A 72,089-nucleotide genomic window follows, 5' to 3' on the forward strand; every position below is an offset into this window, starting at 1 on the left:
GCTACATGAATTATCTTTACACTAAAAAATAAAGGGAATGCTTATCCTCAGGCATCTTTGAAGACCTTCCTTCTAGGAGAGAAATAAGGTCCTGATGTCCAAGGTTCAGCCCTGTGACCTTGTCCCTCCTCTGACCTTGGGATGAAAAAGCAGCTACAAAAAGCAGGTCAGCCTGTTGTGGATGAAGCTCACCTGCTACTGCTAAATACCTAGCACTAACAATCAGAGCAAAGATAGGATGGGCTTTCACTGCAAAAAGGAGCTGGAGAGCATGTGAGAGGAGTGACTCATGTGTCCTTTCCTCAAGAATTTTGGGGTGATACCCCCACTTTTTGCTTTGCTCTGTACTCAAGAAAGCAGTTATCCCTTATGCCACTTCTATTTATAAATGAAGTTTAACTGATGAGTACTTCTTATAGTTTAAGCTTTACCCAGAGTAAAGATTTAGATTTCCTCCCCTTCTCCTTTTCTCCTGGTAGGGTAAAAGCAGGAGAAAGGTGAAGTAAAAATCACAAAAGAAATGGTCTGGAATTGGCTTGGAAGTAAAAAGGGAAGTTTAAACAAAATATATTTAGCATCTGAGTGAGAGGGAAAATTACAAGGGTGTAAGGAAAAGGGTAGATACAAAAATAAATCAACCCAGGCTCAGCTGGCACTGGATTCCCTGGATGCAAATGGATTGTTTGGATGCAGTCCTTAGAAGTGGTCTGGAAGCAACATGGGGATCGCCTTCGCCACGGGGTGGCTGCAGGAAGGCAGCAAAGATAGCCTGTCCAGCAGGCAACGTGCAGGAAAAACAGGGGGAAGTAAGGCAATGGCCCCCTTTAAATAGGCTTGCTGGACACGAAGGAGGAGTGGAATAGACCTTTGACTCAGGGGACCCCTCCTCCTGGGAGGGGGAAAACTAAAGCTCTCTCTCTCTCTGCCCACCTGGCTCAGGTTCTTCTGTCTGCCTGGGGGCTGGGATTTTTGTCAACCCCCTCCAGGGATGGCTGTAACCTGGCACAGTACTAAAGAAAAAGTAAAGCAAAGTGGCTGGTCAGCCTGAATGCAAAGCAGAGTCTGCCATACCCAATGTGTGTGGTAAGTTTAACTCTCAGCTTTAAGAGCACCACTTTGCATGTCTGGAATGCCCCCCAGTAGTTCTGCTTGTCTGTTGTCGAGGCTTTACGACTATGTTTTAGCTCTAAATCTGAATGAAGTTCTGCCTTGCAAGCAGCACTGTGATGTATTGCAATAACAAGCAGAAAAAAATCCATCATAATGTTTCTTTAATGCCCTTGGTATCTTTCAGAAAGCCTGTATGCTGAAATCTGTGTGCAGTAAACACTTTCCCTCTACTTAAAAAACAGACAGCAAACCATTGAGGTCTGTAAATGTGCACATCATGCTGTGAATCATATGGTGGGGCTTGTTCACCTTTACCATCTGAGCAGTCTAATACAGCCTTCTGGCCACTGTTTCTCCTGTTATGTAGCATCATGTGCCCTTGATATGGGACTGCAGCAGGAGAACAGCAATCTTGGTGTGTACAAAGCAGTAGAAATGACCCCAGTGAAATGTCTTGATAGAATAATCACTTATTAGTGTGGGTAAGCTTCACTGGAATATGAGTAGCTGAAGGTTTGCCTGAGATTATATAGATGTAAAATATTTATGTATATAGATAAGGCAAATAATCTTTGTGCCATGTATATCTGTATTTCTGGTTAGTGTTTCTGGGTAGATGAGGTCTGTGGCATTTCCCCACCCGCAGCAGATGATACTGTGCAGGGACCAGACTGTGACATTCTCCCTCAAATGCTTCTTGTGTCCCAATACACAAGTGTCCCCTTGATTCAAATGGGACTGGCTGTTCTTCACAAAGAAGGGGGTGGGGGGCAACAGAAAATGCTTTTTTAAGCTGCTTTTTTAATCTTTCACTTCACATCTTACCAAGGGGTGGGGGGCAACACAAAATGCTTTTTTCATCTGCCTTTTTAATCTTTAGCTTCACATCTTACCCACAGTGGTATAAATCATATTATTAACATTAGGCTGTGTAGCTGCAAACCTGAGGTGGCAGAATTGACTACTACCAAGAGTTGCTATGGCTTAACAAACTCTGCTTTAGCACTGAGATTTTTTGGTGTTGCTTTGTAAAGGAAAAAAATCTGCTTAGGAGAAGCACTTTTGATTGTGTGTTTGCATCTGCAAATGAAGAAAAGGGCAGAAAGGAATGTTTGTCCTGTTAAATCCCAAACATAGTCTATTATCATCTTCAAGCTGTAAAGCTAGAGTTTGTGTCTGAGGTTTGTCTTAGCAGAAGTTTTTCATTCAGTGTGTGTCTGAGGGCAATATGGTGGAATATTTCTAGCCTGAGGAAAATTTGGGAATATTTTCAAGGAGGCACAAGTGGCCAAATCTCTGCTAGGTCCATAAAGAGCTTTTAATCACCAGTAGCAGTGCAGTTCTGGCTCTGTGCCTATCTGTATTATCAGGTAGAATTGGCTTTGTCATTTGCTCTTTGGGTCAGAGGTTCTGTCTTGCCCAGATCATTCGATGCTATGAAAACTGTCAGGAAAGTGAAAATGTTTCCCCACATAATGGATGAGGAATTAGCAGCTGTTTGATCTAACCCAGTGATCATTTCTTCTGTCTTGGGGCTTTCCTCCTCTTCATTAAAGCTCCCATACTGACCCTCTGGTGACTGCTTTTACACCTACAGGACTGTGGTTAAGACCTGTTTACCCATTCTTGCTGCTGCCGGAGGTGGCACTGGGGTAAACCTTGCCTGAAGCATGAGTCGAGTTTGATGCTGTCTTCAGGGTGCTGGGATTTCACCCTGTATCTTTGAGAGCTCTCTTCTGTTTCAGCAAGAATATTTCAATGTATGAGGTGAGGTCTAGAGCTGGTAGCAAATATGACTGTGTAGGAGCAGTGCAAATTCATACAAGTAGTGGGGACTGGCTTGAGTGGTCCTAGCACACTACTCTGCTCTCATCTCTTCTATGGTGAGTTTGTTTGCTCTTCTCTCTTTGGGGATGACAGATACACTATGTATCAGATTGAATCCTGTGGTCCTATCCCTCTATATCCATTTACACAACAAGGTAGTTATGGGGAATCCAAAAGATACCTGATCTCAAAGTTTTTTCTCTTCTTGATCCTCTCTGTTACAGCCAAAGAGAGTAAGGTCCAAATTTTGTTGTTGTTTGTTTTTGTTTCGTTTTTTCCAGAAATGAGTTTTGCCAGAGCTTTTAGAAAGACCAGGGTTTTATTCTGTACCCAACCCATGGTCAGGTCATACTTCTAGCTTCTTAAATGTTCAAAGTGCACACAGCAATACCAGATACTTCACCTTCCCAAAGATGCCACTGCTATTAGCCTGAACATCAAGAATGGGCTTTTGGTCATCCAAAGCCAACAGCACATGTTTTAAGGAAAGAACTGGAAAGAAGGAGCTGCACGTTCCCTCGGGGTTGTCTGCCCTCAGCCAGCTTCACCTGCCTCACTTTGATGCAGATGCTTGATGAGAGTCCATTGTAGTGACACTCTAAACACCTTTACCTCCCACTAAGGATGTGAGTTCAAGCACTTCCTGTTGTTTCAGCAGCTGCTCTCTGAGAGGAAAGGAGACAGAGCTTCCCCAAATATCTAGCTAATGTTTCTCCCTTGCTAGGGGTTGCTAAGTAGCAGTTTTTGTCAACCTCCTGTCTGCTATCAAAGCCTAAGAATATAAATCCTGTGATTTGCTAAGACACCTCTGAGGAGGAAATGGCTGATGCCTTCAACACACAGAAAACCAAAGAGCTGTTATTGCTAGGGAAAGAATGTTAGCATTAGCATTCACAATCTGGGGAGGAGAGGCTTCTTCCACTTATTTTCCGGAGAATCATTCAAGAATTGCATTCAAACAGTCTAGTCTACATGCAAATTTGAGTTTTGACCTTTTGTGCTAATCAAAAGCCACGGTGCTAAAAAGCTGTGTACATTATTGCAGGAAGTATGGAGCAGAATTAACTAATAGACCTTCAATATGGCTGTAACAGATTTGAAGGTTATTTCACATACTTCACAGGGATCAGAATCTAAATAACTAGAAATGCTTCAAACAGCAATTATTAACTCTTGAAGGAGATTCTGGTGGTATGTGTAGTGTACTTCAGGTATTGTATCTAGTGAGTAGCTTTGGTGGTTACGTGAAGTAGGGATTTAATATCAGAGGCCATAAAGATTTGAGAACATTGCTTGCAAAGTGATCTCAAACACACTGGGTACACGGTTAAATAATTAGAGCTACTTTAAAAAGTATCTAAAATCCACTGGAACTCTACCTAATGAATTCACTGAGCACTTCTGGACAGAGAAGGAACACGTGCAGAATGAATTACCCACCCAAAAGTACACATCGCTCACACACGCACTGGCTTCTGCCACCACACACACTGCACCCCAGAAACTGAGGTTTATACTCACAATTAACTTGGTGCTTCTTATAAAATCCATTGATGACATGACCTTTTGCCCAACCATTTTCCAATATCTCTCTGCCTCTTTGCCCTTGAGAGTATTGAAAAGTGCTTTCTGGTCTAGGAAATGAAATCACAGAATCACATCATTAACTAGGTTGGAAAAGACCTTTGAGATCATCAAGTCCAATCTATTACCTAACACCATCTACTCAGCTAAGCCATGGCATCAAGTGTCTCATCCAGTCTTTTTTAAAACCACTTCCAGGGATGGTGACTCCACCACCTCCCTGGGCAGCTCATAATGTCAGGCATTAGTGCCAGCTATTATTTCCTACACTTGAAAGAGCTTTTCCAAAAGTTTCTTCAGGATGGCAAGAATCACAAGCCCATAAACTGTGTTCATTCAGATATGTTTGCCATGATGGATCTAGCAAGGAGATGGGTAAACTGGAGGGGGAGAGAGGATGATGGGGAGAGCTGTCTGGACAGTCAAGGCTGCTGGCACAGAGACATGGGACACGAGGACCCCCCTAGCCCCCTCATTTAGCAAGGCTCATGGAGGACACCTCTGAGCTATGCCAGCTCTTAAGCAAGTTGGAGTACCTGAGAGCAGTGACAGTCTTCTGCGTGTCCACTTTTCCACGCATCTGCCAATGCCTTTGCTTTTGAAACCCAGAGTCAGCAAGTGCAGCCCAGGAGGTTCAGATGGCCACTTAGCTGACTGTGGCAGGATGTGAAATGCCTCAGGATCTGGAAGAGGGAAATGACAATAATTTCCACTGTTCTATTTCTTTTCAGTTGTAAGAGAAGTTACTTAATTTGAAGGGAAAAAGGAACTCTAAGGAGGAGTGAGATGTAATCCAGAAAGCTTGCCACAACAAAGATGCCTAAACCAACCCATCCAGCTAGAACTGGGTTTGGAAATTCCAGACTTTGCAACCTTTTAGATCAATGCCTTAAATTTCACAGATCCATAAGAAAAAATGAGTTTCTTCTCTTTATGAATTTTTCAATGCTGATCATCCAAAGCATTAAAACCACTTCAGTAATACAACATTCTGGTCTTTTAACTGCTGGTTCATTGTCCCCTGAATTTGTGAAGTTTGACTTCCTACAGATTTGTGCTTTTACCATCACCACCACAGCCCCCTAGGCTTCCTGGGTGTCTTTTCTGACCCACTCAGCTGGCATCTGACAGCCTGTGCTGTCCAGAGTCTGTGACTGCTGTTGCCAAAAAACCTGTGGATCAGCTGAGTCGGACCGCCCTGACCTCAGTGAGGACAGATGCTCAGAACAATTGTCTACTTCACCTTTAGGGAACCAGACCAGTCCTTTCCTCCCTCCCACACACAAAAAATAAACCTAGATTGAATGTCAGTGTCACTTCTCACAAAGGAGTGCTCTGTTTTCAGTGTGCTCTGCTTTTAAGATGCCAGGCTGTGTGATCCCAGTGACAAATGGAGAACCCTGCTCAGAGCTCTCTGGACTTACCCCTATATAAATCAAAGAGAGTGGACCTGATATTTCCCTTGCAGCATATTCTGCCTCTGATGGATTCTCAACTTTGCAACAAACTGCATTGTACACTTGGATTTAAATGTGTATCTGCTCCTTTTCCTCGGCAATAAGGGAAGCTCTGAAATGGATTCAGTCCTTACACTCCAGCAGAGCTTGGGCTAGAATTGGGCAGATGATTGTTACAGAACAGGAAGGTTATTTCAAACCACCTGGTTGTGAGATGCCTGGTGTCTCACAGCCACTGCTAAAATGGGGCTTATCTTACATTTTTCATTTCACCTAGGTGAGATGCAGACCTGCAGGTTGAAAGTTCAGCGGTACCCCACCAACCATGTGCTGAACTCCTTACGTGGGATTGCTTGTTCAGGGGCAGTGTGATTTTAAGGTCCTATCTGAATAGATCAGTAACCCCTACTGCTTTGGTTGACATCACCTAACACTGACAACAGTTATCTCAGCATCAAGTCTAAGACAAAGAGCCACATCTGCTCTGAGAGTTTCCAGGACAGAAAGGAGGTCATCTGGAAGCAGTCCCAACTGCATAAGGCTCTCCACAGCACTGTACTCTCAACCCCCTGATAGACAGAGTGTTTTTTCTTGGCTTTCTATCCCATTTCATTCCTAGAAAATTCAGTGATCCCTCAACCTGCTCTATTTAGTCTGTTTTATAATTGAGTAATGGAATATAGGACTGGGCTGTTTTATCTCTCACTCCTTCTCCCCCTTCTTCCTTTCCCTTATTGGGAGGAGTAAGGAAGTGACTGGCGATGCTTTCAGAGTCATTCAGTAATTTATGAAGACCAACTGGGTTTCAGTGCACACCATGCCCCTTTTGCTGCTTATGTGCTCCTCAAAGTCTCACCCTTGTTGTAAATTCAGAATTGTATGTGAAATATGGATTTATCTTTCTAAAATTCAGGTTTGGGGAGCTTTATTTTATGCTCCTTTTAAGGCCAATACTTTTGTCCCAGGAAATTCTCCACAGTCACCTAAGCAAGTAAATGGGAGAGTGGGATTTTACAACCTCTGTGTCAAACAAGCCCCCATTTTCCCTCTTCAAACAACCCCAAAGCTACTGCCAGAAACTAAATACATGGGTGATCTGCAACTTGAAAATCATGACAGTTTCCTACAGCAAAATGAACCAAACAAGTTCACTTGTGTTAAGTATTTGTTTATAATGTTTGCTTCCCTAATGCCTATTTGTGGTTTTCAAACAGTTTTTCTTCTCCTTCCCAAGGATGCAATGTGTATACTTTTGGAAGTCTTATGTATCTGTAGAATGAGCTCAGTAGAGGGGCAACAACTAAGCCACCATCTCTGACCTGAGTATGTAACTCTTGGCAAGAAGTGGGTGGCACCTCAACCCTTTAGACCACCCTGCTGGCAGGGTGAGATGCACATCTAGTTTATGTGATGAAGACAGAGGCTTGCCAGAATTTGACCTGAGAAATGCATTTTCCCCTTTATGTTTCTCAATCACCAACTCAAAGCCAGGTGGTACCAGGGTCAACTATGTTCCAAGTTAATGGTAGTAAGCAATGCCTTTTATCCCCCTGCCTCTCTTTTGCCAAAATACCATTTCCATTTCTCTTGAAACATGGCTGTAGGCACCAGAATTTCAGTGTCTGCTCCAGGAGATGCTGTTTGAGTTCATGCTACCAGATGACAACAGGCTCTGCAACACCCTTGTTTGCTCTGGATCCCAGGATCCTACTTGTCTTTAATGGGCTAAAGGGAACCTGGCTATCTATTTGCATCCTTGCAGCTGAGATGCTCTCAAAGCTGGTGGTCAGTCCCTTATGTTTGTAGAAAAGAGGATATTTTTGTGAAGTAAGGCTGTGATGCAGGGATGACCATTGGTAACTGACGGAAGTCTACAGAGATTGGCATCAACTTGGATCTCACTGTCACCACAATACGATGCCAATCTACCTTTGAACAAAAGATTAGTTGCAACAATGAAATCCCACAATGGGAACATGAGGCTCCCTGGATCAAAAATCATCTTTATAGTGTGAAGTCTGTACTTCTCCTAAGGACTGAATTGATTACCTAAACCATGTACGCTTAGAGAGCAAATCCCAGAAGGGAACTACCCGTCCTCCAGAAGGTTAGAAATGCCTGGATTTCAAGCTCCAGACTCTCTCCAACTCTTTGTAAGTCAGCCACAGACACACAGGGCATACAGAATAGAAGAGAATTAGCCAGGTTGGAAAAGACCTTTGAGATCATCGAGTCCAACCTATCATCCAACACTATCTAATCAACTAAACCATGGCACCAAGCACCCCATCCAGTCTCTTCCTAAACACCTCCAGAGATGGTGACTCCACCACCGCCCTGGGCAGCCCATTCCAATGGCCAATCACCCTTTCTGTGAGGAACTTCGTCCTAACATCCAGCCTAAACCTCCCCAGTGCCTCTGAACAGGTGAACCTGTTACCTGTATACTGGTGCTGCAAGTACTCAGGGTTCCTTTTAGCAAAGGCGCGCTGGATCTTGTTTATGTCTTGATGCTTTTCTTCTGTCTCCAGTGGTGTGTACATGACTGTATAAGAGGTCTCGGCAGTGATGGCTTCTTCAATCATAGCCTAAGGAAAAGGCAAAGGGATCATACATTTCATGTCACTTACTGGCCAGGGTGTTTTTAAGAAAAGAATACTTACTTTCACAGATGATAGTTTCCCTTTAATAATTGCACAGTCATGTAGAGATAACATATTTTGGTCTTGAATATTAATTAGAGGGGAATTTAAATTACTCCCAGAAAACACTGCCTCTCTATAGTCAGAAAATTCATTTAATGGAGAAAGCACATTTGTAAACAGTCTTCAGTGCAGCAAGGCTATGTCTTCAATGAGGAGCAAAGGATTAGATACATTATCTTTTAGATGAAAAGAACAAAGTGATTCCACGTTCTCTGAAGGTCACATCTTTCATAGGAGGGTTTTATTCAGTCCTTGGGAGCTTGTTAAACAATGCTAAGCATTCCTACTACCCCTTGGGTTGGCATGAATCAGACACTATGCCTATACGGAATATTAGTCTTAAAATATTGCATTTAAACCCTATTTGCATTAAGAGTAAAGTTCACTCTTGTGCAGAGGGCAACACGAAGCTTATGAACCTTCTCATCCCTTAAACATGACTCAAATGATGCATTGCGCTGCTTTTGTGTGGAGAGGTGGAGTTCACACTCAGTGGACCCCAATGAACCGGTGCTGGAACTGCCAGGATGAGCTACCAGCCTGGAAACAGTCTTGCTAGGTACTCTTATCAGTCAGAGTGAGTGAGGGGGAGCTCATTTTCTCCTGTGTTGGGCTCTGGGTAAGACTACGATCAGCACTGCTTTAGCTACAGCTGTTGCTAACAAAGCCTTGTCTCCTTGACAAGGGCTGTCCTTTTGGGGGAACTCTAAGCCTTCATTGCTGTATGTTGGCAAATGTGTAGACGTGGTTAATAGTGGCAATGCCAACACAAAGTTACCAGAGATGGTCAGAAAAGCATGGGAGGAAAAGATACTAGTTTTTACCAGGGTGTATCAACCTTCCAGATGGCCTTATACACTGAAGTGGTTCACAGAAGGTATCATTATGGGACTAGCTTGGTGTTTTATTGACAAGTCCTCACTTTGGTTCTCCAGTCTAGCCCCCACTTATGCAAAATTATCCAAGACACACTGTGCCTCTGTGGGTTGCTTCTTTAGCTGACATCTGCTCCCACCAACCTGGAATGGAGGGTTGAGTGTGCCAATTTGTTATGTATCTGTGTCCTTCTCTTTCATGGCTTTAGACAACAGGTCCTCTGACAGGGTCTTACAGCAGTTGATTTCCATCCTGATTATTGGTATGGGGTGTGCAGAAATAGCATTGAAACACTGTAATTGTTTTGAGCAGATACTGGGATAGACTGCCATGCATGCACCCTGAGAAATTTTATCACAAGGGACATAGACTGTTCCTAGGATCATTAATTCCTCATCTGGACAAGGAGCACCTGGTAGCAAGGTCCATGCTGGAAGGCAGAAGGGTCTTCCATTGGGCCTGTGGCCCAAATGTTGCACTCTCTCTGAAATGGACTTTGCTCTCATTGAAACTGGGAGGTTAAGGCTGGGACACCACTGGCAGCCATAAGTTCCTGCAGCAATAAGCATCTCCCAGCAAAGGATCGAGCATCTATTCACCTCCAAGTTTCTAAGAGCTCTCCTCAGCAGAAGGGGGTACCCTTAAACTTACATTTGTGCTGATGTGGCTGAACAGCCATCTCACGTAAGTATCACTCAAGAGACCTGTCTCATTGAAGTCAATGGTCTAGTCCCCTCCTAAGTAGTCTTTGTACAATGTGGTCTTGCCTAGCCATCCTTCACAGAACACTTTAGGCTCCTCTGAGACCATTTGTTACAGTCATTTTTGTCCTCCCCTTCCAGCTGAAGAGCTTGGAAAGGTGTCAGAGGATTAGTACCATGAAAATTGCAAAAGGAAAGTGTCACTGAGGTAGGAAGACTTCACCAAAAAATAGCTTAGGGGACTCTACAGTATCCAGAATTAAATTTTATAGCAGTCCATAAAATTGAAGTATGAGCCAAGGGTTAACAACCTTGAATTTTGCCCTTAAAATTAGTCCAAGACAATCTCCTTCATGATAAATACGGTCGTGCTGTCTGGTGTCCTGTTGATTGACATGCCCAAGAGCTACCTTTGTCGGCACTCTTTTAAGCAGTACTCCTTCATTTTGGTCTTAATAATGAGATAGGCACCTCCTTCCTCATTGAGCTAGCAATTTTTTACCTGCCAATAGTATCTGATGTACTTGCTTGTGCGCTTCCTGGTGCCTCCCATCAGCCAGTACATGTAGTCGGCAATCATGGCGCTCCTGGTGACAAAAGCAGAATGAATGAGTGTGTGGGGAGAGAAGAATGGATACAGCAAAATGCAAAGCAGGTAACAGTAAAAGAGTGTAACAGGAGGTTTGTGTCAAAAGATTACACATAACTCTCAGTCTTTGTCCAACTTTAAGACAAGCATTAGTAAACATTTTTTAGTTAGCAAAACTATCTGTGAACACACAGCCCTGTATTTTCTTTTAACAGCTTTATCACCTTTCACTCTCAGCAAATATTTAATGACTGGAACAGAATACTTTAACTTTTCTTTTGTTTTTATGCTTTACAGTATTTGTGAGGGAAGTGTCTGATATACATTTCTGCTATCACAGCAGCAACATGTAAACACCCTGTAGCGTGCAGTCTGAGAACATCACTTGTCTGTGGCAAACTCAGACACAGTTCACCTTTGATTAAACTATATCTCATAAATAAAAAGTCCCCAAACGGAAAGCAATCAGCTGTCTTGCTGCATAATGGAGTGTGCTTTAGCACTCCCACTGTCTGTGACAATCATTGCATTACTCTTTCTAGACTGAGGGATATTAAAGAAACGTTGTGCAATGGACATTAATGCAGAGTTTTAACAGACTTTAGACAATCACTTTGCTTTTATGGCTGCCTCTCCACACTGCTCTCTGTTTCCTTTCCTCTAGAGGTTCCAAATCCAATTAAATGTGACTAGATGTAATTCCAAATTGTCACTTTAGTCAATTAAACATATAATAATCTTGTGTACCTAATTACTAGCAGCAAAAGTTTATTTGTTGATGTAGTGCTATCACTGTGTACTTCTGCATGTTCCCCTTATCATTGCCTATATATTAATTGTGCTTTGACATTACTGTAAATTGAATTTGAAATTTCCCCCTAGTTAAAAGTGTCTCACAAACAGTAATCCCAATCCTGTTGTGATACCCTTTCAGAATGTACTTTCCAAGGCTGTACTATTCTCTTAATGAGATATAACCAAAAATACATGGATTTAACAATAAACATTCCAAAGCAGGCCCAGTATCAGGGGGTAACATGTTGTTACGAACAGGAACTAAATCTTCCCTTAGATATGTGCAGTCTGTTCCTACTCTGACACAACCACTTCACTGATATTCAAAACTACTGGCCTCATATTTACAGAGCTATCCACCAGTTCTGAGTTATTACTTCAAAATACTTAAAACATGCCCAAGTTTCAGGTGTGCAGCCCATCAAAGAGCTCTATCAGACAGGAGAGATGAAGTACTTCTGATAACCTTCGGACACACCTTTAGCAGATGCCAGAGAACATACGACTTCCTTCTTTCAAAACATGAGGCTTAATATTCAAAGACTATTTTTCCTAGTTGCTAGTCAGGGCCAGTACAAACTTCCACAAGATAGCCAAACCCATCTGGGGTAACGTAGTCAGCCTGGATCCAAAGATGTCTTGCTGTACCTGCTCCATCTGGCCACTTGGTGGTGCAGAACAGTAAGACAGATTTCTACACGTGGAGGCCAGGAGCACACCACCGTCTCTCTCAGCCTATCTCCAGGCATGCTTAGGACTTGTAAGAAATGAGTCCAAGGCAGCTTTTGCTGCCTGACAGCTGCTGACACTAACAGCCTGGGTACAACGAAATCATTCGCTGCAGCCACACAAGCCTGTGATAAGAAAACCCAGGAGGTGTGGGAGGCCCCAGTGCCTGTGTTAGCTTCCCAGCTGAGCTGACTGGCAAGAGATGGGATGCTGGAATGAACTGCTCACAACAGTGGTGCCATGCAGCTTCCAGAGGTATGTGCTCTGTGCTTCATCTGGGCTCTAGCTGGTGCCTGTTGTGCTCTTTGGACCTCACGCTCCCAAGTCTGGGAGATAACCTTCTAGTGTCGATGTTTGGATTTAATTCTGGTAGGGGCTGTGGAAGAAAACATTCCTGAAGGCTTTCTTTTGCCTCTGCCATGGCCCTGTCTGAGCCAGCTCCTGTTTGACACTGGGGCAGTCTTGACTCTAAAGACTAATGTGTGTGGCACAGCACTAAGGGCCGGTCATTGTAGCTATGGACTAACATCATATGTGGATGTCAAATTAACTAACAGGCCACGTGGACCCTCTTTGGGACTTTGGTTGATCCCAGCTCTTGTCAGAGCTCGTTTCCTAGATCCAATGTGTGAAACACTCCTTTCAGAGTGGTACACTGGAGAGAGACAGAGAGAGAGAGAGGGTCACAAGACCAGCAAAGGTTCTCAGCCCCTTTGCATGTGTGAGGGCCCGCACTGGATCCCGTTCCTTCCCTCGCCCCGGGCAGCGCGCCGGCCCCCGTCAATGCGTCTGCCGTCGGAGGCGGGGCCCTGCCCCGTGCCCGCGCGGGCCTGGCCGCCACGGAGGAGCCGCGCGGGGCCGGGCAGGGCTTGGGCAAAAAGCAAGCAGAAATAAATGATGGCTTAAAGTCATTTTAACAAAATGTAAACAAATGACAAGTTTGTATTTCCATAAACTGCAGCTGAACATCTGTGTGCCATGGTCTGTCTGCACCGAGCAGAGTACATTCTGCACCATCAGTGGGCTTTGACTAAGACCAGTGACTCCAGTGAGCTGACAGAAGTAGCGCTAAGCTCAGTTTAACACACTCTGCAGAAGCAGCTCTGCACAGTTGCTATAACACTATGTTAAACTAGGCTAAACTCTGCATACTGCTAGAGTCACTGCTTTTGGAACCACTCTGGATTCAGTCTGTCAGAATGTTCCTCTGCTCTACAAAATACATAATCTCATTTAAAATCATCTAGTTTCCTGAAAGCTACTCAGTGTGGGGAAAAAAAGGCTGAGGCAGTTCCCTCTTGCCTGCTGCTGGAGTAAATGCACTGATTGCTGATCTGCAGTAACACCAACCACTGGTGTTTTGGTTTTTTTGGGGGGATTCATATTTATGAACATCCCCTTGCTCCATACTGTCTTCTCAAGTATAGGCATTTATATGTATTGCTGCTTAGGAAATATCAATGTATTGTAAAAAAACAAACCCTCTATTACTGAGATTATTTAAAACAACAATCTTCAGCCTGGCTTCAAGAAGAAAGTCTTCCTTACCCATCCTGCCCACCCCAGCACCCAAACCAATTCATAGAATCAACAAGGTTGGAAAAGACCTCAAAGGTCATCAACTCCAACCTGTCACCCACAACTTCATGACTACTAGACCATGGCACCAAGTCCCACATCCAGTCCCCTCCTTGACCACCTCCAGGGACAGTGACTCCATTCCACTCAGATCACTTCAGCTGTTGGGGAAAGTGGTGGGTTTTGGGGTTTGAAATCCTAGGCAGAATTCCCTCCCTGTCACACATTCTCCTACCACAGCTCTAAACTGTCTGTCTGATCAGTGCACCTCAACTGTTGATGATTATTCAGCAGGTGACAATTTCTATTTCAATCAACACACCAGCAGGATAAATGAGAGACTGTTATCAGTGAGATGTAAAAGGAGATCTGGGAAATACCACACCACTTCCCTGTTCTTCAATGAAATGTTTCATTTTCTTAATTCAGACCAGTTGTTCTTTTGGAAAGTGGGTGGGGTTATGGTCAAGTGGAATATTTCAGGTTTATCTGAAATCATATTTCTGAAGAAATACAGAAAAACTGTTTCTGTGCCTCGAGGAACCGATTTCTTCTCCCTGACCTGATGTCTGTAAACTAGTGGGGATTCCTTTGACATAATCTCAATGTATGTCCTGCAGAAGAAGAGCTTGTCCTGAAGTTTTTGGCTGAAGTCCAGCACAGAAAATGGAAGTTCATCTTCCCAAATCCTCTCTACAACTCTGCTTGCATACAGTCGTCTTCCTCTCCCTGTGCAAACTGTTTTGCTGCTATTTTAATAGCTCCAGAGCTCTACCACTAGCATCCATCTTAAATGATGAGCAAAATGACCCTCTCAGTCTCTTGCCTAATTCACACTGACTGTTCTGCCATTAGTTAGCTAATGAGTTGTGAAATACTTTGCGATGTACCTTGTGGTCTTCAGCTGAACTGTCCTTTGTGAGTGTCTAATGTTAGTGTAGTAGTGGTGGTGATAAGTCACAGTTGCATTTCCTCCTGCATTTCTTTCATTTAAGCATTTTAAGTAGTTACAAACTTCTGCTGCATGATGAACCTTAAAAGATTTTGGCAGCATTAATGCAGGCATACAAGCAGAGCTTGCAGACTTTCTTCTGCCAGCAGTTCCCGCTCACACCAGCAATCTCATCAGCTGCACACAGGCTATATGTTGCAGCATACCACAGTGTACCCTGAGACTGTGGGGTTTGGTGGGGCTTGCTTTGGTTGTTTTAAACTGTTATTCCTCCCTCTCCCCCCACCCTTGGAGCACACCTGAGCTTCTGCCCAGGGTTATGGGGAAATCAGGGAGTGGCAGATGCTTGTGTGCATGTAGCTTTTAACCCCAGAGCACCCCCGGAACCTGATCAGGGCTCAGCCCTGTGCCCAAGAGCAAGTAAATGCTCCTACAGGCATTAGCCTAAACTGCAGCTAGGGACATCATTGGAATGATTCCTGTTACAGCAACTGGGAGGATTGGAGCTCTGCTGCATGTGAGATCGTATACACAAAGCCAACGCAGAGCTCCCGCTGATTTTGGACAAGCCTGGATATAAGATGCTGTCTTTACTACTGAGAGCTGGAATGAAAGGGATGTAGAGAAACCATTGGAAATCCACAAGCACCACCATACCTTGCAGCTTCAGAGTATCTCCCTAAGCGCCAAAATGCAGCAGCTTGGCGCATGTGGCTCCGGAAGTGAGTCGGGTTCTTGCTAATGCTCCTTTAAAAGAGAAGAGAGATGGAGAAGTTGAGATTTCTCTCTCTTGCATTGTTAAAAGCTGCTAATAATCAAGCTGTGGTTTGGTGCATGCTGTGTACACTACTCCTATACAACTCAGCACTCTATGTCTCAAATGTAATATGAACTCTCTCTCTTTTGACAGCTGTGATATGTGAACAAGCATTAGTAAATTGTTTTATTGAGGTTATGTCATAAATGCAGTTTCATTAGGGATTTGTGTGTTGTTCTAGAAAATAGTTCCTGTGGTAATATTCTATGTTGTAGATAACCTAAGGAAGAATGCTGCAGTACAACTTCTTCTTAACCCCTAGCTCCACACACGTGAGTGAGAGTTGTCCGACTCATCTCCCTGGACAAACTGTGCATCTAGAATGTGTTCTAACATTAACTTGGGAGACTTTGAAATGCTTTCTGTAGAAATGATAGGTTCTACTTGGGTGGACCTTGGCATGTTTCTTAGCCCCTTAACTTCAGCAGATGCAATTCCAGCTGTAACAAATTACAGGCTTCAAGTCAATATCAGAAAAAGATGGAAGGCTAAAACTAGCATAAGCTAAGTAGTTAGAGTGCCAGTCAGGGTAGGGTAGCCTTCTGATGAGAGCGGAGGGAGGGGAAGAGTGAGAGCTCCTTCTGCATCTAGTTAGTTCCACTTGTGAGATCTGCAGCCAGTGACAGGCATCTCTGGTCAGCACTTCTTCCATTGTCTGGAGAAAAGTTACACCTAGTGTCTTCTAGGATGCAGAGTTTAATGTTTATCATTTTATGCTATATAAACATTTATCATGGCATGTTTCATAGAGTATTTAAAGCTAGTTCCAACCGTAGCAGAGAGGTTAACACTACATTGTTACAGAGGAAACTTGCAAACTGGCTTGTGTTTCCTCATTGAAAGTTTTGAATCTCATGTTCACTTTAAAACTCCTGCCCTTGTGATTTCAGTCCACTAATCACCACGAAACTGATTTCATAACCAAATCATTAGCTTATTGATAACCCTGAGTCTATGACATATTTATAGAGACATTCAGCTCTAAATGCACATTTGTGGAACCCCCCAGTGTATTTCAGAAGCCCAGTAACTCCCTTTGCTGTATGCATCAGCACCCAGTGACTGTCTGTCTGTGGCCTTCAGAAGGAGCTTTCAGAATAAGTGTAAAGCTCAAAGTCTCTCTGAGATGCTGTAGACTTGTGAATTAAATTAACTCTGCAGGCACTCTCTCCCAGGCTCACAGAGGAGGCCTAAAGCTCTAAATGGTTACATCTCCATTTGCAAGTGATTAGCAGTGCTTCCGCTGTGGCGTGTGCCTCAGGCGCCGGGCCGGGCCCCGGGCACGTAGGAAGTGTTGCTCGGGCTGGGAGACCGTGGCGGAGACTGGTAGCCTCGGGGGGCTCCTCGGGGACAGCCGCCCCGTGGGGCACAGCCGCCCCGTGGGGCACAGCGGCTCGGGCCGCCCTTGCCCGGTCTCCGCCGCGCACAGAGCTCCGGGCTGTACATGACGCTGGCGGCGGCGGCGGGCGCGGCCTAGGCGGGGGCTGTAGCGGGGAGCCCCCCGCGGCAGGCCGCTCTTCCCCACCCGTCCCTTGCTCTGGCTGAGGCGAGACCGTGCTGCTGCCGCACGCGCCTCAGCGTGGCTGCCAGAGGCGATGGCGCTCTCGTCGTGCTGCCCACAGGGTGCTGGGAGCGTGGGCTCGTAGCCCTGCGTGTGGCGAGAGGGAAGGGGCTGGTCGTGTGGGACAGACAGACTTTGACCCCCTGAGGCATGAGAAGTGTAGCTGTGGAGTGTGGTGGCGTGTCGCAAACTCAGGTTTTACGTTTTGGCAGTGACAAAAAGGCTGCGAAGTAAGACAGGACCCTTAAAAGCAAGGCTTGCCACCAGTTCCCAGTGTGGGTAGCAACAGGGGTGTAAACTCTGAAACAATATTTGTGTCAACGACTGTAGGCAGACAAACCTTACTTCATACCAGAGGATGTAAGAGGTGGACGAGGATTGTTATCTTAGATGAAACTTTCATAACTGCCCTAGGTCCTATTAGCTCAAACTGTGGTTGCTTTCTTTGCGTTCTGTCTGTTCATACAAAAATCTCAACTTTTCTCTTACTGACTCAGTAGCCTGAATATTTGGTAACACTCTTCACGTGGTAGTGCAACTGAAAGAGAAATCCTGCAGACAAAGTTCAGCTGAGGTTTCAGTCCATGGACTGCAATGTAGAGTGAGTGTTGTAACAGTAAATATGTGAATGATGCTGTGAGGAGAGTAAACTTGTTTCATTTATGTGTTCTTGTGGTTTTGCTCTACCATAGTATTGTGTATAGAAAACAACTATTGAGATTTGCATATTGGTGTTTTGTGTTCTTACTGTTTGTTAGAAACACTTAAAAGGGAATGAACTTGTGGCATTCAGAATCAGCAACCAGCTAAACTGTCTTCCAGTAAGAAAAATCCTTTCCTGTGGAGATGCCTTTATTTGCACATATTTGATGTCATTAGCTGCCTAAATTTAACATGGAAAACTTTTAATTTATCTTTTTTAATCTCTGCAGCAACTATCAAGCTTTCTTAATAGTCTGTGGTTTTCTATTGCATTAGTCAAAACCCGATACAGTCACACTCAAACTTCATACAAACCCCTATTAGCTGCTTTTCCTTGAGTTTTTTAGAGCAATACCCTCAGCAGAAAGTTAAGATCTTCTTCACAGATCAGTGAACCATAACTAGCAGTCTGCTTTTGCAAAAGTGTGAGCAGGAATTTGAAGCTCATTTTAAAATGTCACCCCAGCTGTGTGTTCACTACCTGATATTTTTCTGCTTTTGTAGCTCTTAAACTTCAGTTTTGTAGGCAAGCTCTTGAGAATACTTTCTCTGTTTGTTTCAGCACTGCTGTGTTTTCTCTTTGTGCTTAATGTTTTTCTCATTTCATTCATCAACATTTCATATACCTGTTCAGTGCATGGTAAAAGGAATGACCAAGCCCTGCTTCTTCTCACTTCAAGATATTTTCTGCCCCCCCCCCCCCGCCTTTTTTCCTTTTCTTTTGCAGAATTGTTAGTACCTGTGACATGGTACAGCAAACTCAACTGTGCATGCCCAAGGCACAGTTTCATAGGGCAATCGCTTCTGTGCTGAAGCATTAAATTACTCTGAAGCTACTCTTGCTGGTACTGGATCTGCACATGGTCACTATTCATGCAGCGAGTGAATTAGTAAACAAGAAGCCTGGTGGAAGTAATTCCTAACCACAGGAAAGCAGGAATCTGTGGCAGAACTGCCCTCTGTTGAAAATTGTGGAAAGGTGTCTGGGTAAGTGATGGTGAAAAACTAGTGATGGTTTAACCATTCTTGAATTGTACTCATTTTGGTACACATGGTGGTTTAAGTCTTGGTCAGCCATGGTTCAAGAACTTCTTTTTCTTGTTCATCCTTGCAGCACTTTTATTCAGTGCACTTTTATCAAGACATGGGGCCAATGAAATATAAGTCAAGCATGTCCTCAGTGTCCTGTGGTCTGCAGTATCACCATTCCTTGATAAAGTGGAGTCCAAAAATGAATGTACACATAGTGCAGACTTACTGCTCCTCAGCACCTAAGAGGCCTGAAGCCAAGTCTGCAGTAGAAGTGACCACAGCTCTTTTTCATCATCTGACAGAAGCTGGGACTGTTCTGGGAAAAAACTCCCTTCAGAAAATGTCTGCAACATGCAAGAGCTGGTGGGACAGATACGAAGAGTTTCTTGGAATCAATGAAGTTCGAGAGGCTCAGAGAAAAGTGACAGAGGTAAACAGAGAGGGACCTGGGGGTACTGACTGACAGCCGCCTGAATATGAGCCAGCAGTGTGCCCAGGTGGCCAAGAGGGCCAATGGCATCCTGGCCTGCATTAGGAATAGTGTGGCCAGCAGGAGCAGGGAAGTCATTCTGCCCCTGTACTCTGCTTTGGTTAGGCCACATCTTGAGTCCTGTGTCCAGTTCTGGGCTCCTCAATTTAAGAAGGACATCGAAACACTTGAACGTGTCCAGAGAAGGGCAACAAGGCTGGGGAGAGGCCTTGAACACAAGCCCTACAAGGAGAGGCTGAGGGAGCTGGGATTGTTTAGCCTGGAGAAGAGGAGGCTCAGGGGTGACCTCATTGCTCTCTACAACTACCTGAAAGGTGATTGTAGCCAGGAAGGGGTTGGTCTCTTCTCCCACGCAACCAGCACCAGAACAAGGGGACACAGTCTCAAGCTGCGCCAGGGGAGGTTTAGGCTGGAGGTGAGGAGGAAGTTCTTCACCGAGCGAGTCGTTCGTCATTGGAACGGGTTGCCCAGGGAGGTGGTGGAGTCACTGTCCCTGGAGGTGTTCAAGAGGGGATTGGACGTGGCACTTGGTGCCATGGTCTAGTCATGGGGTCTGTGTTGATAGGTTGGACTTGATGATCCTCGAGGTCATTTCCAACCTTAGTTATACTGTGATAGAAGCAGAGCATCAGTAGACCAGAAAAGCTAATGCTGAGGCCCCTACATCTGTGTTGTAGGTGGTTGGAGCTTGTATTTCAGACTGGATTTCATTTCTTTCCTCAAACAAAATGTCCCTGTACATCTTGCTCAAAGCTATCTTGAAGGTCGACCACAGTGCCTTCATTAGGTGCTACTTGTGTTTTGTGCAGAGATCAAGCAGAAGATGCAGGTAGTTTTCTCTGAAATGTGTCTAGTGTGTAAGTGCTAAAATAGGTTTGTGAGTAATCTGGTGTGCAGAAAACACAGAAAATGGGTAAAGGATATCACAATCCTACTCTTGTGCCAAACCAAAGTGCTGAGGTAGATGTGAGAAGTGACATTTCTGTTCTGGCACAGTGAAGCTTTACTCTGTGTGAGCAGAACTGCTCTGTGCTCTGAAAAATGCAGTTCTGCTGCAAATCATCTAGAGGTGGTATAGAAACTAGGAAACCTATCAGAACCATGCTTTCACAGTCCAACACTTTAAAACAATGCTCAGAAAACTGTACTGAGAGAAAGCATTACCCAGCAGGAATCCCCTCTTGGGGAAGAAGGTGTGGGAGAAAATCCAGTGATACATTATGTATCTTAAGGCATTACTGGAGTAAGTGCAGGCCTTAGTGACTAGGGGCATATCCAAGTGCTGGATTAAATCACAATGTACAAAAGAGCACAGGGTGTTAAAAATGAGTTGTGCTTAATGAGGATGAATTACTTTTATCAGTAATGAAAAGACAATGCCAACGGCAAACACTGCAGTTCTCAGCCAAGTGTGGTTCCTAGCTGAAGCTTAGACAATACTGGTGGCTGCCAAAACTTATTTTGACCAAAATAACACTCACCAAAACATCAAATGCTGTCAGCATTTAATGATTGGACTGAAACAGCAATACCTTAGATAGATGACAACTGGTACTTGTGCAAGCTATTTTAGAGGAGACAATTGCTGCTGGAAACTGCAGTCAAAAGTCATAGTGATTTTGTTTGTTAATGCTTGCTTGCTTGTTGACCCCCTCCAGGTTGTCAGTTCTACCACAGCCAAGCAATAGCACTATTATTAAGTGAAAAAATTAACAAAATCAGTAATTCCCTGATAGTTGGCAACACATTTTCTGTAAGCCTTTGAGCAGGATGTGCTGTGATAGGCTTATAATGAATATAGAACTGTGGCAGATTTTCATAGAATTGGATCTCAGCTCTCCATTTTCCATCTTGGTTCCTTTCTTTCTGGTCTCAAAATGATAGACTGCCTCTCTCCATCTATAAATTCTGTACTGAAAAGTATTACAGCACACCCTAATAGCTTGAGCAAACATCAGAAAGCTGCCTTTGACTCTTGGCAGTTTGGTTTGATGTTGCTGGGCTCTTTGTAGCCTATACACTAGAAATCACTTCTGCTGTGTTCCTACTCTACCCCAAAGTAGCCCTTTACTGTCCTGATGCAGCTCCAGGTTAGTAGCCTTTATGGAGAGTGCTAATGTAGTGCCAGGAGTGCCCTGAAACTGCAAAACTCTCTCTTCATCTTTTAATTCTGACTTTGTGTTTCAGGTGATTTTTGGTGAAAAGGGATAAAAAATACATACTGAATGAAAAGAGGAAGCAAAGGAATGAGGCAAACAAAGGTTAGGAGGAAAACCCTAATTCCAGGAAGTTCTCCTTCAAATAGGAGCAGATGGGGGACCCCTCTGGCCCGGCAGGTACATGCCAGGCTGTGCATACTGAGAGCAAGTCCATGCTCCAAAATCCACCTCCAGCCATGAACGGTCTTGATACTGGTCTGGCTAATCCAGTCATTCATTAGGAGGGATGTGTTTCCTGAAGGAGGCTTGAAAGAAAAGCTAGGAAGAGAAGAAGGTGGTGGACCCACTGGCTGCAGCATAGTTGGGAGAATCTCTGTATGTGGTGATTAGTGGCCTGAGGAGAAACATCAGCCCTTTGGTCATTTTACTTGTGTCTCACTCAGGGGAGCTTCAGGTGGAAAAGTTTCAACAGGAAACTGCAAATGGACAGCTCTCATTTTGCACTGAGAAAAGTTCTAATCCGCAAAGCTGCAAACAAACTCACTACCTCTGAAGATTAAAACTTGTGTTCTTGCCAGGGTTTGCCCTCATCTGTCAAATGACTAGGCTAAAGTAAACTTGAAATAGATTTTCATGGATTTTTCATCTTCACTGGAATCCCAAGACTGCCCTGTTCAAAGCCTTTCGTAAACCCTTTGGTCAGTTTCTCTCGACAAAGCAGTCCTTAAGCAATGCTGTAGATCAGCCTCTTGTTTGACGGTTTCAGTTTTTTCATCTGGACATCTTCTCTTAGAAATAATGCACTCTTTGTCCTATTATCCTTTTTCAGGCTGTGGGGAGAGGGGGAGGAGGCATCAGCTCAATCCCCATCGTGGCAGGTGGAGCACAGGAAGCCAAAGATGCACAGGTTTGTCTGGGGTTTTGTCTCCACGGTTTTCTTTCAGTCTTACTGTCCCGTGTTAAGAAAAGAGGTATGGCAAGAACCCAGCACTGCTCCATCAGAACTGGCTGCTAGAAATCATGTTGCCTTTTCTCTAAGGTGCACATCCTTTATCAACTTCCTTCCCAAGTGCAATGAGGATTTAACTCTAATCTGACTGACATGACCAAGTGCCTCTGCTACTACCCACCACATCATTTGTGTTTGGCTTTTCTAGGCCGAGAAAAAGTCAATGAGATGATTCTATAGATGAGCCAAGTGAAAAAGTACACTTCACCACTGAAGCAGGTAAGCCCATTTTTCTTGCTGGTACTGGGAGCAAAAGCAAACTTGTTTATAGAGGTGTGTGCAGTTATTTCCTTCATGAGAATAGCAGAAACTTTTGCTTTGTCTTACTTGTCTGTCCTTTCCCACGATGGTGTGGTTCTCTGTACAGATGCATTTTGATTTCTAACTGACTGTTAGAGAGGAATTTGAGGATTCCTCAGAAGTACAAATTCAGCACTAAAGCAATCTGTGTCTCTTGTAGTGGGCTGTACGGCAGGGTGGCATGTCCAGTGTCACTGGTAGTCCCTCAGGTGTTCTTCACCACATTAAACACAATGTCAGTACAAGGAATGTGTCAAATGGTGTTCGGCAGAACCATGTATTCAGTTCCTGTAGACTAATACAATGCTTTTATGTCTAGTGAATAGTGTCAATCAGCTCAGCTGAGGATCCAGCCCCAATATACTTGTAGATGAACCTGACAAATCCTGTACAATTACATTGAACCTCCACTTTCTTCTTTTCTTCCTTGTTTCATCTGTAGGGCAGGTAGCTTCTTGTCTGTACTGTAGTGCTAGTCTTACATCTATTTGAGGCTGCCATGCTCCAGTCTCTGATCCCAAGGGCTGGTTTAAGAGTTCAGTTCTACTGGAGGCAGTCGTGTTCCTGAAACTCAAATTCCTGAACCTTGTGGTAGCCAGGAATCAACCTCATCATATTTTCCTGCAATTTCCATGTGCAGATATGTTATAATTTGTTTGCAGTTGTGAGGCCCTCCCAGTGGTATGTTTGTCTGCAGCCAGCTTTGTATCCTAAACTGCTTCTGGTGCTGTCGTAGAGAGCTAAGAGGGATGTGTCTTGGAGACACAACAGCTTGTGGGCTTCCCAGCTCTTCATGAGAGTTTACTAAAGCTGACATCCTGAAGAGGATAAAAAGCCTCCCTGTTGCAACAAGCTGGTGGAAATATTTGGTAGGCTTTTAGAAGCAGGCATATGGGTACTCTTCCTCTCAGAAGCCAAAGGCACAGTGGTTTTGATGTTAATAGGCATTAATAATAAGGGAGGAAGAGAGTGTCTGGGGTGAGGAGAATCTGCTGAAGAGATCTGTGAGGAAGCCTTTCTCCTGAGCTTGGTTTCAGTTTGCTGTTGGCTGAAGAGGTTCAGACCCATCAGTCCATAGGCAGTTTTCTTTGTTACCACCCACTGCCTGGCTGTGACTATGCCCACCCTGCCCCACTCTCGGGGCCCTTTCCCCTGTATGAATGTTTTGGTCTGTGAAGGAGGGAGCAGCCTTCCCTCCTTGCCCTGGCCACTCTTTTTAAGGAAGTGACATGCAATAGTAGATTACAACTGTGTTCTATAGAAAAAAAGCTGGAAGGTGAAGAGGTTAATACCCCTTGATAGGTGCAGCTGGAAATGTATCCCTACCAAATACTGCTTATCAAGCCAAATCTGGTAGTCTGATAAATCATTAAGAATCCCTTTGATAAAACCATCATCGCTGACCCAACCACATAGCTCCAAAGAGACAGAAAAGTTTCTACCAAACTTGAATGTATCAAGGAACAGGACCCAATCCTCTTACACTGAAAGACAACTCTTGACTTGTTTTGGTGCAGTTAGATTACTGATATGTTTTTTTGGGTGCAGCCAATCAGAACTAAATGCAGTTATGGCATCTCTGGGTGAAGACAGAAGAAGAAACCATCTCGTGAAGTTTCCCTGTCTAAAGCAGACAGGAAGGGAGGAAGTGTGGGCTCCCAAACAGATTTCACACAACACCTTTTCTCTGTCAGTAAAGTGAAATATAACTGCCATGCTAAAAGGTTTTGCAGCAGCAATTTGCTTTGAACTGCAAGCATAAGACAAATGTGCTATACAAGCCTCGGTTCTGCAGCTGTGAAGGTGGTGAAAAGGAGAATGTTCTCCGGTCCAGAACCAAAAGATATTTAGCAAGATCTTGTTTCAAAGCTCCCAAAACATTCTGGCACAAGTGGAGATACTCTGCATTCTGTCTTGTATAACACACTGCCCACTCACTTTCTAGTTACACAAGAACCACCTTCTTGAGCACCACATTTTCTGATGCCATTGGGACTGCTTTTGTGTATCTCAACTTTGATAAAAGAGTTGAATGTTGCTAGACATTTCCTTCTAGGAAGAACTGCATTTCTTCCAGGGTGGTTTTTTCCTTCTTTCCTTCTTTCCAAATATGCCTTTCATTTATTGAATCCCACTGCATGTTCTGCAGATAAATGTTTTTGCAATATTGCATGATCAAAGTCAAGGGGAATATGGTCTTTGCCCTCAGTGGAGGAAGTCTTGGACCACAAAATAGGAACTGTCACTGATACCCCAACTTGGAAATAACATATGATTCCAAACTGAGAATCAAGAGTCCAAAGAAAATGCTTCTCATTTACAAAGTAATAAAAAGTTGAAGGATGTAGAAGTGTTTGAAATGCTGCATGAGAAGGAATTATTTTGTAAGAGTACTTCTGGTTTCTATTATCCAGAGAATCTCAAGGGAATAGCTTTGTATTAATAATATCTCATCTGTTATGTATATTGCAATATGCCTAGCACAATTGCTAAAGTAATTAGGTGCTGCTAATTCTTTCTCTTTTTCTTCCTTTTTCTGAGGAGGTAAAGAGATGAGGAGAGGAGTTTAGAGCAAAGTATGCATTGCACTACAGGCTTCCCACAGATTAGCAGCATCAGCCATTATGTTTCTCATTTTTTTCCCCACTTCTGCCTAAAACAATTCTGTGCTTTTCTTAAGCTCTTCTTCTAGACTGTCTCCATTGTAATGCTGACTGGCTGCACAGTATCATAGCATCATTGCATTCTTTATTTCTGATTATTTAATATTTCACTGCAATTCCATTCATCAGCTTACTTTAATATAGTCCTATTTTAAAGGTGCAAAATAAGGAAGCTGGGGAGTGAAGAAATAGCTGAATATTGAATTTTTGTTTGGAAAGCTCTGAATTGATCTCGAGATAAAGAATCCTGACTTATCCTGACTATAAAACACTGATCAAGTTTTGATATGCCCTTTCCTGACAGATACTGCATAAAGCTTGGTCATTAACAATTATCTTAAACCTTTTGTAAGTGTTTGAAAAGTTGCTGGGAAAGATGCAGAGGATTTAGAATTAAATCTCTAAGATTTCAGCTGGTTTAGATGTTTTCCCCCCCTGTGCCTCCCTACGAGATTCTCTCTGTTAAGTCACACTAAAGCAATCGTATACTACTTAACAGAGGTGCTATTTTCTACTTCATGTGTCTGCCTAGGAATTCTGCAAGAGGCATTTGAGAGCCCTGCCTTCCACCAAACACATAAAGAGGCGTAGCAGAGAAAGCTTTACAGATTTATTCCATTCTCTATGCATTGCCTTTCTGGGAGGGAGGGAGAGAGGGAACTGGTGTCAGGTCATGTTGCAGAGCAGAGTCTGCAAGGACACAGAAAAACCTTTTGCTAACCCTCAAAGATTTTGAATAGCTCCATACAGCAGTGCTCATTATCATGAGTATTTTTCAGGCATCACATAGGGATAGAAAGTTAAAGAAACATGCCACAATATCCACTTTCTCTTTGTCTCGGCCCTTACACCACCATTTCCAGATCTAGGGAAGAAGAGCAGGGAGAAGGAGGCAGGTCACAGGCATCCTCAAGATGGTACTTATACAGAATTAACCATGTTGGAAAAGATCTTAGAGATCATCAAGTCCAACCTATCAGCCAACACCATCTAATCAACTAACCCATGGCACTAACTGCCTCATCCAGTCTCTTTTTAAGCACCTCCAGTGATGGTGACTGCACCACCTCCCTGGGCAGCCCATTCCAATGGCCAATCTCTCTTTCTGTGAAGAACTTCTTCCTAACATCCAGCCTAAACCTCCCCTGGCACAGCTTGAGATTGTGTCCTCTTGTTCTGTTGGTGGTTGCCTGGGAGAAGAGACCAACCCCCACCTGTCTACAACCTCCCTTCAGGTAGTTGTAGAGAGCAAGAAGGTCTCCCCTGAGCCTCTTCTAGGCTAAGAGTGCACATCCTAGGACCAGCTGTGGACTTCCTGTATCATGATGGTAATCCCATTGGGAAGAGGTGTCACTTTCCACCTGTGATGGACAGCTCTGTTCCCATGCTTAGAAAGTTATTGGCAGATTCCCACAGCACCAGCAGCCAAATGACAGCTGGGCAGGAATGATCAAAAGCAGTCAGAAACAAAAATCAAGATACTTTGTTGTCACTTGCTGCCAGGTAGGTGGTGTTAACCTCATATCACACTTTCTAGTGCTTGACCCATGTACAGGATCTGCATGAACAGCAGTCTCTTCAGGCAACTGGATCAAGCCATATCACTGGATCAGACCTTGTGTGCCACAAGGAGCAAAACAGCTGAGGAAGTGTAAGTGCAGCACCAAAACTACATTTCTAACAGAAAGGTTCTGTGTTATTTTCCCATGGGCAAACAGCAAGGCACATGGTGTCAATACAGATTCATTTTAGCTTGCTTGGAGGGGGAAAAAGGAAGATAAAGAGACTGTAAGGGGATATAGTGTCTCATTGAGAAAGTTGTGTATATCATGCTTTGAAGGATCCTCCATTTTCAGTTGTCATGGAGTTCAGCTTTGCTCCCTCCAATTTCAAACAAACTGAAACTTAACAGTTGGTGAGCTGAGTGTGTGATGCACTGGGGGTTGCTTTTCCACATGCAGCTGCAGCAGCTTTATGGATTTCACTGTTGGGCCTGGCCCTCTGAATAACAGGCATAATTGAGGGGCTGCTTTGCTGAAATTCTATGCTCTGAATCGAGATTGTTTTCATTTGGGGCAAAAATTCAACTCCTGACAATATTAGGCTGAGCAACATAAGGCCTAAGTACTAATCTGAGGTTTCTTAGTCAGTTCTTGACTTCTCAGACCTTCACTGTTTTGCCATCTGCTAGAATTGAAAATTGCCTTCTGCAACCAAAGGGAAAAATCTAATTGCTCAGCAAGCCATATGGGGTTATTAAGATCCTTACACCCTGGTATGCCATAATGCCTGGGCCAAAAGGACCCCAGGGCACGTAAATATTGTGTGATTCATTTTATAGCTTCAGACTTCAACCTAGGAATTATTTTGCTGGCTATCTTATGATGAAAAGTGGTGGTCAAGTAGGTTACTGCAGATGTTGCTTGGTGAGGCCAATCCATGGCACGTTTGTTCAGAGCTGTGACAGATGGGAAGTGGTTTTAATAGTATTTGATTGCAAAGGGGAAATGTTTTGTATTGGTCTGACAAATGATCAGAACCCAGCCAGTGTCCTCAATTGTGCCAGGGATGCTAAAGGCAGCCTCAAATGTTGATATTAGGAAGCCAGAGAATACAATTACTCCTGTTCAGAACGCCCCAGACTTGGCTTCTCATCCACGATCTAAAGTTGATGATCTCAATTGTACTCCCTTTTCTTTCTTAAGGATGGAACAGCTATTCCTCTAAAGATGCCTGCTCTTTAAAATGAGCTGCTGGCCTTGTCCTCTGTTTTCTCTCTTTCTCTAGTTGTGACGTCTTGGAAAGATTCCTTTCTAGCAAACCCCACTTCCATAGATTTGATACAGCTGTGGGTGAGAATATGAAAGCTGATTTTTGGCTGATAAAGTTTCAGAAATGAATGCAGGAGCTGTGAAATTTACATGAAATTAAAGAAAGAATAGTTCAGTAAATGCAAATAAATGCAGAAATGGATATTTTAATTAGGATTCATGATTCATGCCAAAGGATTACCAGCAAACCATTAAAATGTGGTGATGGCATAAAAACTCAATGAGAATAAAAATTCCATAGGCACTAGCTAACTGCTGCCAGTGAGCTAATTTCAGTAGGGGAGGTCAGCACAATGTCTTTGTTCTTTTTGAACAATGACTATTTCAAGGTTTGTCTTTCTTAATTACGCCTCAGAAAGTTGTTTTTCTTGTAACTGGTGTGCTGTTGTATCAGTTCTTGCATCTTACAACGTGACAACCATGGTCAGTAGATGTATTCCCATTCTGCAAGTCATGGAATGAATTGTATTGAAAATTGACATTACTGATTGCCATTTTGCTTTGTGCTAGGAAGGAGGAGTGAAGATTTTCTTTTTCTCTACATCAGTTTTCCAGTGATTTCAGTCTAACTCCATTTATTTCTCTGTAGGTCATTGTTCCTGTTTGAAGACAGTTGAATCCAAAGCATGTCTGAATAAGCTTTCGTTTCTGTAGCCCTGGAGTCAACACATCTTCCTATTTTGAAAGTGAGATCATGTAAAGGAGGTAAAGAAAAGTATTTCCTGTTCTGGTTATATTTATACTGTCCAAACAGCTTCCTTATTTTAGTGTTCTTGGAAATCCCAGTTAGAAAGAGAGTGATCATTACCATCTCTCTGACAGTTGAGAGTACAGTCAAACTTGACATAGTTCTTTTTTGTTTCTTACATTAACAGGTTCTTTGAGAAGCCCTGAACAAATGTGGTTGGGTTAGGGTTTGGATGAGATGTGCAGGTTTGTTGGTGGTGGTGATTTATTTTTTTATAGAAGCATCTCATAGTCTTCCCTACTTTGTTTGCTTAGGCTCAGCTAACAGAATCCTCAAGCTGAAAGGAGGGTGTGCCTACTGGATGTGCTCTGGGAGAGCAGATGCTGTTCTCTAACCACTCATGGGCATTCAGACCCCCAACCCAGATGGTGCTTGGAACTCATCTGAAGGATGGACACCCCCCCCCCCCCCCGCCGTGCACTCAAGGTAGGCATAGCTCTGCAAACAAGGGGTGTGGGAAAACAAGGGAAAGGGGTGTGGATGAATGGGGACAGGAGCTGAAGAGCTTGTCATTCAGTCAGACTTCTCATGACTTTGCATGTAGGTGAATGAACCTGCTGCCATGATGGCATCACATTTCTTTACCCACATGTTATTCTTCACCACTGCCTGCTGTGCATTAGGCAGAGGCGTGTGCCGCCTCCTTTTGTTGTAACTCCTCTTTTGTAGTTCTATTTGAGATGATGGTATGAAAAACTTCTTACCCTGTGCTAATTGCAATGTCCATCCTAATGCATCTCATACAAGGGACAAAAGTTAACGGAGCCCTCAGTTCATGAAGTGTTGCTGGCAGGACATGCATGCCCTTAACAAACTATCGTTATGCCTGAGTGGTAATTAAAGGCAGCACAAACCCAGCAAAATCCTAACTCATCTGAAACTAATGGGAATTTCATCTCCACCATGCCCAAGGTTTGTGTCTGGCTTCTTTATGCATTGCTGGTGGTGCTGGTCTGTGATGTGTATCTGAAGTGAGCCCATGAGGAATTATATAATGAAACTAATTTGAAGCCATCCCTGACCTAATCTGGCTTGAAAAAGATCAAGAGCTTCTAATATCATTACTGTTGTATAAGGCTGAGCATGTTTATATTTGTCTGGCTTCAATCTGAAGGGTGCTCTGAACTATGTCTGTGGCTTACCTGCACATCCTTACCTACTGAGTTATGCAAGCAGTAAATGCATAGGTGGCTATTGTAACTCAATGTTAGACTGATCCTTCCTGCACAAGATTTTTCATAGTTTTTGTTTAATTTTTGTTATCTCAGTCTCAGAAGGGTATCTAATCAATATTTATTCTTACCTGTGTGCATGAGTCAGAGCATCACTAGGCCTCTTCATTTTTAAGCAGCACATGGCGAGCTTTGTCTCAATAAAACTGGCAATGCTGGAAATATCATCTGCAGATGTCTCCAAGGGATTGTCTACAGAAGCACCATTACTGCAAAGCTGTCCAAGAAACAAAAATCTGATTTACTACTGTTATATTACACCTTTTGTTAGATAGAAATGTGTTTTGTAACTGATAAATGGAGAAAACTGACTTCTAAGTAAAATATTCCCTGCCTTTAACTAGCACCACAGATGCATGTGATCATGAGATAAAGTGCAGTGTCATCTCCCCAGAAGGGGTAGCCAAGAGAGCAGAGAATAAGCTAAAATGTAAAAACCACTGTTAGGAATGGAACTCTTTTTCCCCATTTTCAAAGGTAAAGGCTCAACTTCAGGCTCCCCAAATCTGTGGCTGGCTGAGACCATGGTTGAAGGAGGAGTCTCAGACAGCTATTTACTTATTTTAGTGAGCCAGTGGTGAATTCTGCTGCAGGCTCTGCTGCCCTTGTCCCACAGGTAGGACAGCAGAGAGTGACACAAGACAAGGAAACCAGAAACTCTTCTCCTCATTTAATGGGACTTGTCCTTCCAGAAAACTGGTAGAGGAAATCAAAAGGATAAGATCACCAAGCTTTCCCATTTCCTTGAGCTGTATAGAATTTAACATAGAGAAACATCATGTTTTCTATCTAAAAAAATATACTTTCTTCCTGATAGATAAATTGCCTGCTGATCTTCACAGCCAGTGACTTTCTCATTAAATAACATTCTCTCTCCTAATGTGCATCATTGGAATTAGATAACCCACAACTCCTTGAAGTTTTGGAGAGTCCTTGGTATTGACAGAGCTCCAGTACTGGGCAGGACCACCTTCAATCCTCAAATCTTTTGATTCATCTGCAGGCAACCTGATCTTGTGCTACCAAAGTGTAGTGAAAAAGAGCTTCCAGTTCTTAGGAAAACTCAACTGTAAGCAATTAGATACAGCTGTAAACAAATAGATTAAGTCTAAGAGCCTTGTCTTTAAGGAGAATAACCATATACTGCTACTAATGACAATGCAAAGGATATTTCTTTTTTCCTAGGGGCTTTTGTTAGAACTGGAGGCCATCATGCAGGTTGTATAGATGCATCCTTTTGTGGACTGCTGAGTTATCCCAGTCAAAGAGTTAGCATGTATAGAAATGCAATGTAAGGAATTAAACATATAGGACCTTATAAATATGCTGCTGAAACCCCAGTTGTATAAATGCTTGTGATACAGTACTCTGTCAAAGGTCACAGAACAAGTCTGTGACACTGTGAACTCAGCATAGATCTTGTTGCAGTACTAGGGCTTAAATTTTGGCAGTAGCAAGCAAGGAAATTTTATGAGTAAAGACCTCCTAGGCAGTAGCTAATATAAAAGGGAAGGAAAGATGCTTCCCAAACCCTTCCTGGCTTTGGGAAAAGACCAGTGGAAATGCTGATCCTTAAGGTAGCTCCTGGTTAGTATGTGTGTAAGCTGGAAGAATCAAATCTGAGCTCTGGTGATCTGTATGTTGTCACTGTTTTCACTGAAAACAAGGTTCAGGTGTGAGAAACTGGCCATGGTGAGGGTTTGCTAATCACTGGCAGAGGTTTGGTGTGCATTAAATTCAGGAATATGGTTTGCCTCGAAGAAGATGCTCAAGAGGTATCTCTCTACATGTGTGGACATAGATAGCAAATTTCTCTTGGGCAAAATAAGTAAATTTGGTCAGATAGTGTGTGGCAATGAGATTCTTTGGCAAGTTCCCTAAGATCACACATGCTATTCTCTGCCTGGCTGAAGGGGTTAAAGAGTTAGTTTGACTAGAGCACCTGCTGGCCTTGCTGGAGATGATTGCTTTGTTTCTTCCTTTATTATTTGTTGTGGTGTTTGTCAGCAGAGTGATACTGAATCCTACCTCTCTGGTTTGAAGACAACTAGTCAACAGTCCTAACCAAGCCATCCAAGTAATCAGCCTCATAGTGTCACTGCATTGCACATCAGGTACCTGACAAGTTGCATACTAACTGCATCCCAGAAAATGTCTGCTAAGGAAGGCTACTACTGAAAATAACTTTCAAACTTGGTAGCAAGCCTCACACAGGGCTGAAAGCAAACTGCTCTTTGTATTGTAATCCAGTCCTTATAGCTATTAGGCACTGTCAAAAATACTGCAGGAGAGCAGTGCAACAAAGAGCCATTTAATGGTGGGTTTGTCTTGGTGAAGAGGGAAAAAAAGTCAGTATGGAGCATAAAAGAAGATTTTCTCTCGATCTGATTTCATGCAGCATAACTTTCCAGCTTCTATTCAAAGTCATACTGACATCCTGGTAGGCAGTTTCAGTCAGCAGTGCAGGAACTGTATATAAACCCCCTGTCTGTATTGCTCATGAGATTTGTGTCAATAACTTGCTAGAAAACATTGAAGATACATAATTCCCTGCTAAATATGAAGGCAGATGTCAGGTAAGAATTAAATTTTACTAGGCTTCCTGCAGTGTGTTCTGCAGTGGCTAAGTCAAATAATCTGTACATAGGATATTTTTGGCATGTTAGCTTCTCTCTGCAGTGTTAGCACTGGGTTCTGTAATAGGAATGTGTATGCAGGGCATATTTGCTATCTTGGGCATATTATTGGTTATACAGTACTGACTGAGAGCCAGATATCCCTCAGATATGCTAACTTACAAGAAATGATCCTTATTTCTATTCTGAAAGCCAGTGCTTGCCAGAACACATTGAATCTGGGGAGTATTGACTTGTTACCAGATGAACTTACCAGGCTGCATGCCCTTAGCGTGGGGTGGGATTGAGCTTGCTCTCCCCACATTTCTCAGTGAGTTTATCTTCAAATCTGTCTATGTCTAGGCTGAAATTCCTTCTTTGCCTACAATGAGCCTTTTTGCAGGAACCATAGGTATGTGGAAAGGATTTGGTTCCTGGTAGGGCAGAAGATTAGAGAGGTTCAAACCCAAGTTTTATGCTCCCTGGAGGCTGGCAGGTTTTACATCTCTATCACTGTTCTGGCCTTTTTGGGAGATTGAGCTCTCTGCAAAAGAGGGACCTCGACCGACTGGACAGATGGGCAGAGTCCAATGGGATGGCATTCAACAAGTCCAAGTGCCGAGTGCTGCACTTTGGCTACGGCAATCCCATGCAGAGCTATAGGCTGGGGTCGGAGTGGCTGGAGAGCTCCCAAACAGAGAGGGACCTGGGTGTGCTGATCGACAGCCACCTGAATATGAGCCAACAGTGTGCCCACGTGGCCAGGAGGGCCAATAGCATCCTGGCCTGCATTAGGAATAGTGTGGCCAGCAGGAGCAGGGAGGTCATTGTGCCCCTGTACTCTGCTTTGGTTAGGCCGCACCTTGAGTACTGTGTCCAGTTCTGGGCCCCTCAGTTTAAGGAGGACATCGAAACACTTGAGCGTGTCCAGAGAAGGGCAACAAGGCTGGTGAGAGGCCTTGAACACAAGCCCTATGAGGAGAGGCTGAGGGAGCTGGGATTGTTTAGCCTGGAGAAGAGGAGGCTCAGGGGTGACCTCATTGCCCTCTCCAACTACCTGAAGGGTGGTTGTAGCCAGGAAGGGGTTGGCCTCTTCTCCCAGGCAACCAGCACCAGAACAAGGGGACACAGTCTCAAGCTGCGCCAGGGGAGGTTCAGACTCGAGGTGAGGAGGAAGTTCTTCACCGAGCGAGTCATTCGGCATTGGAACGGGTTGCCCAGGGAGGTGGTTGAGTCATCGACCCTGGAGGCGTTCAAGGGGAGATTGGACGTGTCACTTGGTGCCATGGTTAGTCGTGGGGTCTGTGTTGATAGGTTGGACTTGATGATCCTCGAGGTCCTTTCCAACCTAAGTGATACTGTGATATTGTGATTACAAGTGGCCCACCAAATTCAGAGGAGATAGCATTTTAGTTTGTGCTGATTTCTAGGTGGATGCTGCTTTATAAAAACAAACTTGACGTGACTCTTTCCCTCCCACAGAAGCTAACGATGTTTCCTGCAGCACTCCTAAACCTAAGTCATTCCTGTTTATTGGCCCAACTTCAGCTAAAGGCTTTACCTCCCTCCAGTGCAAACTTAGGGGTCTTTCTCCTTGTAAATAATTTGCTTAGAAAACATTAAATGGGGAACAAAGGTTTTCGGAAAGTATCAGCTGTCTGACTTCAGCTACATCTGTGTGCTGCACTAGAAATCTGTGCCTCTCATTACCAACCCTGTTTTATGGAGTGTCCCCATTATCAGTACTGCCAGGGTGACAGGAGTTGTCACAGCAGCCAAAAAAAAAAACCCCAGCCAGCCAGCCCCAAAGCTTTCTAATGAAACATCTATTGTGGAATCAATATACTGCAATAGTTTGCCAGGAACTCTATATTCTGGACAGTGTGCTGAAATCTCCTTCATAGATTGCCTTTGTAATACAAAATTTGTCAGTCCTCCACTCTTGAGTCCCTCCAAAATCAAAGCAAACTGAGACTGGTGTAAATATTCCATGTGATAACCAAACAATCAGACAAAAGCCCAAACTGATACCAGTACCTCCTCCTCATAGGATTGTAGTTTGAAATGCCTATTGCACTTGGAAGCAGGAGCCTCAGTATGTTGATAGTGTTTGCAGGAGGAGCTGGCCAAAATGAATGGGTTTTTGGAGGCAACTGTCAGCTGGTGTGATGTGACTATATTGTAGGAAGATTTTGAGAGCTGTCATGATTGCTTGGGAAAAGCAATATAATTTCAAGCCAACTAATATAATCCTTTTGATGCCAAGAGATTGGCTACTGCTAAGTCCAAATATGAGCTATCTCACCAGCACTTTTATTAAGGCAAACTGTGGGAAAGGTTCACTCCCATTTTGATGGACAGGATTATTAGGGAAAAGCAATAATTTGCTGAAGCCTTATTTACATGCCATTTCTATAGATGGCATTAAAGTTAGCTGCAAGGCCAGCTCTCCCCTCTCTTCCCACCTCAGGATGGTGTGGAGGTGACAAACTCTACCAAGAATCCTCTCAACACTATTGTCAGCATTAGAAACACAGCCTGTATCTATGCCTCAGGAATAAACAGAAGTAGAGCTCTTCCCTAAAGTAACCTAACCAGAATTCATTCTCCCCTACTTGTTATTGTTTGGTTCACCTCTGTAAAGCTTTTCAGCATTTATATTCATTTTACACTGTCAAAAGCTGAATAGGAGTAAGATAACAAATGGTTCTGGTAGCAGCTGTCACCACCTACTGTCTGTGTATGCCTGTGTGAATCTCTAAATGGAAATAAAGTACTTTAATAACACATTTTCTCTAAACTGTCCTCATTGATAAAGTTACTTTCAAATCAGTCCATGAACAGTTTCCAGTTTGGTGCCCACTTCAGCCTGCTTCTCCCTCTCTTTCCTCTGCAGTCTATGTTGGTATGCAGCAGCATGACTTAAAGACATTTCAGATAGAAAATACTTTAGCAGCACACCTTCTCTGACCACCACTTGCCTGCATTAGCTCCCTTTTTTCATGGTTGTTATCAAGTTCAATCACTTTGGTGCTAGGCTTTCATAATTGCCTGTTATTTGCATATCTGAAAAACATGATCTAAAGAACACAACCTGAATATGTGGATGGATCTAGAACAGACATCTTTTGCTTAGAGTAGAGCCAAGCAGTGTATGATATTTACAACGGGTAAGGCAGCACTAACTTTAGTTACTGTTCACATCCAGTGCTATGCACACACTTTTCTGGATCAGAGTGTCTAACCCAAAGCGGTGCAATATCAGACTAAAGGTTTGATTTCCTTACATCTGAAAAAAATATCTGTAAACATTTTACACTAGAAACCATGGCTTTGAGTTTCCTGATCTTTGAGCTTGCAAAAAGCTGTGGGCAAAACAGCCAGGGTTCCAATCTCAGCAGCTTAAGTTTTCTGCTTTTCTCTGCACCATCTCAAATTTGCCTATATCTGAGCAGAGAGAAATTGGAAATGATCCAAAGAAAAGCAACAAAAAGAATAGAGAGGTTTAGAAAACATGACCCAGGAGAAAATCCTGAGAGGATTGAATTCATTTAATTTAGAGGAGACTGAAAAGAGGCAAGCTAAGAGGTTGCAAGTACAGAGAGCACAGGGTGGTTAGTGGCTCTTCGTGTCAAATAAGGATACCAAAACAAATGTATGGGCTATTTTGCAGCATAGAAGATGTGGAAAAACTTTGTGTCAGCTTGCTAATATAGGTGAGAAGTCCTACTTCCTGCAGATTTTTAGTCATGGAGTACAGAAGTGTCTTTCAGGGATATTCTGGTCTTTGCTTCTGCTGAGGAGCCCCAGCTCTACAATTCTGTGATTTCCCAAGCACTCTGCCCACAAACCCGAAAAGGAGTTATTTAATATCTATTTATTCTTTCACTAGGATGCCTGTTAGCTAGCTTTTCCATTTCCTGTTAGGAGACAAGTACTCTTTTCCTTTCAGATGACAAGTGTTTTTGTCCCCATCAAGCCTCGTTCCTGAATGTAGGGGGAGAAACAAAGCCGAAAGAGAATGGCACTTTCTAATCTTACTCACTCAGTGCTAGAATATTTATTGCTTTAACATAAAATCCCTTCAATATTGTAGAGGGAAAAAGGAGTAGGAAGAGGTTATCTCCTTGTCAGCTGCAAAGCTCTAGTGCTTTGCAAATGTTTTTGAATTAAGTTTGGCATTACAGCCCTGAAACCAAGTATAGCTGGACCCTTTTTCAGGATGTCAAGTGCATAGCTGAAGTGATTGAGGTCAGAGTAGACAGGGAGAGCCCAGAGAGCCTAGCTTGCAAGTCCTCTATTCTAATCACAGGCCATATTCCTCTGAAGTGGCAAGTGTCTCTCTTTTTGAAACTTGATTTGAGCAGCAGATGCTGGCTTTTAAAATCTTTGCAGCAAGCATCTTTTTAGCATCCTGTATCACGGAACAAGTCAATCCCTCATCTGCACAGCAAATGTTAGTGTTGGGGTTAGTTGTGGGGATACAGGGCATCTGTCAAGGTCTGTAAGACAGCTATACTCTTGGAGACACTGTTTTCAAAATGCCCTAATGCTACCTCTTTGAAAGCAGCCTTTGTCTGTAGAATTTAACTATTTAACAGATTTAACATTACTAGAAAGAGAGAGCCTGATGCCATTATTCAATTTCATTCTGCACTCAAGCAAACAGTTTATCAGAGTCAGTGCCCAGCAATTGTAATCCAATTTTTTGTTATCTTACGTTGTTTAAATGAAGAGGGAGAAAGATACTGTAGATCCATCTGATAAAATGTTTAAATAAGTGGTGCTTGTTTGTGCTTATGCTGGTTTTACAGCAGCATTATGGAAACACGACAGGGGAACTAAAATCTGATTACGTCTAAGTCCTTGCCCATTGTGTGATTATGATGAACCATGATTTCTACTGGCACATGATGAATTACATGGCCATAATACAAGGGATTTCCAATATAATGAACTGAGATTAGCAGCACTAGAGAAATCTGGGAATAATGATACAAGTTTGAACAATCAGTTTTACTGTAAATGCTGCTAGCTCTGGCTTCCAGGAAACAGGAGGCTGGTGGATAGAACTGTGACCTACCTGCTGGGGTTTCCTACACCTCCTTTTTCTTCTCTGCTCCTGTGAAATTAATTGCAACCTTGCCAAAGTGCTAGGAACTCCCTCTTTTACTCTTTTCTTGCAGTATACTGATAAAACTCAAGGCTTTCTAAAATGTCAGAGGTCTTTAGGTAACTCTTTTGGGGGGGTGCTCAGCCTGAATCTGGAAAGGCCTCTGCTTGTGAAAACATAGAAATATCTGCTTATTGAAGAAAAGGTCTGTTTAAGACAGCTCAAGTTTGAGCACTTAAAGGCAGGAAGTAATGAAAATCACAGATTAGTTTCAAAGATCATAGCCAAGGTCATGTTATTTCTGTAGTATCTGAGGCAGGCAAGAATTCTTTCCTTCCACAAAAACACAGCTTTTGGACTCTCAGCTCCTGGAGAGAAAGACATCTGTGTCCAGGAGGCGGTTACCCGCTACTGAACCTGTGCTTTCTCACCCAGAAATGAAAGGGTTTCTACACAAATCCAGTGGCTGTCTTTTGACTTTAGAGAAAAGAAGGGAAACAGAGTGCATGTTGGAAATGCTGTGGGGCAAAAAAAAAGGAGACTGAACCGGAGCTTTTGTTTAATCAAAGGATTAAACACTTTGTCCAGTAGTGCATGGACAGCTGGGGTAGAGTGAGAACCTCCCCTGATAGTTGAGATATCATTTGTCTCTGGTAGAGCTGGGATTAAATGAACAAACAAACCAGAGTTGTGGGATTTTTTTTGTTTGGTTGGGTTTGGGGGGAAGTTTTGCTTTTCTGTTTGTGGGGGTTTTGTTAGTTTGTTTTCACTGTCTGGGACTTAAATTCCCCCCATACATAAATGGGGTGAAGATCTGGAGAAAACTACAGAATCACCTGGGATTCTTTTTTCTCTTTTTTTGTTCAGTCTGGTACCCCCTTCCTGCTGTGATTTATTTATGGTTCTCAATGTTCAGATTTTGTGTGAAATGACATCTCCTGAAACCATCCCCATCCCAGGTTTGTGCTTCTTGCTCCCTTTGGTATTATTATATCTAGTCAGTACAACGACAGCCTTGCATTTACTTTGCCATGGTGATTGTACTTTGTTCATCTCATACCTTCAGAGCTGTTGAAAGGTGCTCCATGGCTCCTGCATAGTTTCTGTGTCCGTAGCAAGCACGGGCTTGGTCGATGGCTAACTTAAAGTGTCTGCTAATGCGGGGCAAAGTGCGGCCATGCGGTGCCGGTGTAGGACCGGCTTTGCCAGAATCACAACATGCTGATTGTGTGCTGGTAGACAGCCTAGCCTCAGCGAACTCGAGGGAAATGTCCTCCTCATCGGTGTAGACCAACCTCTTTTCGATGCACCTTAGCTTATGAGACAGCTGTGCTGAGTTGGAATCACTTTTCTCAGCTGGTTTTTCATTGTTTTCCAATGTCTCTTTACAACTTGCTTTGACTACATCGTTGCTCTGATTTGATCTCTTTCTCTGTGCCTTGTTTTCTGCTGCGTCACCTCTAGAGCTAAGTAAGGGAGTATGAGATGGAGGTGTTGGGTAGGATCCCTTGACAGTCGCTGAGGTTTCTTCTTTTTTCTTAGTTGGTGTTTCATTGTTTTCTGATTTCCGTTTACGACTTGCTTTGTCCACATCACCACTGTGATTTGTCCTCTTTTTCTCTGCCATTTTTAAGCTTTCCTTATTTTCTGCTGCACCCCTGGGGTGGCGTATGGAAGTATGAGAGACAGGTGGTGGAAAGAACTCTATGACACTCTCCACCAATTTTTTCTTGGTTGGTGTTTCATTGTTTTCTAATTTCTGTTTATGACTTGCTTTGTCCACATCACCACTGTGATTTGTCCTCTTTTTCTCTCCCATTTTTAAGCTTTCCTTATTTTCTGCTGCACCCCTGGGGCGGCGTATGGATGTATGAGGGAAAGGTGGTGGAAAGAATTCTTGGACAGTCTCTAAAGCTTTTTCTCTTTTCTTAGTTAGTGTTTCATTGTTTTCCAATTTCTGTTTATGACTTGCTTTGTCCACATCACCACTGTGATTTGTCCTCTTTTTCTCTGCCATTTTTAAGCTTTCCTTACTTTTTGCTGCACCCCTGGGGTGGCGTATGGAAGCATGAGAGACAGGTGGTGGAAAGAACTCTATGACACTCTCCACCAATTTTTTCTTAGTTGGTGTTTCATTGTTTTCTGATTTCCATTTATGACTTGCTTTGTGCACATCATTACTCTGATTTGTCCTCTTTTTCTCTGCCATTTTTAAGCTTTCCTTATTTTCTGCTGTTCCACCCCCGGGGTGGAGTGTGGGAGTATGAGAGACAGGTGGTGGAAAGAACTCTTGGACAGTCTCTAATGTTTTTTGTCTTTTCTTAGTTGGTGTTGCATTGTTTTCTGATTTCCATTTATCACTTGCTTTGTGCACATCATTACTCTCATTTGTCCTCTTTTTCTCTGCCATTTTTAAGCTTTCCTTATTTTCTGCTTTTCCACCCCGGGGGTGGAGTGTGGGAGTATGAGAGGCAGGTGGTGGAAAGAACTCTTGGACAGTCTCTAATGTTTTTTGTCTTTTCTTAGTTGGTGTTTCATTGTTTTCCAATTTCCGTTTACGACTTGCTTTCTCCACATCACCACTGTGATTTGACCTCTTTTTCTCTGCCATTTTTAAGCTTTCCTTACTTTTTGCTGCACCCCTGGGGTGGCGTATGGAAGCATGAGAGACAGGTGGTGGAAAGAACTCTATGACACTCTCCACCATTTTTTTCTTAGGTGGTGTTTCATTGTTTTCTGATTTCCGTTTCCGACTTGCTTTGTGCACATCATTACTCTCATTTGTCCTCTTTTTCTCTGCCATTTTTAAGCTTTCCTTATTTTCTGCCGCTCCACCCCCGGGGTGGAGTGTGGGAGTCTGAGAGAGAGGTGTTGGAATGAACTCTTTGACAGTCTCCAACAGTTTTTCTTTTTTCTTAGTTGGTGTTTCAGTGTTTTCTGATTTTGTTTTAGGATGTGTTTTGACTACATCGTTACTCTGATTTGTTCTCTTTTTCTCTGCCATTTGTCTACTCTCCTTAGGTACTGGTGCTCCACCCCCAAGGGGGAATGTGATATTATGAGACAGAGGTGTTGGGATGGACTCATTATCGCTCTCTGCTGTAGTGTTTTCTTTTTCCTTATCTGTTTTCACATAGTTTTGTAATTTCCATGTAAGACTTATTAAGAGTGCATCCTCATCACTTTCACTGGGGCTCATTTTCTCTCCTACCTCCTTATTTTCTGCTGCTCCAATCTGTGGGTGCAGTATGGAAGTATGAGGCAGATGTGTTGGGATAGACTCATTGCCCGTCTCTGATGCTGTGTTTTCTCTATTCTCAAGTGTTTTTTCATCTATGTATACTATACCACCTCTGAGTTTATATTTCCTTATTGCTGCCATCACTTGAAGAAAGAAAGTGCCCTAGGAGAAAACAGAAAATTAAGAATACTTCTACTGTGCAATGCCCAGAATAAGCATGCAGATTGTGGACACAGTGCTGAGAGAAAGCTCTTCAATAGTTAGTAATTATCAGACTTGCTGTAATTACTCTTTCCTGTGTAAATGTTAAGGCCCCTTAAATATTTTTGGTAGCTCTTGGTAATGGCTGTTTGTTTGTGTTAAGCAGTGCCAGTGTACCAGTCTCTTACACCTGCAACAAGAGAGGAAAAAGCTGGCTTTTAATAGAAAAAGAAAAACCCAACCCCACCTCTGTGACTCTTTGACTTGCATTGTGTGTTGCTGCAGGGTGTAGAAAAAACATTATGGCCTGATTTTTGAGAGCTGGTAAGCACAGGAACTGCCATCAGATGCAGGGGTGTGTGTATTAAAAAAACAGGCAGATTTTTATTACAGAGTAGCAAGAGCTGCAAGTGGAGTCCCAGCTTCAGCTGGGAATTTGGGTTCAAAGCCATTTCTTCCTAAACTGTCTGCAAAGTATACTGAAGTGCTGCTACTCAGAAGCAAGCCACCCCTCCCCTAGTAATGAACAGCCTAGTTTTCGGTTTGGGGAACCTGTAGCAGATCCAGACTGGCATAACAAGGTGCAGAATTAGGTCCACAAACCTCTTCTCAACATCAGTTCCAGTACAATAGGGAAGGTGACATGACCTGCATTTTAAACTCCTCACTGTGCTGAGAGTCAAAGCAAATGTTGACTTTCATCTGCCTCTGCTGACTCCAGAGTGAAAAGGTGGAAGGCACAGGTAATTCTCAGTGTTTCCATCACTTCTAAAAAGTTTAATTGTAAGGAGTTTAATGATGGTCATCTTTCAGAATGGTTTGTTAAGCATAAGTGCTCGGCCTTTAACCTTGTGGTATTGTTCAGTAGACCTCCATTTGGCACCAGTTTAATGTCCTTGGCTACAGGTACAGACTGTACAAAGGAAAGATACATGAGGAATGCATTTCTGTTCAGCCAGAAACAGGTTTGAAACGATAAGCAACTTGTTGAGTTTTATTGAGGAGCCTACAGTATGTGTTACTGTGCTGGTAAAAGCTGCCAGAAGGTGTCCTAGATGCTGATGGAATGTTTCTTGCAGTGAACCTGTACTGGTTACAGCAAGGGACATTAGGCAGTAGGCAGAAATGTATACAAAGGGGTAAAGGGAGGAGGCAAAGGCATTTCAGGCCACATCACTACTGAATTTTAGTGTAAATCTTTCAAATCTTTGTCATGCTTTGTCCCCTTACCTGGCTAAGCCAGGGCTGTCTCCAGCTCTGACTCAGGGAACTTGTTGATTTTGATGTTTGTTCACAATCCTCAGGCTGAAAACTTTTCTCCACAGGCAGTTCTGCTACAGTAACTTATTCCTCCTTCTACAACTGTAAAAGAAGGAGCAAGAGGTGAGGGGATAATTATGTGATTGAAGGGAATTTCAGCAGAATTTTTGCAGCAATGTGCTGAGCAATCAAAACTCCTACTGAGTTCAATGAGGATGGAAAACCACTGGCCCTTCCCAGATAGTGCTCAGCACTTGTCAGAATAGAGCTCAAAGGAATCCTGTTGATAGCAAACTCTTTTGAATGGCAGCACTAAAGCAGCTGGGAAAGGCTAATGTCCTTGCACCTGGCAACAATTTTACCTGTTTGTAAGACATTCAATCCCCTGTTAAAACAAACCATAGCATAGCCTAAAGATTGGAAGCTGCATTTTTCAGTGCTGGCTTCAGCACTAGGTAATTGAGGAAAGGATGATTTCTCTTCACTGTGCAGTGCAACAGACATAGTGCAGCTAGCCCCAGCACCAGCTGAGGGAGTGAGCATGATGATTTTGGTGCCATGTCACGCCAGCATAGCTGTCACATAGGGGATCTGTGATGGCCCTCCATGTGGTCCTGCAGTATATAGCTAGACTGTGTTCTGGAGGAGGAACAGGAGATTTTCACAGCCCCTTGGATGGGCTGTTGACTGAATGCCCTATAGAACAATGAGATTTGTGTGTCTACATCAGGCAGAAGTTGCAGGAATTTTCCTCTGAGCAGTGGTATAGTACTGAGGAGCCCTGAAGGAGAGAAGTGGTCTCTTCTCCTTACCAGAAGGCTGACAAAGGCAAAGGCCTATGCCTGATGTGTGTGTGTTTGATATCAGTGTGAATGGGAAATTTTCTGGACCAAAGAGTTTTGCTGTGAGGCTGTCTGAAGAACTTTAAAATAATCCACCATGGAGTAAAAAGTAGCAGAGAACCAACTGTAAAATACAGACCAATAATTCTTTAATCACTTATGGACTCTCTCTGGTGGACCAACACCTGAAATGAACTTTGCTCTATCAACTAGATTCATACTGCTGCTATTGTATTTTTGGGTATTCAAACTGATTAAGGTGACTTTGGGCTGTGCAAGGGAAGCACTGTTATAACTCAGGCAGGCTCACTCTAATCACTGCCTCAATAAAAAAAACTTGCAGGGAAAAGCTTTTAGAAAATCATTCTCTTTGTCAGTTAAGTATTTTCCTGAGGCTTTGGTTCAAATGTCTAGGTTTTCTTATGGAAGCATTTCCTGTGAAATGCTTCTAATGAATGGCTGTGCTGGAGGATCTAGGTAGGCAATTCAGCACTATGGTCAGGGGCTCTGAATTTGTGAGCTCTCAGGAATGATCTTCCTGATCAGTCCTAAGCAGATTCAGCTTTCTGCATATTTGAGGGTTAATCTTTGCTAAGAGATGTCTGTCCATGGCACTGGCAGCTACTCTAGCTCAGTATTTTGTTGGGGCTGTCAGTAAGGAAACCACATCTCTTCCAATGGAGAGGCTTGCCTGACAGCGAATATAGATGCCAAAGGGACGTGAGATCATTCATTTCTATTTTGAAATCTGCCTTTGTCTGTTGATTTCCTTAGATATCTAAGACAACCTTCTTGGGGAGAGTGGCCTGCCTACTAGATAAGGTGAACTTTCTTATGTGAATGATCTTATGAAGCCTAGTACTTACACTTTTTGTTCTGTATCTAGTTTGATTCTACTTTCAACACCTTCTCCTATTATCTCACAACAGATTAGAGAAGAACCTGCTGATAAATCACAGTGGCACTTCAGCTGGCACCTAGCTGTTAAATTCTTTTTCAGAGGTTAACATCACAACATTTTTCAGCCAGAGCATGACTATCTGCATCATCCATGCATTTTGTGCCCAGATAGTCCATCTGTCCTTCAGTGAGCTCTGCTGGCAACCGCAGAATTGTGTTGGCCTGTACTCCACCCAGGCTAACTTACCCTGCTAGAAGATACATGTAATGGCAACTGCTATATTAATATGCTCCTTAGACAGTGATGGGACTTTTCTAGGAAGTTATAGGAACCAAACTCTCTCATTTGTAAGAGTCTTTTTCTCCCAGGAGGCCATTTGAAATCCCAGGGCAGTCATCTGCTGCAGTTCATTTCAGTGCAAATGTTGGAACAGGCAAAACTGCATCCAAAACTATGGAGCAACTCTAAGAAAACTATACCACTGGTACTTGTACAAGTGTTAGCCCACTCCTTCAATGTCCTCTAGTCCAGACAGAGAACTATAGTACTGTAACAAAACACAGCCAAAGCACCACAACAGCTAGGTCATTAGCTGCCCTCCTCTGTAATAATTTCACTTCTATTGAATTCCAGCTATCTTGGTCCATCTCTAAGGTGAGGATGCTCCGGTTTTATCACTTAAAAATGAAGCAAGATTTCTCTGTATTAGATTTACAGCCAGACTTTCTGAATGAGCCTGCTCCAGTGCCAACAGCTATGCTGAGATCTGAACGGGAGATTTTTCCAGGCCATCTTTCAGCGGGATGACTTTTTAAGCACTTCCTTTCCTGCCCAATACCACAAAGGCTCAGACAATCTATTGAGGAGGAAGGTCAGCACCTCCTTAGCAGCCCATAAAGTGAGTCTCTCACAATCAGCTGTCAGACTTTTTGAGATTCTAGCCATTTCTTTAGGCAATGAAGCAACCTAGTTCTTTCATCTTGCTGTTTGTATTGTTTGAAAGCCTGAGTCACATCTGATCTTTTTTAGTTTTAGTTTTCTTTTGAGGGGAAAAAACCAGAAAAAAATCCACATCAACCTTAATGTATCTTTTTTTCTGGTTCAGTCTTCTTATTTCTTTGTGATAGACATCAGTCATGGCTCATTCAGTGCAAGATCTGAACTCCTTCCATTTCTCTTGCTGTGATAAGGGCACACTTGCCATGATTACAGCTGCATTGTCCACATTGCTGCAGTAAAGGTTTTGTCAGCACTTCCTCTCTAACCACTAGTTTCCCCTCACTATATGTAACTTGTTTATAAAACAATCATAATCAATTGGGCTCTGGGCTGAAATTTGGCAAGGGTAATTGCAGTTTATTCATAGCACTTTGCAGGGATTTAACCATATAGTCCTAATTGCTCTTGGAGGCTGAAACTCAACATTTTAATTGTTTATGTGGTGCTGAGTACCACAGAGCACTAATCTCATTAGGCTATAGACATAAGAGAAATCTTAAACTGTATTATTAATTACTGTTCACAGCTATCAGATAAGCAGTTCCCTGGGCACTTACACAGAGACAGTAAGCTTTGGCTTGCTGTTGTTCAGAGTAACACAACTCTCATATTTTTTTTTCTATTATTCTATAGCTTATGGAAGTTAACTGGAATGAAGGACAAATATGACAGAAACACAATGTAAGAAACAAATCTGGGTTGAAAGACACAATGTCTGTAGGGATAATGTGCAAAAAGAAATAGGAAATGCAATTAAAATATTCAAGAGAAGTTTTCACAAGACATTAATGAAGTGGTCGTTATTTCCTTCTTGAACACTGCTTACATGCAGGAAAGAAAGACCAGCATGAAGATCACTGCTCTGTCCAGGAAGTCTTCCATGAAATAGTTGGGCATTGATTTGGGGGAGAGGGGGGAAGGAAATAGATAAATGCCTGTATCTGCCAATTTTGGGTAGTCTTGAACAGTAATGAGCTCTGCTTCCTTGCTTTGCTGAATCTTTTCCCATTCTTCACTCCATGTTTTGTCTGTCTTACTCTTCTTGCTTGCCTTTCTTGAAGTAAGGATATAGACAGCCCTGGACCTGTAGATCTAGCTTGAGTGATTTAAGAGGCTGCTTCCCCCAGCTGGTCCATGCCACCCTTCTCCTCTACTTCTCCAGCTCCTACTGCATTTCTCTGTGGACTAAACCAGCTTAGGGTAAGCAGTTTCCCAGAAATACCTGGGGTCTGAGCTAGTCCATTTCATTAGGCACTGAAGCGGGCTGGAAATAGGTACCATGAGCCAGGAGTACACAATATGTCAGGCACAGGAAAGGAGAAGAAGATGGGCAGAACATGGAAAATTTTGCTCTTCCTGACTTCTCTGGAGAAATCCCATCATAGACATTGATTTAGCCAAGACTGGGCTTTGGCACATGGCTGCCAATCTATAACCAGCATGAAGGCAGTTGTTTGAAGCTTCAAGGCAGCATCTTGAAAGGTTTTAGTACTCACTGAAACAGCTGAGCCAATCTCACAAGAGAGCTAACCCCCCATTTCTTTGGAGGTTCTTCCCCTCCATGTGTTCTTTAAAGTATTATTTAAAACCTTTTTTGCTATGATGATAATAATATAGTTAACTGCAAGTAATTTAACACCAAATTAAGCACCTCAGGTAGATATTTATTGCTGTAGAGATGCACAAGGATCTTACTAACAAGTTCTTTGGGAAAAAAGCCCCAACACATTAGAGCTTTAAAAGGATGGTAGGTTAACAACTAGAATTAGAATTCAAACTCAAGAAGGAGACAGAATCTTCTCAGCAGCCTATCTCAGGACAGTGAGGCAAAGCAAATACAGAAGAGTCATCAGTGGTCTCGGCTTGGAAGATAGAAAAGGAGAATGCAGTACATAGTGAGGGCTCAGAGTATGTGGTTGGTAACTAGAGTGACTAAGGAAAAAATGGAGAGAAATTGAGGTTGTTTTCTGCATATGTTGTTTTAGGCACTGTGCAGCTGTCTTCCTTGCACTCCCTCCCAGTGAAATACTTCCTCCAGAAGTGTGGGAGAAAATTATTGAGAGGCAAAAGAGACAGCAGGGAAGGCATTTCAGCTCTGCGTGATGATGTCGTGCCATTAGCACAAAGCCCCGCATTGTCAGTGAGGAAAAAAAGGTCAGCGCCGAGTCTGTCGGGGATGTGAAGCCTGGCCAGCCTTCCTCCCCTGCCTTCAGCAGCTCAGCAGCACGGCGGGAGCAGAGCAGCTCGTTTTCATCGCGGAAGGGCCGCTGAGAGGAGAGAGGGAGCTAACCCGGAGATTTTTAAATGGTAAAGGTTGCTACAGAAGGCTCCTGAAACTTGGAGTTGTGGGAACAAATAATTCCTCCGTGTGAGGAACAAGGGTGCGTGTGTGTGCCTAAGGCAGAAACAGAGCAGTGAGTTTAGGGTAATCCCTAAATGACAAGGAGTGCAGAGGTCGGTCCTGCAGCCGAGGTGTGCTGAAAAGGCTTGAGAGATTCTTTAGGGGGAAACTGCAATATTTCCTAATGCTGTTGGGAAGACAAGAAGGCAATTTTGGAAGAGATTCCAAAGCAAATGTCCAAGTGCCCTACTTGTTCTCGTTCTGAAGGAGATGAAGAACTCTTGATTTTCTGAAAAGATTGCTTTGAAATGGTAGGAGCTAAGTACTTGTGAAGAAGGAGTGCAGAGGGGCAAAGTTTGGTTTAGGAGGGTTGCCTCAGACTGCTGTGGGCTTGATTAGGTCTGCCAATGTGCTATGAAGAGGTCTGCATCTCAGAACAGCTCTGGGCAGTCCTGCTTCCAGGATGAGGCAGGAATTGAAGGAGAACTTGCAGTACAGAAGAGAGCACTCTCTCGCTTCACAAAGTAATCACACTCCTATGGGACCAGAATGTAGGAAAGCCCAAACCTAAAGGAGGCATCAGCAGATCTGTAATGGCTTCTATTACCTCTTATGCAGTACACAAAATAGATCAGCCATCAGATCCACAGCAAAGCAGGTGCCTGACACCTTGCACAGCACGTAGATGAAACACATAAGAAGATGTGTCTGAAGATACAGATGCTCTTCTTGCTCTAGCTATATCAGACAAACCAGTTAGCACAATCTAACCCAGCCCTAGTTGCTGGTCACCACCTGTGGTGGGTGTCACCTTACTGTCCCTGAAGCTCTGCTCATTAGCTGAGGTTAGTCGAGAAGAGATGTGTTAGATGAGAGCTACCATTGTAGCTGTTGATGTTTCTGCTTCCCTTGTGCAATATTCCACTGCTACCTCTTGTGATGTTTTATATATTAAATAGTAAACAGTAAAAATTTTATAGTAAAATATTAGCTGCCACTTCCAAGCTCCTAATTAGGATCACTCCAGCTGAACAAATACAACGTTGGTAGCAATCCTTCCTTTCATTTACACTAGCTATGTAACTAGAATGAAGGTGTGTGGTACATAAATGTGGCCAACCAGTTCTCAAGCTTTCTAAGTCACTAATTTTAGTTGATAAAAAAAAATCTAACATCTTTCTTCATTTAACTAATTCTTTGCTCTGGTGACGACAGAGAAAACAAATCAAAGTCAACCAAAAGCAGTAACAGCAAGAAAAGGAAGGCATGAGAATGGAAAGAAGAAAAAGAAGTCAGCAAGTAGGGCTCTGAGATAAGAAAAGGTTTTAAGAGGCCATCATATCAAGCTGCAAAGTGAATTGTAGTGGACTAAGGGGCTCTCTTCCTTCAGAATGTCCTTCCATATTGCTCTGCTTCCCTGTAGGGGAAAGCACCCTAGACAGATGCCATTAACTGTTCTTTCTTCTTGGCTTTTATTGTTGTGGCTTTTATTTCTTTGGTGTTGCTATTCTTTCTGATTGGTGTATCTGATTTCCAATGTAAGAGCACTAAATGGCAGAAGAAGTGTAGAAATGGTAGAGTACAATGCAGGGAACAAGTGAGCAGAGAACAAGTGAGCAGACAGCAGCTTCTGGCAAATACCTCCCACTCTTCTTGTAATAAGGATGCTCTTGCAGCAGGGGTCTGTGGAGACCACAGCTAAATGAGTAATGAGGAATCTTGAAGGCCTAGTCCAGATCTTCCACTGATATAAATTTACACTGTCCCCAAGATTTTAGCAAGTCTGCAAAGGTGGAAACTGATCACTGTTGATCTTAGGTATTTTCCAACCTTCATCATTCAATGATTCTCGTCTAAGCTTTTGACTACAAACAGGTTCCTATGATCAGAAATTAATCTTTGCAAAGAAAACCACACAAACAATATACCTCTATACCTCAGGAAACAAAACCAAGTTCTCTTTTGCCAAGTTAGCTACAGAATTTCTGTGATGCCAACAACTTGTCTTGAAGTTTCTGCTGAAGTGACCCTTAAAAACAGTATTGAAATTCTTCTGCTTGGGTTATGGAGGCTGATAAAGAATCCGATAGCTGGTGGGAGGGCACTGAAGCAGTCAGGCATGTGAAATCATGCACAATCTGTGAAATCATACACACATCTATAACCTGAGATTTTTCTGATGCCATGGGAAAAAAGTGCAGAACTGCTGCTGCTTAGTTCTCTCAAACTTTCAGAGCTGTTTCTAGACGTGGGTATCTCTGCAGTGAGTGATGGTTAGAGCAGATGTTTGTGCAAAACCCAACAAGGCTGTCTATTTGCCTTCAGCAAGCTGTCTTAGTAGTTGCTGTGCACTAAAGGTAAGGGCTAACCTGAAACCTAGAACTGGCTTTATTGAGCAGATCCATGCACAGCAGTGGAAACTGCAGAGTGCAGAGGGGCAAAAAGAGAAATCAACTTCTCTGGTGGCAGTAAAGCCTGTTGAAACCGCCTAAGCATCATCCTCAGGGACTGATCTGGCATGGAGTCTGCTCGATTGAAAATAAGAGACAATAATTTTCTTATGGCTCCATAATTCAGCTGAATAACTTGGTTTGTTATCTAATACTACTCTGTCATACAGAATGATCTGTATGTTGAAAGCCCTATTTAGGCATAAACTAATTAATTTTCATGGCAGGCACTAGTTCTGTGAAGTGCTGTGCTTCTACAATGTGAGAGAAATTGAGGAGGCACAATACCTCACAGGGTGAGGGTGAATTTCCCATGAGATATGTAATTAAATGTTATGAGTCCCGCTGGGACACAGAGATATTAAGCAGAGACATTAAATGAGTTAGTCATGACTGTGCATCAGTCCCTCTTTGGCTCCTGACTCAGAGCACAATGGTGGCAGCTATCATTGACCTGTCCGCTACATTCCTCTTCTTCATACCACCACTATGATTGCCTTCTATTAATGGCATGATAAGAGTTTAGTTTAGATACAGTGTTTCTGCCATACTGCTAGACAGAATGAGGCAAACTTTGGGCTCAGAATAAATGCTAAGTCATTTGGATAGTTAATCTCTCCACCTCCTTATTTCACTAGCTGCTTTAGCAAGTACTCAAGCTTATTCCATTTCTCACCATGTAGAATGATGAACTTTAAATATTCCTAGGCTAAAAGAGCCTGAGAAGGGGGAAAAAAAGGAAGGAGGGAAGATAAAACACTTGTGACACCAGGTGAAGCACATGTCAGTAATTGGAGGGTTATATTAATTGGAAAGATATTTTACTACTTTCCAAAGTCATCATTCCAAACCTAGAAAATGTAGAGAGAGGTTTCTGATGGGTTTTTTTAAGCTGTGTATTACAACTGTGCATTTCACCCTAATTGCTTTGTAATTTGACATGCAATGGTTTAATAGTGGAAGCTGAAGCAGATCCACTAACAACTGAGAGCTAAAGCACGCACAGATGAGAGCTCCTGACAGGCAGAGCTCCAATTCAGCAACTTTGTGCAGGCAGTAGAGCTGTAGCATAAAAGTTAGCAGGAAAGAAAAGGTTGTGAAAAAGGACTGGCTGAAATAGCTCAAGATGAACGTTCAAGGCAGTTCTTTGGCAGCTTTTGGTTTTTTAGTCTGGCTTCTGGTTTTAATTTCTTCTTTCAGCTTGGTGTCTTCATTTTACAGTGAAGAAATTGCCCTTTGAGCAATGATTGTAATCTCTGGCAATGTTTCTTACCTCTGCTGCATTATTTTTGTCAATATGAAATTTAACCTTGGAGTGCTACAGGAACAGTAAGGAAATTTTTCTTCCTTGCCTTGATGAATAGAAAGGTCCATAGCACCATTGCTGTGGGTACAAATCTCCCATTCAGGATCTGTGAGCAAATGTGGGCTTTGACATGCTGATATGTGACAGCAGAAATCTGTAAGGGCAGTGACAGCTAAGGGAAACCCAGTGGCAGTTTTGAGCCCCTGGAAAAACAACCACAAAAAGTCTGATCCAGCAGCTGCTTCTAAGATGTTTCTGTTCATTTGATGAAATGTGTGGTTGCTTCTCACCTTTATTTCCTGTAAACTGCATTGGGGCAGGAGCCAATGCTGCCACAGACCAACGCTGATTCTGTAGCCCATGCTTTTGTAACCTTTCAGTTACACTACTCTCATGTTTGCTTTTATGACCTCCCTGAGAAAATTCTGCAAAGCTCCAATGGATGCAAGGTATTGCACCCTGAATATTGATGTGGATTAAGGTGGTGAAGACGTTACATCAGTCAAAAGAAAACTGTCTCAAATTCCTTTGATCCAGTTGATTTTGGCAGGAGAAACTTGGGAATTGTTTGGTATGGTCCATCTGGGATGCAAACATCATGTTAGGAACCTTGCCATTAGAAGAGACCTTCCAAGGGGTTCTCTTAGCTCTGAAATTTAGATTTGAGCAGGAGGAAAGGTTTACCATTGCTTTTGTATCCTGAGGATGTGTCACTTTGGGCCACTAACCAGATCTATTGAATTAACAGGCTATGGTACGTCCAGATTTGGGAGGTGAATGATGGTGCTTTACTTCTTTGTATCATCTGCTGCTGTCAATTGCCCTGGGAGCTATGCTTCTGAAGGTCTTGCAAGGTGTTTGTGAAAGGCTGGGTGACGTAATTTATTCACCTTGGTTTTCAGTTATGTGCAAAGCTTTGTTTCAAAATGATTTAAACCTGGTTTTACCCAGTATCAGCCTGTCCATGAAAGAACCAACAAGAACCAAGGTGTCAGTTATTCACCCCAAACTTGAGAGTTAAGGAACGGGGTGAGGATGGTTGCAAATCTCTCTGGGGTTACCAAAATCCCAAAGTGGGTTTAGCCAGGGCTCAGCCATCTGCTGCTGCAATTCATTCCTGTCACCCTCCATATGTTGTGAAAAAGGAAGCCTAAGGCTGAGTGCTGCACTTGTACCTTTCTGCAAACCTGCCTGCAAGCCACCTGACAGACAAACATTTTGAGGTGGAAGCCCAACAGTTCATCAGTTCCTGCCCAAGGGCATAAATGTCTTTTTAAATCCCAGGAGCAGGAAGGTGCTCTTGCATACCTGTATACCTAACTGTCAAATACCTTGCTGCCTTTTTTATGGCTGTATTTTAGTTTTGACCATTACTGTCTTATTGTGAACCAACCCTGATGAGTTCATTTGGGAAAAAAAACCCAACAAACCCAGCACTTGCTGCTGTCAGAGTTTGCAGAAACCAGTAGATTTCAAGTTTTTCATTGGTGAGGCTAAGTAAAGCCATTAAAGCTTTACCCCTCAGTTACTTCCAGCAAGACATCACCTCAGAGGATGCTGGAATGAAGCTAATAAATAAGGGGAAGAAAAAGCCCACAAGAGAAGGCCAAAGGCAGGGACTTTGAGCAAGGCCTGCTTTGCATCCTGGCTTCTCTGAGTTCTTGCTGCAGCTGCAAGAGCAGCTGCATTATTTTCAACCTCATTCTGAGTGATGCTGTGTAATAGCCTCGTTACAGAGGGACTAAAGAGCTCACAGAATTCCACAGCCTGCAGACTTTGTATAACATTTCCATTCCAAAATACCATATTTAAGCTATTTTTCAATGTTTGACTTTAAATGGGCACAACTAGAGTGGATTTTTATTTGGTATTTCAGCTGGTAGTTACTACATTGAGCGAGTATTCCTCGTGGTCACAGTCCTGCAAACACACACATGCAGCCTCTGGATTTTATAGGAGTGAGTAGTATCCGAGTCACATAACATTAGCCATGCAAACAAGCAGTTACAGAGCTGGAGCTTAGAGTTAGGATGAGGAAATGCAAATGCAGCATATATTTTACATTCAATTTTCTGCATATTCTTTCAAAACAGCAAGAAAATTGGAGTTTCCATATTGTTGGCCATGCTTAGCATTTCAGTCAGCTGGCAAAAGCCCTGATGAATTTGTTAGAGAAAAGCTGATGCAAAACATTCTAAAGGCCTCACTTTTACTGGTGTCCAGAGAATGCCCCTAAAAGTTTGTCAGGGGTCACATCTGAATACGGTCACCACAGGATTTAATCTGTGATTCCTAAATAGTTTTGCAAGCTTAAGCTTGGATATCCTGGCAATGCCACCAATTTGCACAGATGTCACTAATGACCTTTTAAGGACTAGGCACCATAAAGAGAACATACCTGATAAAAGACTTCATGTATTGATTCTAATGTAATGTATTACAGTATTCTAGTTCCTGAAACCAGTGCAAGGACAAAATGAGCAGTGTGGCCACCCTGAAATGCAGCAGCCCTCATCTTGTTTAGCAGGCTGCTTACAATTCAGTTTCTTGAAGGTATGCAATTAGATGACGACCTCAGTGTTAGTTTAAAATAACATGGCTGCAGGCAAATGCTTGGAAATATAACTCAAGTATCATATAAAGGCTCAGGAAATAAAAGGGAAAGAAGTCAAAGAATGTGTTTGTAAATGAATAGGATACCATTTTCATCTAGTTAGATATTCCTGTTGCCTGCCTGAGGATGTTTAATGTCTAAGGTTAGTAATATTGGGTGACACAGGCAGGTTTTTATCGGTGAGGTACTGTGATAAGAACAACTGCTGAAATGTTTTCATTCTAATGACACTTGACATGGATCTGTCTGGTAAAAATGGGCAGACCATGCGATTTCTGTGCCTCTTGGGGCTAATATGACTTCACTTCTTTTCAGTGCCACACGGATCAGCTTACTAATATTTGTGAACCACAAAGGAATCAGAATGATGAACATCCTATATATGAATAAATGTATCTCTATTCATTAGCCAGGAAAGCTCTGCTTTGTTTCAAGGAATGATTACTGGAAATGCTTTAGCAGGTATTTTATCAGGAAACAAGATGACATTGAGTGGCAGTTTTTTACAATCAGTTGCCTTTCATTCTTCTAACTTTACTGGAGAAAAAAAACCAAAGTTACATTTTCTTTTCAGATTGTATTTCCCCGAGCACAAAACAGACACATTTGGATAAATAGATTTGGAAGGTATTATTAAATTAAATGAAGAGAAGGAAACATTATGAAATAAAATTCAAGTACCTGAAAAAAACAAAGAATATTCTTTTCACAGGCCTGGAGTGAGAATCTAATGTTCCTTCTCCACTTTGTCCTAGTAGGAGGATGACAGGTATTCTATCATCTTCCAAAGCACCATCTGAGCTGCCACTTCTGGTCTAAACAAGAATGGGTGTCCATCCGTGGAGAACCAATTTCAAAACCCAGTTAAATGTATTAAATCTATTTCTACAGCGAGCACATTGTTTGTGCTTAGCACATTTATTACTGTTATTACAATAGAATGAAATGAGGCAATCTGAGACCAGGTTGCTGTTATACTTCTACATGTTCATTGTCAAAGACATTTTGAAATAGGCCAAGCAGAGGACAGAAGTATCCTTTGCATGAAAATGTGGATGAGGAAATGAGGCACAGAGAAATGCATCCTGCTCAGAGACATAAAGGATGCCCAGGGCAGATCAGCTTCTCACTTCCAGAGTTTCACAGCATCTTAGTAATTCCAGCTCAGATCTTACTCACCTCCCTGAGAATACTTTTAGTTCAATATTTCCCAAACAGAAGAAACTGAACCTGCTGGAAGGTGTCTTACTTGTATATAATACCAGAAGGGAAGTCCATATTCCTAATAACCCTTCTTCTACCACTTGCATCTAAGGCCACTGAGTGCAAGGAGTAATTTCTGCCCACCTTGGACCCCTGCTGTTCAGCAGGATCCAAACACAACCTGATGCACATGATTTAAAAAAATAAAATGAAATTGTAAAATAGGTTTAGCAAAGGGTTTTAGGTAAGGTCCTTACTCATTTGTCACGAGACTAAATCGCTGAGCACATTGCAAGTGGAGGGGCGGTGGCAGGCAGTGGTTGCTAGGGACAAACAGTGGGGAAGATGCTGGGGCCATGGGGGTACTGGGATGTGCGGTTCCATGGGGTGGGGAAGCTGCAGGGAGGGGACAGCCTGATCTATTTGGAGGTGTCCCTGCTTGCTGCAGTGGGCTGGACAAGGTGATCTTTGAGGGTCCCTTCCAAGCCAATCTGTGAACCTGGGAATCTGCAGTTGGAGACGAGACAGCTGAGTGTATGGCTGACATCTAAAGAGGTTGAATTTTGGTGACAGAAAGGAAGAGGGGATTTGGGCTAGGTGGCAGAGGAGATGATTGGACTAAATGTGTTGGTTTCCCTAGAACGTGCTGTGTCTGGGATGTGAATTTGGGTGAAGATAAGCAAAAGCTGCTCGGTCGTTACTCCCCAAGCCGTTAAACATGGAGGTAGACGGATTGGGCAGGAGCCCTCCGTTCCTTGCCAGGGCCACCTCCCCTGGAAGGAGAGAGGCTAGCGCTAGCTCGGGAGACGCAGATTACCCTGGTTAGCCCGCAAGGGGCAGAGCTGTGCCGAGAGAAGCGGAGCGGCGGCTCCATCCTTACCGATCCGGACGCCCTCTGACGGCGGCCCTTGCCGTGGTCGGCACAAGTGTTTGGATGTGTCCACGGTAACGCGGCCGCTTGCGCAGCCCCGCGGGGCATCGGTCATAACGGCTGGCCGGCCACTCCCTGCAGCTTCCCCACCCTGTGTAGCCCCACACCCCAGTGTCCCTCATGTCCCTAGCACCTCCGTCACCCCTCACCCCTCGCCACCAGCCTTCCACTTGCATGGTGAGCCCCCGGGTTTGGCCATGACTCTGGCTAAAATCAAAGGTGGCCAATTTGTGCTGTAAATGGGGCCTTCCAGGCTCAGTGGCAAGTCCAGCCCACCCAAGTGTCATTATTTAGGATGGGTGGTGGCTCTGTCCAGGCTAACGAATTTGGGAGAGGCTACTACTCTAAACTTCCAAGATTTGATCCATTTTTTAAAAACACCTTTAAAAAATACACATCTTCTTAGAACAAAAATGTGAAACCAAATGAGAAGTAGTTACAAAAGGTGAAGTAAACAGCAGGCTTAGTATAAACACTGTTAGGTTGTTCATGTCCCCTGATTTGACTTTAAAAAAATGGTGCTGGTGCAGCTGGATTGCTCATGAGATGTATTCAAAGTTGCTAGTCCAAATGGCAGAGTGTTTAAGGCTGAGCATTCCCTATACTGCAATGTTTGAACTGAATGCTTTGTATGGATGTGATTAGTTCGTACAGGTGTGTGATTATGCACATGGGATCTGATTTACAGGTTTGCTTCTTCCTTGACAAAGGAGAGATGTAAGCAAAAGCCTCAAAAGGTTTGTGCTGGTTAAAAATATTCATGAAGGGCAAAACATGAGGTTTAGAAATGCCACATAAGGTGGAAAGAAAAGGAGTTTCTAGATCTTCTGAAATTTCTACTGTGCAAAGAGTTGTAGTGTTTAAGGCTCATAAAATAGATTGGGAGTCCAGTGACATACAGGAGAGGATTTTTTCCCTCTGCTCTGTGTTTGGCTATTTGTCAGTAGGTCTTCTAAGCAGAAGATAAGTCTTGCTGACTACATCAAAGATTCTTGACTAGGCACAAACCTTAAAAAATCAAAAGGAGTCTACTTGACAAATGTTTGTGAGGTATGTTTTAGTGGAGGCTTAGTGTTTTCCTGACAAATATCTCCCCCTGCAAAAAAAGGAACCAAACAATCTTTCTTTTGCTGAAAAATAAACAAGAAAGTAAAGCAGTTCTGTTTGATTAACACTTGATGTGAGTGAGCAACAGGTTGCAGTGCTCTCTGTATGATATAACCCAAGCAAGGAGTGCAAATTCAATACAAGGACACAAGCTATTGAGAGTATAGCTTTCATAAGACACTGAAACAAAATTCTCAGATCAAAATGCTTTGCTTTTCATCTTCCCAAAGGGCTTGTCTTAAATGCATCCATGAAAAACTGCAGGTAGCCGAAGTCAGGGAAGGCAGCATTGGCATCATGTACTCTTGCAGGATCTTTTCTGGTCAAAAGCTGAGCTGCAACATTACCTATTGAAAACGTGGCTTTTATAGTTGTGAGATGACTCCTCCACCTTTGAAAGGATATAATACAACATTCACCTGTTCAAAGGTGTGTGTTGAGTTTGTGTGGTGGGGTTTTGGTAGCAGGCAGAAGGCTGCAGAGGTGGACCCTGTGAGAAGTTGCTAGAAACTTGGGGGGGGGGGGTGGGGTGGGGGTGGTAGCACCATCTATTTAAGAGGGGGAAAACCAGGAGCACCTGTGGGGAATGTAATGTTGGAGCAGGTGTCTGAACTCCTCTGACCACGGCTAAGCCAATCAGTGATGGTGGTAGCACCATCTATTTAAGAGGGGGAAAATCAGCAGCACCTGTGGGGAATGTAATGTTGGAGGAGATGCCTGAACACCAGGAGGCCATGATTCTGGGGGAAGTCTGCACTGAAGTAGACTCCTGGCGAGACTTGTGGACTCAGAGAGAGGAGTTGTGCTGGAGCAGGTATACTGGTGGGGCTGGAGCGGTTTGTGGAGGACTGGCTGCTGTGGAAGAGATGCTATGTTTGAGCAGGGGGAGAGTCTGAGGAGCTCTTCTCCTGAGGAGGCAGGAGCAGCAGAGGCAACTTGTAATGATAACTGACTGCAGCCCCCCATTCCCTGTCCTGTTGTGCTGTTGGAATGGTGCAGGCAGACAAAAGTTTGGAGTAAAGGTAAGTCTGGGAAGGGTGGAAGGAAGGTGTTTTTAAGACTTGGTTGAGCTTCTTATTATCTTCCTTGGATTTGACTGGTAACAAATTAAACAGGATTTTTAGAAGCTCTTAACTTCTCTGGCAGCTGTGCCCTTCACACAGTGTGGGCTCTCACACTATGGGTAGATTTGCACATTCCCAGATCCAGCTCTTAAGTGGTGTATTTAGAGCATCTGTTGTAGCATTAAGGAGAGGTTTCTGCCATGCTGTGTTGAAGGAGAACATTTTGTGACATCTTGGGATTGAATCCTTCTTCTGAACGCATCCTCTGGCTTTGGATACCTTCCTGCTTGCTTCCTGCAAAATGCATTCATGTGAGAGGCTTTCTTTTTAACTTTTGCAATGTCTTTACTTACCTGTGTCACTCCTGAGAAAGGATGAAGCTGTGATATGCTGGCACATTAGTCTAAAAATTAGGGTAGTGTGGTAGTGAGGTGAAAATTGTGTATTACTAATGCTTGGCTCAGTGCTGGGGAAGAAAAAGTCCGATGAAAAACAGCAGTTTCTGTTTCTGCAACTGTTTAAAGACTAATGACAAAAAAGACCAACAGAAACTTGGAGTAATTTAGTCTTTACTGCAGCTGAGCTCCTGCTCCTCCCCTTCCTGCTATTTTTAAACAAATTACTTTTAATATTACCTAGACATTAATGTTTTAGATTGGGTACTATTCGTGCTTCATAACTACTTTTCATAACTGTTTCAAGGGGTCCAGGCCAAATTCCACTGAGGTCAATTAGAAGAGTCCAAATAAATCCTTCCTTCCCCTCCTTGCATTAGTATGCAGCTTGTAAGAGGGCTGACATTGGCCTGTGCTTCTATCTTCAAATATTCCAAAGGAAGATTTTCCTATGGGAAGAACTATCACTATATAATTTGTGGGTGGTACTTAAGGGGATGATACCCAGGCTAAAAGACTTCTCTAATTTAGAGCCCAATTTTCAGCCATGCTGAACACAAATCTACCTGAAGTTAAATATAGGTGTTAGTGGTCAATACCTCTGGAAACCAGAACCATAATTTGTAACAAACCTCATTTTGTCTCAGGCTTGTATTGTCCAGAACTGGGTTTAGAGTAGTTTGGAAGTGCATTTCAGTGTGTTCTTTCTGCAGATGTTGCAGCAAAGTGGTATATTATGGTAAAATATGTTCTGTTTTATTTGTATCTTAACTTCATGCTTGTGAGTATCTGACTCTTATAAAATTCCCTTTGAAATGGACTTCAAACTTTATGTAACTAAAGGCATCTTTCTTCACAGTAAGAGTAGAGTGGGTCTTTGGTCTGGTATGCTATAAAGAAATGAAGGATGAGTTGTAAAATACTGTGGGAAATGTTGATTGGTTTGTTCATACTGTGGGTGGCTAACTGGATAAATACTACTGCAGCTTGGTGCAGAAACTTGAATTTCTTTTGTGTCACTGCACTTGCAGCATGGTCTAGGAGAAATGCTTTAAATAGTAAGGCCTGAAGCCTTCATGCTGTATGTGTGAAGTCCCTGAACCCCAAAGGTCTAGCTGTAATCGTAACTTTGAGAATACTCTTTTAATGCTTATAAATGTGATTTTTATGTGGCATGCTTTAACTGAAGAGTTTCACATCTGTCTGGGGTGTTTTAAGAAATCAGCAATGATTTCTGGTATTTGAAAGCAAGCTTGAAATTATGCTGAAAACACAGTTCTTGCAGAGACTTTTCAGCTGAATTAGTTACAGTACAGTCAAGCCGTGGCATGTGGGACAAGGAACATCTGGTGATAGCCTTGGCTGATCTTACAGTAGATTGCATTGGTGAGTGTAAATAGTTTTCTGGACATAATTATGTAGTCATTATGCCCTTTATCAGTTTATGTACTTGTGATGGGTTTGGCCATCGTGACAAAACAATCCCACACTTAAGTCAAGGACTCTGGAACCGTTCACTTCCAGTGAGAAATCACTTGCAGACTCATTATGTTTATTGTCTAAGGCTCCTTGTAATAGGTACCTTAGCAGTGTACATCATTATCTTTGTATATTCCAGCTGAAACTGTTAGAAATGCAAGAAGAGATCTGGAAACAAGTCAACAGCAACAAAAAAGAAATCAAACTGTGCTATTTTTTTCCATTCTCTTCTAGTTATATTATCTGTGAATTCATATATGTAGTGAGGAAATTCAATGGCTAGCTAGCTTCAAGACAATTCTAGCTTTTAAAAAGCAAATAGAAAATCATCACTCTGTGAAGCTGAACCAATCATACAGCAAAGGGAAAAGAAATCCACGTTTGCCAAGCATATAGCTATATTGTCTTTTTTATTGTCATCTGTCCTGTGAATAAGCAAAATGTCACCCCTGCAACCTGGTAGCATTCTCTGTCCACTCTGAAGACTAAAGGATAGGAAAAGATGCAGGGCAAATGAAGACCAAGCTGCTGCAGATGTTGATGTCTTCCAAGTGGCAAAATACTTCTGCTGTTTTATATTTGTAAATGTACGGCTCACAGACTGAAAACTGAAAACAAAGAGAGTAATCATGCACATCAACACATTAAATCCATTGAATTTTCTAATGAAATCAGAAGTCCTGACACTTGCTGGAGAAATATTTTCAGTTGATGCAGCCTTTTGAACAATAAAGGACACCATCATGCCGCTCTTCTTTTCTGCATCTGCACCCTTGTGTCCGCTTCTCTTGAAGCATGAAACCATCCTGACTTGGGCAGATTCCAGCTGCAGCATTGATGGGCACTTTATGAAGGAGGGATCCTGTGGATTGGGTTCATTTGGGATGTATCTCTGGTCTCTCTGCTTCCTTGTGTGTGGCAGGTTTACAACACAGTGAAATTATTCCATAGCAATGGGGCCCCAGCTTTGGCCTTCCCATGACAGCTTCCTCCCAGTGCTCTGCTGCCCAAGTCAGTGCAGAATTGATTTGCTACGTGTGTGGTTTTACAGCTTACCTGCTGCACTTCTTTCTTTCCTGGCACAAAACCCAGCTGCTGAGGGTCTCCAGAGGCACCAATTTGGATGGAATAGGTTCTAAAAGAATATAACAAATATTACTACCTGTTTGTGAAAGGTAGCACATAGAACATTCTTTGTGCTTTCTAGAGGCAATTGGAAGGGGAGAGATCTTGGCTTTGTATAGAAAGTCTCTACAAGCATTTTCTCTTCTGCCAAAGATTTTTTTTTTCTTTCCTTAGATCTTCAAGTCTTAAACTTCTGTATGCCTAGATTTCGGCCCCTCAGTTTAAGAAGGACATCAAAACATTTGAGTGTGTCCAGAGAAGGGCAACAAGGTGAGAGGCCTTGAACACAAGCCCTATGAGGAGAGGCTGAGGGAGCTGGGATTGTTTAGCCTGGAGAAGAGGAGGCTCAGGGGTGACCTCATTGCCCTCTACAGCTACCTGAAGGGTGGTTGTAGCCAGGAGGGGGTTGGCCTCTTCTCCCAGGCAACCAGCACCAGAACAAGGGGACACAGTCTCAAGCTGTGCCAGGGGAGGTTTAGACTCAAGGTGAGGAGGAAGTTCTTCACCGAGCGAGTCATTCGGCATTGGAACCGGTTGCCCAGGGAGGTGGTTGAGTCATCGACCCTGGAGGCGTTCAAGGGGAGATTGGACGTGGCACTTGGTGCCATGGTCTAGTCATGGGGTCTGTGTTGTTAGGTTGGACTCGATGATCCCCGAGGTCCTTTCCAACCTAAGTGATACTGTGCTACTGTGATTTATGATGCCCTGCTACTGTATTTATTGTAAGAGTATTGTTTAGTTGCAGGTAGCTACAGAGTTTTAACAATGACTGCAATCACTGATGCACTGTTCAGATATGACAAAACTCTATAAAATCCTTTTGCCCTTCATGTTGTTCACAAATACAACAAACTTGTTCTGCATTAGATTTTAGAGATACCCAGGGCATATACATTTTAAGTTAGGTAGCTAGTCCAGGAGAAAACTTTTTTTTTTCCTGCTTATCAGGTGTTTATTAAGCATTTCCTGAACTTATAAAGGAATGGTTCTATTCTGCTTAATCAATATGGGCCTGATTCCTTTGTTTTCACTGGTGTAATTTTGACTTCCACAGAACTACAGCTGCATCACGTCTATGTAAACAACAAATGCAGCACTTCTGTGGATCACTGTATGTAGCCAAGAGATACGAGAGAGCCTTGACTTAAAAGTCTCGTGCCAGTTACATTAAATCTTGGTGCAAACCTGAAAGTTAACATTTTAAGAAATGTGTATTATCAATAGTTTATGAAGAACGTTTTTTCCTGTTTAAGCTGTTGGTATTCAAGACTGGATGTGATTTGTGAGATTCAGCACAAAGATTCAACAAAAAATGCCCAAATACGGTGATAATTTCTCCCCTGGGGATTTTATGTGTTTATGTATATGCAGCCTGTTTTCTTCAGCTGTATTTGACAAGCTATTGCACAGTACAATGAGATCCTATTTTTTACAGCCAATCAAAGCTGTGCCTTCCATGTAATCAGCTGTTTGCTGTGTAGCAAAACAAACCAATGCCCTATGAAAAATTAAGTTGTATTTCTTTTTTAATGTAGTACTCAGAATATTAGGTATATGAATCACATAAACCAGCACCTAATTAGATTATCTGCCAATCAATGATGGTGGTAGCACCAGCTATTTAAGAGGGGGAAAATCAGCAGCACCTGTGGGGTGCCTTAGAATGTGAAAAAATGGGGTCTATCATAATTTCTTTCTTTCTTTGCCAGTTAAGGACATGTACACCTAGGGACCAGTTTTACTGTATCCACCACTGGTTGGTAACACCATGTCCTGAACAGGAAGATGTATTTCGCTGTGCTACTGACAAGGACTAGTACACTCTTTTAGAGTAATTTGGTATGATGCATTGCATGTCTACATGCATAATGTCTACAATATCTAGGTATTCTTTACATCCTCCTCAGCTATTAGACTTGGTATTTTACAGTGAGAGAGTGTTCCACAATTTAATTACACGTTTAGTACAAAACATTTCCATTTAACAGTTCCAAACTGTCTCTTCCTTTTGAGTATAACCATTTTGGCTCAGCTCCCACCCCTAGCAATGGGAGTGTCAGATACAGTCCCTAAGTGTTTGAAAATGCTATTCTTTAGTCTCCATTTATGAAATGTGTCTTCCACCCTTTATTATGCACTCACTCTTTTAATTCCTGTTATGGCCTCTACCATTGTTTCTCAGTGAGAACAGCATAACCCACGGTGGCTGTGTTTTCACTCTGAAGTCTCCTTGCATTCCCAGTGTGGCTTACAAATCCCAGCAGCCTTGCTCACAGCCTAATTCTAATTTTGTCCTTCTAGATGAGTTAATAAGGCCAGATTATGAACCCTTACTCCTGATAACTGTTCATAAGTGGTACTTTGCTGCAGAAGACTGGCTTGAAAGTATTTCTTCATATTGGGGAGGTGGAAATTGTGTAGCTAACCGGAAAGATGCCACTCAGTATGAGGGTACAACTGACTTCTATTTTGTGAGCTGTGGAGATGGTAGAAGGAAGGGTTTGCCTTTTATGGGCCCCCTCCAATACCTCCCTCATGAGAGTTCTGGGTGTAAAAAGGTCAAAAGATCATCTTCCTGTGCTGACAGGAAAGGAATATCCTTGAGAATCTCTAATATTTATCCTCATGCAAGAGTCAGTGCAGAGAGAGAAAACCACCTTGATTTCTGTGAAACACAACCAGTCTGTTCTGACTGTAGGGCAGAGAGCTGGGAGGATGTCCTTTTGCATCCAGAGTATACTGCAATTCCTTCATCTTCTTGGCTTATGGAGTGATTAAGGGATCAGAAGCACAAGTAGTGCTCTTCTCTTTCCAGCTGCAGGAAATTATGAAGGAGAAAACAGGAAGACCCATCAGATCAATACCTGGCTCTGCTCCTGTTGTCACCAGCAGAATATGAGATGTTTTTGATCGTGGATCGGTTTAAATGACACCAGACCTGCTGGCCACAGGTGGGGTACACCTGTCTTAAAGTGGGGAAAGGATCAGGAGTTGGCAGGGCTCTCTGAAAGAGGTTTACACTAGATTTGAAGGAGGAAAGGGATAAAACCAGCTTTGCTGGAGATAAGCCTCGGGGTGGCACGCCAATATTTGAGGGACGGTGTGCTGGAAAGGTCCTTTGGTCTGCTGTCTCAGTGGAGGATGGAGATCCATGCAGCAGCAAAGACACAAGGGTTGTTGATGGATTGGAAAGCACAGAAGCATTTGAGCGTGGTCACATAGGAATGAGGGCTTCTCCCCCTTGAAAGGTGTCAGGATCAACAGCCCAGCTGAAGTGCATCTACACCAATACCTGCAGCACAGGCAACAAACAGGAAGAGCTGGAAGCTGCTAGGCGTCAGGAAAACTATGGCATAGTTGTCATCATAGTTTTGTGGATGAGTAATAAAGAGTAGATCAGAGTACAGGACTTCAGGAATCCACAGTGCCAAGGAATTTCAAACACTACTGAATTTATGCTTTCTTTTGGCTTTGTTTTTGTGCTTTGGAAAGCTTTGAATAAAATTCAGGCCTTGTCCATTATTTAATTACTTTGCTACATTTTTTGGCACTTTCATAGCAGCTTACTAGGGAGTGTGCATAAAATGGTACCGCTGTTAGATATCTGTTTGTGCAGCTAGGAACACAGTGGCGTTCCTCCTGTCCTAATGTATCACTTAAATGGAGATAAAATAGTGATTGCACTTACTCCTTAGGACCATCGACTTGGATTTACTTTCAGCTCTTGCTACATGTGTAACCATGTTGGCAGACTCATTGAAGTTTTCAGAGCATACCAGTACTTGCTGCTACCTTACTCTGACTTGAAGTGGAGTTTTATTTTACACTCTGGTCATTAGCCTGCTCATCTCTCACCAGCAGTAAATATGAGCAGTCCCCTTATCTTAGCAGCCAAAAAAAAAAGAGAAAGGGAAAGAAAAAAAGAGGTCAAATGTTTGAAGCCTGGCAGAGAGCATTAACTGCAGCGTGGCATTTGTCTGCCTTGGGGTTACCCATGTGGAGCTTTCTTCTCTTCCAGAAGTCTGAAGGTGGAGCAGGCAGATTCATTGCGTGTAAGGGTTTGTGGGGATGTGTCTGTTGCTTTCACCTTTCCCACAGAAGTGACAAACTGTCTGAGACTGTCAGGGCTGGCTTGAACAGCAGGAGCAGTACACCAGCTGCTAAATTTCCTTCCAAAAGAGAGATGGTGTGATGGAGCTTTGGAGAAACATGCCATGTGGTGCAAGGCCTCAGTGACACCATTCCTATTTTGGGAACCACAGTGTACTGATTTCAGAGTAGAATAGCATTAACCAGGTTGGAAGAGAGCTTTGAGATCATCAAGTCCAACCTATCATCCAACACCATCTAATCAACTAAACCCTGGCACCAAGCACCCCACCCAGGCTCTTCCTAAACACCTCCTGTGACGGTGGCTCCACCGCCTCCCTGGGCAGCCCATTCCAATGGCCAATAGATTTTCCCACCTTCTTTAATGCTCCCCTTCCATGGTACTCTCAGGAAAGTCATGGTGAGGTTGATGACTGAAGTGGCCTTCCAAGGGTTGGCAAAGTTAAGAATCTCAATTATGACATTTTATCTGAAGTACTAATGACAACAAAGCCATCAAAAATGGCACAGGAGAAATGAAATAAAACAATTGTTTGGAAATAAAGGTTCTTCAGGCATCAAAGTTGGTATGCTCATAGAAACTTTTCCTGTCATGCTGATTAAGTCCTGCTAAAAACCTAAACCAGAATCAGCTCTTTTTACTGTCTAGAGAGGTGAGGCCACGCATCCAAATACTGTGCTCTGTTGTGGGTGCCCGACTACAAGGCCATTGAATTGCTGGAGTGTGTCCAGAGAAGGGAAACCAAGGTGGTGAGGGGTCCAGATCACAAGTCTTGTGAGGAATGGCTGAGGGAACTGGAATTGTTTAGTCTGGACAAGAGGAGGCTGAGGGGGGACCTCGTTGCTCTCTCCAGCCACTCTTTCTCTCTAGTATCAGGTGAGATGCTAAGACGAAATGCCCTGAAACTGTGCCAGGGGACATTTAGATTGGATATTAGGAAAACTTTCTGTATGGAAAAAGTGGTCAGGCATTGGAACAGGTTAGGTGGTGGAGTCCCTGTCCCTGGAGGTGCTCAAGAAATGTGTGGACATGGCACTTCAGGATGTGATTTAGTGGCCATGGTGGTGTTACGTCGATGGCTGGACTTGATGATCTTTTCCAACCAAAACCATTCTATGATTGCTGTGTTCTGCAGCATATTTCATGTCAACAATCACACCAATTGGAAACTTGATGTCAATTATTATTACTTACTACACTAATGTATTGCACAATTAGTACATGTAATTCTTGAATAGTAACAAGAAGCCCAGGAAAGTTTGTAACTAGCTTAGAAATGGCATGAAATCAGGAAGGAGGACACAAAGACCAGCAAGGAAGAGGGGAAAGATCTGAAGGTTTCAGTGTGAACTTGAAGTTACCATGACCTTTAAAATGCTTTCAGAAATTGTCTGCACTCAGAACAGACATCCTGGGAGTGCATCACGCAGTTCTCTGTGTCACTCATCCTTCCTCACCCTCTGTCCATATACCTTTTCAGCTCTTGAAAAATGCCAATATAAATGTGTTGTGAATTGTGTGTGCCACAGAAATGTTCCTTTTCTTTTTATCAGGACATTGTGATTTATAATGACCAGCTCCTCTGTGTTGTGTCACTTATACCAGAAGGGTGGCATTACTCTTTGGTTTGAAGCGTAGGACAGGTACTGGCAATACCAAGTACATTTTGCTTGGCAAATGTGGCTGAAGAATGGCTGTGTCCTCCTCTGGGACATAGCAGCAAGGGTGAAGTGAGAACCTAGGAAGCTCTTCTTTCAGTTTTGTATCACTCCTGTCAGAAACAGGTTGTAGACTTCTTGTGCTAAAACTGCAGCCTGTACCAGGGAAAGGTTTGGAAGCGGCAGAAGGTAATTTATTCTGGCAGCTTTCTGGGAGACATCCTGTGGATATGCAAAGGCACTCCTGGGAAAGCCTCTTCTGCTGGTCCTCATGCTCTGGAAGGAGGAAGTAGAGACCTACCTAAGTGCCTCTGTTCCCTTCCTTAAGAGACCTGTGTTACTGGCAGTGCAAGCCATTTATACTTCTCCAGAGTGAAGCAATGATGGGTTTGCACATGTAGTGCATTTAAAGTGAGGTTTCTTGCATTTGGATGCCAAGGGAAAGGTTGCTGCAAGCCAGTTGTACTGGTGGAGTTTCTGAGCAGCTGCTTGCTACCCCAGAAACACAGATTGAGAGGTGAGGAACTCTGCAATCTGGAAGCAGCTTTGCACAGCTACTGGCTGAAACCAAAGACAAGGAACAGAATTCTGCTTTCAAGATTCTGATCTTCTTTTTCAACAGCTAAGTCTGTTGCTGTCATGTTTTGATGATAATGACATCAGAGGGCAATCAGTAACTTGGTCAGAAAAGGGACAGAAATGTTGAGAAGAGCCAGTTCTGATGAATGCTGTGTGGAAGATAGGAGAGGTCTTAGGCCATTAGTGATGACTGATGCTATAGGAGAAGCATCTCAATGATGTGTTAAAGGAATACATTAGGGTACAATATGAAGCCCCTCTAGACCAGAGAAATTTATCACCCAATTTCTTTCAAAGGTCTCCTTTTCACCTAGCCAGGAAGACTTGATGGGAATCCCTGTCAAGTCTCCACTTGATATCCAGTGCTTAAATGTTGCTGGATGGTTTCATCTGCAGACATTCTCAGATTGGGAGTGGCAACGTTTTGGCTGTTAGTGAAAAGGAAAGCTTGTTACTAATATTAGGCTCCTTTTAGTTGGGAGAATAGGTTGTTTTGAGCTGGCTTACTTTAGAAGAGTATTTCAGAGGTATTTAGAGAAGCACAAGGCAAGGTCATGATCAATCTCAAGGCAATTATTTCATGATTTAAGCCAGCAGGAGAGCCTAATGTGCAACCCATTTTACTTTGTGTGCTTGAATAAAAATGAACCATTGAGAAGCACAGGCTGGAGTTTCTGATGGCTCCTGTAAATAAATCATCTCAGCTGTCAGTGGCACCCAGAGCCTTGCAAAGGAGAAGATCAGTTTTCTTTTGCACTGAAGGTTAAAATAAAGTCCTGGAGATGCTGAGTGGAAGCTTTCCTGAAGCATTTCTATGGACTGCCATGGCTCTGCCATCATCCGTTCTGCCTTGCGAGGTGGATTCAGAGCTAGGAGACAGGGAATATTTATTCTGTATGGATTTGATTTCCTAGTTGGTCAGAGAAAGGTGGACTTTGCCCAGCCAGCGCACTTGAGGCCGCCAGTGGGGCATCTTTGCTTGCTTAATGCACAGGGCCTTGGTGCTCGGGAAACGTTGTGGAAGGTATCTGTGCCCAGCTCCTGCAGTCAGCACAGAATTCAGAGGCTGTGCAATGGTTTTCAGATTCCTGTCATAAGGTGTAACAGTTATTTTGTGTCTGTCTTCCTGTTCACATCAGAAGCTCTCCTCTTCTTGATTCCTTCTCTGTTTTTAGCAGTTAGCTTAGTTCCATCCTAACATCACACTGCCAGGAACAGACATTCATTGCCCTTCCTCACAGGCTTGGATTTATCTGTTTTCTTGTAAGCTGGTGTGTTCCATTCAGTATCTTGGACATCCCAGATACCAATGGATTAACCTATAATGTCCAAGGATTGTAAAGGTTTTGCTTCTTGTGGTGCACTTGAACTAAAGGTATTATTTAGCTGATAAGTTTCACTTGATCTGCCTGTTTCACCCTGTATTAGATTTTATTGCCTTAAGAACACTGGCTTTCATGAAATCAGAAGAAGCTGGTGTCTTATTTGTGGTACATTGCATAACTTGAGGAGCTGAGTCTATTTAAGGAATTGATGCAGCACACAAAGCTGTATCTGGTGCACATAATAACATGTGATAGGACACGAGGTACAAGTTTGGTATATAAGCTCTGAGCCATTTACATTTCCCCAAGAAAGAAGCACAGGAAAATCCTGTTTTTTAGCCCCTGCCTGATGTTTTACCATCACTCTGTCTTCAGCTCATTTGGCATGCCTTACACAATGATATCATTGGAGCAATCAAATAGTATCTTCTAAATTGATAGTATCTTCTAAATTGATAGTATCTTAAGGGGGCCTACAAGAAAGCTGGTGAGGGACTTTTTAGGGTGTCAGGTAGTGAAAGGACTAGGAGGAATGGGAAAAAATAGGAATGGGTAGATTCAGATTGATTGTTAGGAAGAAGTTTTTCACCATGAGGGTGGTGAGACACTGGGACAGGTTGCCCAGGGAGGTGGTAGAAGCCTCATCCCTAGAGGCTTTTAAGATGGATGTGGCTCTGGGCAACCTGATCTAGTGTGAGGTGTCCCTGCCCATGGTGGGGGGTTTGGAACTGGATGATCCTTGAGGTCCCTTCCAAGCCTAACAATTCTATGGTTCTATGACATACTAAATCTGAAGGATACTAAGGGTTTGTATCTTCCATTATAGCTTCCTTAATAGTTTTGTATTTTCTTCTGTTGAACCAAACATCACCTTTAAAAACCCACGTTGTAGATGGCTTAGGGACTTGGTGAAGACATTGGGGCATAACCTGAGCAAAAGCAGATTTTCTGTCTGGTCATTCCATCACTACAGAGCTGAAAGAGAGAAGTTTGGACTAGGAATCAGTAGAAAAATGATCCAGATGTTTCACAGAACAAAAGCAATATACCAAAGCTGATCCTGTCCCACTAGAGAGATTTCTTTCAGTAGGAGCCAAGAGCCTCCATTTTATTAGTCAAAAACCTGTTTGAAAACCATATGTTGATTGCTGCAATGACTGCTCAGAATGCCTTTAACCTGATTTTATGTGGGGGTTATGTGCCCTCAAGAATTCTATTACAAATACAACACCTCTGTATACCAAGTCATAGTACAGGAGTGCATTGCTGCCTGTCTTGCAGCTTGCAGAGGTAGATAACTTGAAAAGTTTCCAGTGCAGGCCAGATTATGTTTGAATCCTCCTTCAGCAGCAGTGCAACTCATGCATGACTTTAACCTACCATTCACTGCTGGTGTCCCATGGTTTCCTAAAGAACTAATAACAAGGTCATAGAATTGTTAGGGTTGGAAGGGACCTCAAGGATCATCTAGTTCCAACCTCCCTGCCATGGGCAGGGGCACCTCCCACTAGATCAGGTTGCTCTCAGCCACATCCAAACCTGGCCTTGACTTGACAGGTTTGGGTGACAAGAGGTTGTATAGAGAAGGCTTTGTTTAGAGTAAGCTTTTGTAATTGTTTTTATTTGTTCTGTCCATGTCAAATCAAATCTTCTGTGAAGAGCAAGAAGTTTGATCTGGAAGCTGTTTTGCTCTTTTATTTATGAAATGCTTGCTTCAGGGGTGTTTGAGAGGGCAGCTGTGAGACTGACAATCATGTATACATGTTGTTCAATGTTGATTTAAGATCTTTGCCTGAGTGCAGAAGTGATATGGCTACTTTCCCCTTTCATTAACAGCTGTCTTGTTTTTTCTTGTCACATCTAGCCTAGGTAATATCACATCTGTAGAAGTCAGTATAATAATGACATTATGTATGTACATTATTATTTAACCATTGCTCTCCAGGGCATAGTTAGGTCAGTCCTATTTTATTGAGAGTTTCTGTAGGCTGTTACAATCTGTTCTGTGGAGAAAACCCTGCAAATCAGCATTTTCTTGGTATTTCCAGTAGCAATGCTGTTGTATGGGGACAGTAGTGACAGCATCTCTAAATAACAAGATCCTGTAGGTATTGCAGGAAATAACACATGAAGAAAATGCAGCTAAAGCACTGAATAAGTGAATGCTCTCTATAGCAGTTATTATTGCAGAGTTTTTCAAGTCATCTAGCATGAGAGTCACCGATGAATTTATGCCTGCAAATGCAAACAATATGAACCTGCACTGGTGTCCTTTGGGAACCTGTCACATGCATATTGTGTGCTGCCTTGAATTATTTTGTATATGTATGAACTAGGCAGCAAATTGTGCTTAAGGATAAATGATTGCTGGTTTGGATGTTGTTTGGGTTTGTTTTTCCCTGAGAACTGCCCCAAAAGAAGGATGAAATTGGAAGTTGTATGCAATCATGTCTCACCACTACACAATGATCTAAACCCTGAAATGCATAAATCTTCTTTTGGATGCTATTTAGTCAGAATGACCTCCCTGAGTATTCCTGCTAGCAAAATTCTTTTATAAATCAAATACAATTTATACTGACATTGATGTGGTGAACAGCATTTTGTAGATCTCTTCTCAAATACTTTTCACTCACCATTTTCTCAGAGGCCCCAAACACAAAGAGAAGGTGACACAAGGAATCCTGGCACTGTTTGTCCCCATTTCATACCACTGTCCAGACTCTCTTAAGACATTTGTATGCTGAACACCATGCTCAGGTTAGTTCAATTGCAGCAATCA

At 42.9% G+C, this 72,089-nt stretch overlaps 1 long non-coding RNA gene across 2 annotated transcripts; it reads left to right on the plus strand.

Moving 5' to 3' along the window:
* Positions 1-18,679: 18,679 nt before the first annotated feature.
* Positions 18,680-29,598, plus strand: LOC137458100 (uncharacterized). 2 transcript variants are annotated; one of them, XR_010991569.1, is made up of 7 exons: positions 18,680-18,970; positions 19,098-19,445; positions 22,494-22,571; positions 22,822-22,892; positions 27,174-27,287; positions 29,057-29,172; positions 29,470-29,598. It is a non-coding gene; the product is annotated as an uncharacterized lncRNA (long non-coding RNA). The 2 variants fall into 2 exon arrangements; XR_010991570.1 differs by lacking the exons at positions 22,494-22,571; positions 22,822-22,892; positions 27,174-27,287; positions 29,057-29,172; positions 29,470-29,598 and adding an exon at positions 21,693-21,767.
* The last annotated feature ends 42,491 nt before the right edge of the window (positions 29,599-72,089 follow it).

Source organism: Melanerpes formicivorus, unplaced genomic scaffold, assembly GCF_026170545.1.
Source record: "Melanerpes formicivorus ecotype bairdi unplaced genomic scaffold, bMelFor1.0.p_v2 SCAF_223, whole genome shotgun sequence".
Classification (NCBI taxonomy): Eukaryota; Metazoa; Chordata; class Aves; order Piciformes; family Picidae; genus Melanerpes; species Melanerpes formicivorus.